The 72,089-nt window shown below is 39.7% G+C and overlaps 1 long non-coding RNA gene across 1 annotated transcript; it reads right to left on the bottom strand.

The window, feature by feature from the left end:
* Positions 1 to 56,811: 56,811 nt before the first annotated feature.
* Positions 56,812 to 59,213, bottom strand: LOC135616286 (uncharacterized). Its single transcript, XR_010488310.1, has 2 exons — positions 58,785 to 59,213; positions 56,812 to 57,065 (listed from the first exon to the last, which is right to left on the bottom strand). It is a non-coding gene; the product is annotated as an uncharacterized LOC135616286 (long non-coding RNA).
* Between the last annotated feature and the right edge of the window lie 12,876 nt (positions 59,214 to 72,089).

Here is a 72,089-nt window from a genome sequence, read left to right as displayed (position 1 = left end):
CCATAAGTTCGTGAAAAACTATGGAAAGATCAGTACATCACTTACTTCCTTACTGGAAAAAGATGTCTTCCAATGGTCGGACAGAGCCTCCACTGCCTTCGACAAACTTAAGATAGCCATAACGACGACGCCGGCGCTAACACTACCAGATTTCAACCAACACTTCGTTATTGAGGCCGACGCATCTAGAGTCAGAATTGGAGTCATTCTCATGCAAGATGGTCGACCACTCGTATACACTAGCAAGGCATTATCTCCCTCCCATCAAAATAAGTCAACATATGATAAGGAGATGCTCGCCATTGTGCGCGCAGCAACAAGGTGGAGACCCTACTTGATTGGTCGATGATTTCAAATTAAAACTGACCATAAAAGCCTCAAGTACTTTTTGGAGTGAAAGATATTATCCCCTGAGTAGCAAAAATGGGTAACAAAACTTCTTGGATTTGATTATGAAATAACTTACAAAAGGTGGAAAGAGAATGTTGTTGCAGATGCACTTTCGCAACTACTTGAGCAAGCTGAATTTTACCAAACTGCTTGGTCTATTATTGGAAATGATGTGATCAAGGCTTGCCAACATTTTTTCTCTTCAGGTCATATTCTTAGAGAGATGAATTGCACTTTTATTTCTTTAATTCCGAAGAATGCAGGGGCTGACTCACTAGAGAACTATCGACCCATACCATTATGCAACTTTATTTACAAGATCATCTCCAAAGTATTGGCAAATAGAATGCAAAAGATAATACACAAGATCATTAGCCCAAATCAAGCTGCTTTCATCAAAGGGAGAAGTATACATCATAACATTTTGCTTGCTAATGACTTGGTCAAAGATTTGCACTCAAAAGCAAGAGGGACAAAAATCTATTTTAAAGCTGATTTACGGAAAGCCTTTGATTCAGTTAATAGGAAATTTATCTATAAGATGCTCCTCGATATGAACTTTCCATAGCAATGGGTTAATTGGATTCAATCTTGCCTGGAAACTCTAAAGTTTTCGATACTCTTTAATGGCTCACCTATTGGTTTTTTTGGGAGCACGAATGGCATCCGACAAGATGATCCACTCTCTCCGTATCTCTTTACTATTGCGGTGGAAGGACTTAGCTGTATGTTGGAACACGCAGTCTTAAATGGCAGCATTAAGGTACCCATTACTGGTTCTATTCATATATCACATATAACATTTGCAGATGATTTACTTATCATTCTCCAAAATAAACCAACTTCAGTAAAGAACCTGGCTACTATTATGAATGACTTTGGTATGGTTTCTGGATTTCAGTTAAATCATGCGAAAAGTAAAGTATATATGAGCCCTTACGTTGAGGATAAGATCTTTATTGCACAAACTATGGGGGTTAGTGAGGGAAGCTTGCCAGTTCCTTATTTGGGTCTCCCGCTCATATCCACAGGCATTCACAAAACCCACTGTCAGCCTATCTTGCAAAAAATAAAGAATAGAATCTCTTCTTGGAAAAATAGGTTTCTATCAAAAGCAGGACGACTCGAACTCATCCGTTCGGTATTGCAATCCTATTCTATATATTGGTGTAATGCATTTCTTCTGCCTGTTGGACTTCTCCAAGATATTGAACAGTTATTAATGAACTTCTTCTGGAATGGCACAAATGATAAGGCAATGCATATGGTAAATTGGGATAGCATTTGCAAACCGAAAGATGAAGGGGGACTAAACTTGAGAAATACTAGAGATTGGAATCAAGCATGTCTGGTACAGCAATTGTGGGATCTTTTGCAAAACAAATGTTCCTTATGGTCACATTGGGTTTCTGCTAGGTATCTTTCAAAGGAATCAATCTGGGAAATTTCAACAAGAACATACCACTCTGCAGCTTGGAAAGGAATTTTAAAGGCAAGGAATTGGCTAATCAAACACATTTCTTATGCAATCTCTTCTGGAACTAGTACTAATATGTGGTACGATCCTTGGGTGAATGGGAAGAGTATATTTCAATTATATGGCGACAAAATATGAAAAGATCTTGGGGCTCCCAAAGATTGGAAGGTTTCCAAGTTCATTGCTAACGGTACCTGGTGTCTCCCTAATCCTATTTCTCCCGAAATGTTATCACTTTCGCCGACTATTATAGCTATTCCAATCAGGAACAACTCTTCAGATATACTTATTTGGCCTCATGACAATGGCAAATTTAGTGCCACATCCGCATGGAATCAAATTAGGCAAAGAAATAACAAGTGGGTCCCAAGCAGTTGGACATGGGATCGACCAGAATCACAAAGACATTCCTTATGTACATGGCAGGCCCTTCTCAATAAACTACCTACAATAGACAATATGAAAAGAAGAGGTATCTATCATGTTAACCGATGCTCCCTTTGTATGCAACAAGAAGAAATTGTTGACCACCTCTATTTTGCTTGTGATTATACAAAATGGATATGGAAGGAGATTCTCCAGCGATTTGAACTCAATAGACTACCGCAACCAAACTTGCACCAAGAACTAAGCAACCTTATGCAATATTTCTCAAGAAAATGGCCTCTCACATAATTGGCAAAGGTTACTTTCAGATGCGCTATTTGGTGGATGTGGAAGGAGAGATGTAACAGAATCTTTGAATGTTAACACACAAACAATGCTCAGCTCTTGAAAGAGATTATTATAGACTCAAGATCCTGTATGGAGCAAGATCTCAAAACGGAGCACTTTACCCAAAGAGAAAAAGATATTTTTATCAAATTTAATTTTGCTATTAACTAAAGATCTTGGGAATGATGCCAAATTATGTACCCACAGGTAGTTTTGATATATCTAGAGAAATATTTTCTATGTTGACTATAATTAGGAGTTATAGTTTATAGCATGTGTAGTCATAACTATCGCATTCGCACTCTATGAGTTACTTGGCTTTGTCTATGACTTGTATAGATAAAGCTATTTGTAGAAACTTTACATATAATCAATTTACTTTTACTTACAAAAAAAAAAAAACATTTCAGTACATACAAAATATGCTTATACAACAATAACACAAAAATCCAATAAGACTTGACCATAATTCTGAATAGCTCTCCACTACCTCAGCCCAATTCAAACATCTCAAAGAGTGACAAGCTGACCTGAAAGAGTTTATATAACAACGGAGTGAGCTAAAAACAGCACAGCAAGTGACAAAGCATATTCAGAACAAAAAGAATGATTTCAAACAAGTAGGGTATCATAATGCAAGACAGAATACCAGAATTCTCAAGATACCATATCATTAGATACAAAATCATAAGTGACATGTCATTCAAAACATATTTGGTTAATAACAGATGGAGCATAGAGTAATTGGAGCATATCAATAGCGTATGAAATGTTCCGGAACATATCAATGACATATGGAACATTTCGAAGCGTAACAATAACAAATGAAACATTTCAGAGCATATCAAAGGCGTATAAAATGTTTTGGAGCATATCAATGACAAATGAAACATTTCGGAACATACCAATGGCATATGGACCATTTCGAAGCATATCAAATAATGAATACAAAATAGAAGCTCAGACGTCGTACCCTAGCATAGTGCATGTGAGGTTTAACTCAGTGGTGGCTCCACGCCGTGATGAGTTCTTGACTCTATCCATAGGTAGCCCTTTCCTACTCGAGCCCTCTCACCCTACCCAAGTGCTAGGTCGGCTCTAAATTTCATATCAACAAATAGATGGTGAAGTGGGATTCCAAACATAAAATAGTCCATCCATTTCTGAATGACCACCAAACATAATCTAGAGCATCGCGGGCTCTAAGCACATACCCTTTACCATTTCTGGCAAAGGTCCAAATAATCCCACAAACACCAGAGTACAAAAGGGTATTGTGAACAATAAATTGGGACATATCGGAAGCATATGCGGGACAACGAAATATACATGTGCCTTTATGAAACATTACGATACAAACATGAAGTTTACATAACAGATTTAGGTATCCAAATACATGTAGGACAAGAGCATACAAGAATTCAAAGCAGTAATATAAAGCTCAATTGAATAAGAAAGCTACAGGATATCAATTTCCAAATGAATGAAACCAGAATATGCAAAATCGACCAAAGCTCGATTTCTGGTAGAATTCAAGAGGCACATTGAATAAATAATTCAGACTATCAATCATGCTCCAATTTTACTCAGAAAAGCTTTCAAAAGAAAGGTTTATAAGTCTATATTCTGATCAAATAATTTTTGTCCAAATCAGAGGTCAATACATGAAGTTATAATCATAACAAGGTAGAAAGGTCATAATCTCAGAAGTTGCACAGATTCGGATCATTACGTCTAAACTGGAGATATATCAAATACAAGGCTAGAACAATTTAAAGTTCCTCATATTCAAAGCAAATGTAGAGATAAAATTGCAGTAAGGAAAGATCAGGACACTTGCAATAGGAAAGATTAGAAAGCTTGCAATAGGAAGGAACGTAACACTTGCAATAGAAAAGATAACACTTTTAGGAGAAAAGATCGGGACACTTGCAATAGAAAGGATAAGAACACTTACACGAGGAAGATCATAATACTTGCAATAAGAAAAAGTAGAACAATTACAGGAGAAACGATCGGGAAACTTGCCTTTTGAAGGTTTTGATCCAAAGATCCAAAGAAGGTGTCAGCCCAAATCCTTCTACTTTTCCTCCGTATCCTCTTCCTATTCCTTGTTATACATATGTCTTCTCTTTTTCCTCCACAACTACAGCTCATGCAGAACATAGAGGCATAGTCACCTGCTCTCTCTTACTCTCATTTCTTTATTTTCTTTTTCAAACGCAGCTGTCGCAGCCATCGCCGCTGCCACTACCACAGTCGTAGCCACGACAGCAGCTGCTGCCATAATCGCAACCCTTTCCACTGCACTACTTCCTTCCTCCCTTCTCTCGTTCCTACTTTTTCTTTCCCAAAAGCAGCTACTGCAGCCACCACCGTGTTAGAACCCTTGCAGATTCTAAACTTGGGGTTGATCTCTTTAGGGGATCGGCCTCCTTGGAACTCTATAGGGGTTCCTCCCTCCAAGTTGCTACTCAATGGCTGCAGAAAAGATTCATCTATTGCTTAAGAAAAGAGAAGGAATACATGGCTATTTATAAGGCTTCTAAACCCTAACTCCTAATAGGACTCCTACTTAAGACTCTTACTTCTAACCAACTCCTAATAGGACTCCTACTCAAGACTCCTATTCCCTTACAACTCCTAATTCTTCTCTAAGAAAAAACCTCCTACATGAATGCCCCTCACAATTGGGACTCTCCTAGCTAGAGTCCTAACAGAATGTCCCTCTCAATTAGGACTCTCCTAGCTAGAGTCCTAACATTTTTACATGAATGTCCCTCTCAATTAGGACTCTCCAAGCTAGAGTCCTAACAGACCCGCCCTCTTCAAATCAGCCTTGTCCTCGAGGCTGATGATTCATGAATTATGGGAATTTGATCTTCAAGTCATCATAGTTCTCCCAAGTGGCATCTTCTTTTGGTAAGTTCGCCCACTGTATTAGCACTTCATTAGTGGGTCGTCGTCTTCGAGTCACGATCCGTCGATCAATAATGGCACTTCGCTGGGTCTGAAGTTCTCTTTGGGTAGTCATATTTGGTGGGTGGCTTTGGGCTGTCTCCAAGCACCTGTTTAAAACTTCCGGTTGGTTGTTGGTTTGTGGGTGATATGTCGTACTCCTTTTCAATTTAGTACCCTGCATATAGAATAACTTTGTCCAAAATCTGCTATTGATGATGCAAGTAGAATTTGTCACAAGCACAATGCGTCCCTTATAGTGTAATTCTTTTGAGTCCCAATTGTAATGAGCCATGGGGCTTGGTGCTTCCTCCAATTTTTTTATAATCTTACTAGTATCTGAATCTTCCTGCCATTCCATCTTAATATCCTCAAGGAAGTCGCTAGTCGGAAGTGAAATGGTCGAAACTTCAACTTGCTCGGGTAGCTGCGAAAGCGTATCTGCAAGAACATTCTCTTTCCCCTTTTTGTAAGTTATTTCAAAATCAAATCCAAGAAGTTTTGTTACCCATTTTTGCTGCTCGGGGGAAGATATCTTCTGCTCCAAGAGATATTTTAGGCTTTTATGGTCGGTCTTGCTTTGAAAGTATCGCCTGATCAAGTACAATCTCCACCTCGTTGCTGCGCGCACAATGGCGAGCATCTCCTTATCATATGTTGACATATTTTGATCGGAGGGAGATAATGCCTTGCTAGTGTATGCGAGTGGTCGACCATCTTGCATGAGAATGGCTCCAATTCTGACTCCAGATGTGTCGGCCTCAATAATGAAGGGTCGGTTGAAATCTGGTAGTGTTAGCACCGGCGTCGTCGTCATGGCTGCCTTAAGTTTGTCGAAGGCAGCGGAGGCTCTGTCCAACCATTGGAAGACATCTTTTTCTAGTAAGGAAGTAAGTGGTGCACTGATCTTTCCATAGATTTTCATGAACTTGCGGTAGTAGCCTGTTAAACCCAGAAAGCCATGTAGCAATTTTATGTTTCTCGAGGTCGGCCAGTTTTGCATTGCTCCAATTTTGAAGGGGTCCACTACCACACCTTCCTCTGATATGATATGCCCAAGATATTCCACCTTTTGTTGAAGAAAGCAAAAATTCGTGGTTGTTGTGTGTTCAAAAGGTGGTTTTCCGTATGTCTTCTTCGCATGCTCGTATTTGATGATACCCGGATCAAAGGTCCAGCTTTGTAAAGATTTGTGCTCCCTTTCATATAGCAATTCATCTACTATTGGAATAAAGTATTTGTCCTTGATGATTATGCCATTGAGAGCTCGGTAATCAACACATATTCGCCTTGTTCCGTCCTTCTTGCGTACAAGTAGCACCGGCGAAGAGTAGAGGTTGCAAATTGGCCAAATAACTCCTGTTTCGAGCATCTCTTTTATAATCCTTTCTATTTCATCCTTCTGGAGATGTGGATACTGATATGGCTGAGCATTTGCTGAAGATTTGCCTGGAAGAATCATTATACAATGATCATGCCGACAGGTAAGAGGTAGGTTGCGCGGTTCGTCAAATATATTTGAAAATTCAGCAAGCAAAGGAAGTAAATTTGGATCTTCAAATTCTGTTGGCTCTCCCTTAGTTTGCTGCTCAAGTTATACCAAAAAGCCGCTACATGCTTTATGCAAAACATTCTCCATTTGTTGTGTGCAAATCGTTGTTATGTCGCCCCCACGTTTCCCGTGCAATGTCACCTGTTTCTCCTTACTGTAAAATTTCATAATTAGTTTCATAAAATTTCAGGAAATATCACATAATGTCGTCAACCATTTAATTCTGAGCATAGCCTCATGATTGTTAAAAGGGAGAAGGAAGAAATCTGCAATTATCTCTTGGTCCTGCAGCAATAGTTTCTCCTGCAAGCGCCTATGATCACAATTCAAAATCCGTCCGTCGGTGACCTTAACATCAAACCTGCAGCGATTCTCGATAGGTAATGATATCCGAACAGCAAGCTTACTATTTAGGAAGTTAGTAGTACTGCCCGTGTCGATGAGAACAGTGATTGGTTGTTGTTTGAGAAGGCCTCCAATTTTCATCGTTTGCGGGTTTGAGTAGCTAGCTAGTGTATGTACCGTAACTTCGGTCGGTTGTGGCTCTTCTTCTGCATCTTCTTCTTCATGTTCAAGGCTCTCTTTTGGATGTTCAATGACCTCTTCTTCTATCGGTTCAATCATAAGAAGTCCCCCTTTACTATAGCGATACTCACGGCTCCACGGCTCGTCACAATGCCAACATAACCCCTTCGCATATCGCTCCTGAAGCTCTTCTCTTGTTAACCTCTTTAGTGTAGAGACTTGGTCGACAGTAGGGAGGGCTAAGGGCTTCAATATTATTGGTTGAGGAGAGACCCTAGTCCTCCGAGCTTCATGGTTCAATTGCTCCTCTTGATGTCGTGCGAAAGAGATGGCTGCCATAAGCGTATACGGTTGTCGCGCTTTAACTTCTCCTCGGATCTCCGGCTTCAAGCCCTCAATGAAGGTCCACAATAGCTGTTTTTGAGACCAATCATGAGTTTGATTAGATAACCTTTCAAACCTGGTTTGGTACTCCTGAATGGTGGAGGTTTGTTGGATCTTTGCTAGTTGTTCATCAATATTCTCGTAATCGGTTGGTCTGAAGCGAATCAGCAGTCCTTCTTTGAATTGTCACCATGAAAGGACTCCATAAGTATGTTCAAACCAGTCAAACCACTGTATAGCATCCCCTTCAAGATATATAGCTGCAATTTTCACCATAGATACATCCGCGGTTTTGTGGTACCGAAAATATCGCTCCGCGCGCGAGATCCAACCAATCGGGTCTCCTTCTTCCCATCTAGGGAAGTCCACTCTCATGTATGAATAGTTGGGGTTGGTCATAGAGCTTCCCCTCTCTTGGAAGTCATATCTTTGGGGTTGGTGTGATTGGGCAAAGCTCTCTCCTTGATGTGATTTCTTCGGGCTTAGTGGTCGGCCCAATCTGAGTTCGGTAAAGAGCATCCGAATCTTATCCTCCATTCGCGGCTCCAAGGCTTCGAATTTAGCATTGATTACCTCCTTAGATGCTATAATATATGCCTCCAAATCTATGATGTTAAGATCTCTCTTTTGTTGTTAGGTTAAAGGCATGTATAGGTTGAGAGAAGTGATGGTCAAAAGGGTTGGTGGATTGGTGGATGTAGGCTATGATTTAGGCTTATTTTGTGGCAGTTTTGGGTGCAGTTTGAGGGTGTGGCTTAGTAGAGTTTTAGGGCTGTGGTTGAAAGTTTTGGATCTGTGGTAGATGGTAGCAAAGGTTTGACAGAAATCCGTGGAAGTTGCAGCAAGTATGTGCTGTCTTGTAAAAGTAGAATTGTCATTGAAGAAACAATGGTTTCTCGACGTAATTTCCACCAAAAACTTGATAGAATTGAGGAGGGAATTGATAGCAAAATCACAGTTTATATGACAGCAAGGATATCTAATTTAATCAAGAAAATTTCGGCAGTATACCAGCAAGGAAATTGGTGCAAGTTGCAATTGCAGAATTATCGTCGAAAAATTTCAGCGGGTTACGATGAAAATTTGCAGCAAAATAAAATCGTTTTTAGAGATGAATTTCTTAATAGATCAATCTTAGATGGAAGCCAAGATGATCTATGAAGTGTATAAGAAATTTTATTCAAAAAAGGTTGCAAATAGATGGGTTAAGGCAACGATATACAGTTGAAATTTTCTGCAGCATAGACTTTCAAGTGCAGCAGTTTGGACATAAAAGATCAGTAGTTTATATTGAGAATTTTTCGATGAAACCAAAGGGAAATCTACTGTTTAGAAGTGTCAAAGATGTCATAAAAATTTCATAGAAATTTGGATAGAAAAAGCACAGTAGCAAAATCAAACAGATGGTGCTATGCGGCTTGAATTCTGCAATTCAAGTGCAGCAGATTGGACATAAAAGATCAGTAGTTTATATTGAGAATTTTTTGATGAAACCAAAGGGAAATCAACTGTTAAGAAGTGTCAAATATGTCATAAAAATTTTGTAGAAATTTGGATAGAAAAAGCATAGTAGCAAGATCAAACAGATGATGCTATGCGGCTGGAATTCTGCAATGTATCTTTCGTCGTAGAGATGAAAACTTTGTGACGAAAAGTTTATGCAGCAATATAGGAACACTTTTTTTTTTTTTTTAGATTTTCGAATAAGGATAACTAAATTGCAGCAGCAGTAAGGTAGGAAACCAGAACCTGTTGCAATTCACGGGAAGATCAAAGGATGATCCGTGGTGGTGGAGATGATGACGGAATTCGGTGACGATCTTTTAAGCAATTGTGGGAATTGCTTTGGATGGTTGTAGAGGGTTGATGGATGGCTGTGGAAGGGCAGCGAGACGCCAAGAACGCTGCTCTGATACCAGGTGTTAGAACCCTTGCAGATTCTAAACTTGGGGTTGATCTCTTTAGGGGATCGGCCTCCTTGGAACTCTATAGGGGTTCCTCCCTCCAAGTTGCTGCTCAAAGGCTACAGAAAAGATTCATCTATTGCTTAAGAAAAGAGAAGGAATACATGACTATTTATAGGGCTTCTAAATCCTAACTCCTAATAGGACTCCTACTTAAGACTCTTACTTTTAACCAACTCCTAATAGGACTCCTACTCAAGACTCCTATTCCCTTACAACTCCTAATTCTTCTCTAAGAAAAAACCTCCTACATGAATGCCCCTCACAATTAGGACTCTCCTAGCTAGAGTCCTAACAGAATGTCCCTCTCAATTAGGACTCTCCTAGCTAGAGTCCTAACATTTTTACATGAATGTCCCTCTCAATTAGGACTCTCCAAGCTAGAGTCCTAACACACCGCTGCCGCAGCTACCGCAGCCGCAGTCGCAGCCACGGCCATAGCCACCACACCCGCAGTCTCTTCTTCCTCCCCTGCTCTATTTTCTCTCCTTCTCTTCTAGCTGTAGTTGCAGCTGCCACTGCCGCAGCTGCCTCCCCTTCTCCTCTTCCTCTCTTCTTCCCTTTTCCTTCTCTTCTTTTCCAGCTGCACTGCTGCAGTCGCAGCCTCAGCCACGGCCGCAGCCTCTTCTTCCTCCCCTGCTCATCTTCCTATCCTTCTTCTCTTCTAACTGCAGCTGCCATCGCAGCAGCCGCAGCCCCTTCTTCCCCTTCTCTTCTTCCTCTCCTTCCCTTCTTCCTTCCTCTTCCTCTTTCCCTGCCACAGCTGCAGCTGCCACAGCCGCAGCTGCAGCTACTTCTTTCCCTTCTCCCCTTCCTTCTCCTTCCTTTCTTCTTCTCTTCTTCTCCTTCCTCCCCTTCTTCTCCCCGACAAACAGCACCTCCTTTCCTCTGTTTCCTCCTGCATGAAACAGAGGTGCCGCCTCTTCACCCGCTTCTACTTCTTCTCTTCTTCGTCACCATCTCTTCCTCTCCTTCTCTTCCAGCTGCAGCTTCCACCGCCGCACCTGCAGCTCCTCCTTTCCCTTCTCTTCTTCCTCTCCTTCCCTTCTTCCTTCCTCTTCCTCTTTCCCCGCCACAGCTGCAGCTGCCACAGCCGTAGCCGCAGCTGCCACAGCCGCAGCCGCAGCTACTTCTTTCCCTTCTCCTCTTCCTTCTCCTTCCTTTCTTCTTCTTCTCTTCTTCGTCACCTTCTCTTCCTCTCCTTCTCTTCCAGCTGCAGCTGCCACCGCCGTAGCCACAGCTCCTCCTTTCCCTTCTCTTTTTCTTCTCCTCTTCTTCTTCCCTCCTCCTCCCCGGCGTTACACACACCCTCTCCTCTGTTTCCTCTGCAGGAAATAGAGGTATCACAACCTCTTCTCCTGCTTCCTCTTCTTCTTCTCTTCCTCTTCTTCTTTTTCTCCTCTTCGAACGCCCCACACCTCTCCCTTGTTTCCACCTGCAGGAAACAGAGGTATCACAACCTCTTTTCCTGCTTCCTCTTCTTCTTCTCTCCCTCTTCTTCTCCTCTTCGAACGCCCCACACCTCTCCTCTGTTTCCACCTGTAGGAAACAGAGGTGCTGCAGCCCTAGCTATTGCCACCTCTATCTCCTCTCCCTCTTCCCTCCCTTTTCCCTCTTCTTCTCCTTCTCTTCTTCTCCTCTTCCCTTTTCCTCCCCAACGCCACACACCTCCTCGCTGCAGCCTTGCCACAGCTATCCTCCTCTCTTCTTCTTCTTCTTCTTCTTCTTCTTCTTCTTCCTCTTCCCTTCTCCTCCCCAACGCCCCACACATCCTCTCCTCTATTTCCACCTGCGGGAAACAGAGGTGCTGCAGCCCTAGCTGCAGTTGCTGCCTCTCTCTCTCTCCTCTCCATCTTCCCTCTCTTCTTCTTCTTCTTCTTCTTCTTTTCTTCTCTTCTCCCTCTTCTTCCTCCTCTCTTCTTTTCCCTATTTTTCTTCTTTTCTTCTCTTCTCCCTCAACTTCTCTTCTTCTTCTCCCCACGCCCCACCACTCATGGGAGGCGGTGGGATAAAACCGAAATTTTCGGTTTTCTTTATTTTTTTTTTCTTTTTATAACTTAACAGTTTAGTCCTTGAAATTTTTATATTTACATATAGGTCCTCCAATTTACATATAAATTTTTATTAATAATTTTTAAAAGTGAGGGATATTACACTACGTGCCTATAATTAAGTTATAATCATATGAGGAGGCAGAGTAGGAGCGTGGAAGCGATAGCGAGACCCACGAGACGGATGATTGCGATGCATAGAGATGCATCGAGATGTCGACGGAACCGTCGAGGATGAGATGGATAATCATAGGGTATGGAGATGCACCATTGCACACATAGATCTTGATGTGAGTGATTAGGCCTACTTGCTTTAGCCTGATCACATTAGGTTATGGTCCATGATCATCTGGTGTGATTGCTTATACACATGCTAGATATGTATATATATTTGCATGCGATGTAGATATATATTAAATATGTATATGTGTGACATGTTATATTAGGAGACCAAATCATAGAAATCTCTCTCTTGATAATAGTAAGTTGATAAACATAAGGTAATTAGATTGACCCACGTGGTCTTCCATCGTTATAGATAGGAATCGATTCCTAGTGTAGGTTGAGTTGGTCAAGTCCCTCGAGACTCACATATATCATGATTCACTATCTTGCTTACGACATAGAGATGTCATCGGTGAATTGAGGACATGGTATGCTTGGTCAAGTCCCTCGATGGTATATCATTAAATTAGGCTCATCTTGTAACGAAGGTGTTGACTTAACCAAGCATCATGGTTGGTCGAGTCCCTCGGGACTATGGTGATTCGGAAGCCGAATAGGATGGGAATCATAAGGAGTTATGATCGGCAAGAGTTGCCTACCTTTTGGGCTTAGTATGATTGGTCGAGTCCCTTGAGGTTACACTAAGATGATGATTAGATCCTGATCCCCACTAGAAGTCTACCGGAGACTTCTATTTCACATGTTGAGGGTGTCGCGTGACTCGCTAGTAAAATAGTGGGAGCATATTAAGATAGAAGTCCGTATCTTGATTGTTTATTTCTTACAAAATCTGCATGTTATTCATTTCTACTGTATCTTTATTTTAAGAAAATATCATTTTTAAATCCCTTACGTGGCATACTTAATGTCAATCACCTCACTAGTCCAAATTATATGGATTGGCTCCACAACTTGAGAATTGTTCTCACAGTGGAGAAAATCACGTACGTCCTTGTACAATGATGCCTACGCCCGAGGAAGGGGCAAGCGAGAATGAGATCGCTCGCTATATGAAGTACATTGATGACTCCACATATTTTAAGAAAATATGTTGGGCTTTATGACTCATAAGTTATAGAGACAACATGAAAAGATAGATGCTAGATCCATTCTCCTATATGTTCGTAAATTGTTTGAGGAACAAGGAAGGACTCAGCGATATGAAATATCCAAGAGCCTCTTCCGCCCTAGGATGACTAAGGGGACACCGTTTCAGAACCATGTCCTAAAGATGATTGAGTGGATAGAGAAACAAGTTTAGGAATGGTCCTAGAGGATAACTTATATGTGGACATTGTGCTTTAGTCCCTACCAGATTCCTTTTCATAGTTCATAATAAATTTTAATATGAATAAGTTTGAGGTGACTCTCCTAGAGCTCCTCGATATGTTGAGGGAGGTAGAGAGTACTATCAAAAAATAGAAGCCAATTCTCTACACTGGTGAGACCAGAAAGAAAAGGAAAGTAGAGAAGTCCCTTAAGAAGGGCAAGGGTAAGGTGTTAGGACTCTAGCTTGGAGAGTCCTAATTGAGAGGGACATTCATGTAAAAATGTTAGGACTCTAGCTAGGAGAGTCCTAATTGAGAGGGACATTCTGTTAGGACTCTAACTAGGAGAGTCCTAATTGTGAGGGGCATTCATGTAGGAGGTTTTTTCTTAGAGAAGAATTAGGAATTGTAAGGGAATAGGAGTCTTGAGTAGGAGTCATATTAGGAGTTGGTTAGAAGTAAGAGTCTTAAGTAGGAGTCCTATTAGGAGTTAGGGTTTAGAAGCCCTATAAATAGCCATGTATTCCTTCTCTTTTCTTAAGCAATAGATGAATCTTTTCTGCAGCCTTTGAGCAGCAACTTGGAGGGAGGAACCCCTATAGAGTTCCAAGGAGGCTGATCCCCTAAAGTGATCAACCCCAAGTTTAGAATCTGCAAGGGTTCTAACACCTGGTATCAGAGCAGCATTCTTGGCGTCTCGCTGCCCTTTCATAGCCATCCATCAACCCTCCACAACCATCCAAAGCAATTCCCACAATTGCTTAAAAGATCGTCACCGAATTCCGCCATCATCTCCACCACCGCGGATCATCCTTCGATCTCCCCGTGAATTGCAACAGGTTCTGGTTTCCTACCTTACTGCTGCTGCAATTTAGTTATCCTTATTCGAAAATCAAAAAAAAAAAAAAAATCGTTCTTATATTGCTGCATAAACTTTTCGTCACAAAGTTTTCATCTCTGCGACGAAAGATACATTGCAGAATTCCAGCCGCATAGCACCATCTGTTTGATCTTGCTACTGTGCTTTTTCTATCCAAATTTCTACGAAATTTTTATAACATCTTTGACACTTCCTAACAGTAGATTTCCCTTTGGTTTCATCGAAAAATTCTCAATATAAACTACTGATCTTTTATGTCCAATCTGCTGCACTTGAAAATCTATGCTACAGAAAATTTCAGCTGCATATCGTTGCCTTAACCCATCTATTTGCAATCTTTTTTGAATGAAATTTCTTATAGACTTCATATATCATCTTGGCTTCCATCTAAGATTGATCTATTAAGAAATTCATCTCTAAAAACGATTTTATGTTGCTGCAAATTTTCATCGTAACCCGTTGAAATTTTTCGACGATAATTCTGCAATTGCAACTTGCACCAATTTCTTTGCTGTTATACTGCCGAAATTTTCTTTATTAAATTAGATATCCTTGCTGTTATATAAACTGTGATTTTTCTATCAATTCCCTCCTCAATTCTCTCAAGTTTTTGGTGGAAATTACGTCGAGAAACCATTGTTTCTTCGACGACAATTCTACTCTTACAAGACAGCACATACTTGCTGTAACTTCCACGGATTTCTATCAAACCTTTGCTACCATCTACCACAGATCCAAAACTTTCATCCACAGCCCTAAAACTCTACCAAATCACACCCTTAAACTGCACCCAAAACAGCCACAAAACAAGCCTAAACCGCAGCCTACATTCACCAATCCACCAACACTTTCGACCATCACTTCTCTCAACCTATACATGCCTTTAACCCAACAGCAAAAGAGAGATCTTAACATCATTGATTTGGGGCCATATACTATGGCATCTAAGGAGGCAATCAATGTGAAATTCGAAGCCTTAGAGGCGCGAATGGAGGATAAGATTCGGACGCTCTTTACCGAACTCAGATTGGGCCGACCACTAAGCCCGAAGAAATCATATCAAGGAGAGAGCTTTGCCCAATCACACCAAGCCCGAAGAGATGACTTCCAAGGGAGGGTAGACTCTATGACCAACCCCAACTATCCATGCATGAGAGTGGACTTCCCAAGATGGGAAGAAGGAGACCCGATTGGTTGGATCTCGCGCGCGGAGCGATATTTTCGGTACCACAAAACCGCGGATGTATCTATGGTGAAAATTGCAGCTATACATCTTGAAGGGGATGCTATACAGTGGTTTGACTGGTTTGAACATACTTATGGAGTCCTTTCATGGCGACAATTCAAAGAAGGACTGCTGATTCGCTTCAAACCAACCGATTACGAGAAAATTGATGAACAACTAGCAAAGATCCAACAAACCTCCACCATTCAGGAGTACCAAACCAGGTTTGAAAGGTTATCTAATCAAACTCATGATTGGTCTCAAAAATAGCTATTGAGGACTTTCATTGAGGGCTTGAAGCCGGAGATCCGAGGAGAAGTTAAAGCGCGACAACCGTATACGCTTATGGCAGCCATCTCTTTCGCACGACATCAAGAGGAGCAATTGAACCATGAAGCTCGGAGGACTAGGGTCTCTCCTCAACCAGTAATATTGAAGCCCTTAGCCCCCCCTACTATTGACCAAGTCCCTACACCAAAGAGGTTAACAAGAGAAGAGCTTCGGGAGCGATATGCGAAGGGGTTATGTTGTCATTGTGACGAGCCATGGAGCTGTGAGCATCGCTGTAGTAAAGGGGGACTTCTTATTATTGAACCGATAGAAGAAGAGGTCATTGAACATCCAAAAGAGAGCCTTGAACATGAAGAAGAAGATGCAGAAGAAGAGCCACAACTGACCAAAGTTACGGTACATACACTAGCTGGCTACTCAAACCCGCAAACAATGAAAATTGGAGGCCTTCTCAAACAACAACCAATCACTGTTCTCATCGACACGGGCAGTACTACTAACTTCCTAAATAGTAAGCTTGCTGTTCAGATATCATTACCTATCGAGAATCGCTGCAGGTTTGATGTTAAGGTCACCGACGGACGGATTTTGAATTGTGATCATAGGCGCTTGCAGGAGAAACTATTGCTGCAGGACCAAGAGATAATTGCAGATTTCTTCCTTCTCCCTCTTAACAATTATGAGGCCATGCTCAGAATTAAATGGTTGACGACATTAGGTGATATTTCTTGGAATTTTATGAAACTAATTATGAAATTTTACAATAAGGAGAAACAGGTGACATTGCACGGGAAACGTGGGGGCGACATAACAACGATTTGCACACAACAAATGAAGAATGTTTTGCATAAAGCATGCAGCGGCTTTTTGGTACAACTTGAGCAGCAAACTAAGGGAGAGCCAACAGAATTTGAAGATCCAAATCTACTTCCTTTGCTTGCTGAATTTTCAAATATATTTGATGAACCGCGCAACCTACCCCTTACCCGTCGGCATGATCATTGTATAATGATTCTTCCAGGCAAATCTTCAGCAAATGCTCAGCCATATCAGTATCCACATCTCCAGAAGGATGAAATAGAAAGGATTATAAAACAGATGCTCGAACAGGAGTTATTCGGCCATGTTGCAACCTCTACTCTTCGCCGGTGCTACTTGTACGCAAGAAGGACGGAACAAGGCGAATATGTGTTGATTACCGAGCTCTCAATGGCATAATCATTAAGGACAAATACTTTATTCCAATAGTAGATGAATTGCTAGATGAAAGGGAGCACAAATCTTTACAAAGCTGGACCTTTGATCCGGGTATCATCAAATACGAGCATGCGAAGAAGACATACGGAAAACCACCTTTTGAACACACAACAACCACGAATTTTTACTTTCTTCAACAAAAGGTGGAATATCTTGGGCATATCATATCAGAGGAAGGTGTGGCAGTGGACCCCTTCAAAATTGGAGCAATGCAAAACTGGCCGACCTCGAGAAACATAAAATTGCTACATGGCTTTCTGGGTTTAATAGGCTACTACCGTAAGTTCGTGAAAAACTATGGAAAGATCAGTGCACCACTTACTTCCTTACTAGAAAAAGATGTCTTCCAATGGTTGGACAGAGCCTTCGCTGCCTTCGACAAACTTAAGGTAGCCATGACGACGACGCCGGTGCTAACACTACCAAATTTCAACCGACCCTTCATTATTGAGGTCGACACATCTGGAGTCAGAATTGGAGTCATTCTCATGCAAGATGGTCGACCACTCGCATACACTAGCAAGGTATTATCTCCCTCCTATCAAAATATGTCAACATATGATAAGGAGATGCTCGCCATTGTGCGCGCAGCAACGAGGTGGAGATTGTACTTGATCAGGCGATACTTTCAAATGAAGACCGACCATAAAAGCCTAAAATATCTCTTGGAGCAGAATATATCTTCCCCCGAGCAGCAAAAATGGGTAACAAAACTTCTTGGATTTGATTATGAAATAACTTACAAAATGTGGAAAGAGAATGTTGTTGCAGATGCGCTTTCGCAGCTACCTGAGCAAGCTGAATTTTTGGGCGTTTTACTTCCAACCAGCAACTTCCTTGAGGATATTAGGATGGAATGGCAGGAAGATTCGGAGACTAGTAAGAAAAAAAAAAAAAAATTGGAGGAAGCACCAAGCCCCATGGCTCATTATAATTGGGACTCAAAAGAATTACACTATAAGGGACGCATTGTGCTTGTGACAAATTCTACTTGCATCTTCAATAGCAGATTTTGGACAAAGTTATTCCATATGCAGGGTACTAAATTGAAAAGGAGTATAACATATCACCCACAAACCAACAGCCAACCGGAAGTTTTAAACAGGTGCTTGGAGACAGCCCAAAGCCACCCACCAAATATGACTACCCAAAGAGAACTCCAGACCCAGCCAAGTGCCATTATTGATCGACGGATCGTGACTCGATGACGACGACCCGCTAATGAAGTGCTAATACAGTGGGCGAACCTACCAAAAGAAGATGCCACTTGGGAGAACTATGACGACTTGAAGATCAAATTCCCAGAATTCATGAATCATCAGCCTCGAGGACAAGGCTGATTTGAAGAGGGTGGGTCTGTTAGGACTCTAGCTTGGAGAGTCCTAATTGAGAGGGACATTCATGTAAAAATGTTAGGACTCTAGCTAGGAGAGTCCTAATTGAGAGGGACATTCTGTTAGGACTCTAGCTAGGAGAGTCCTAATTGTGAGGGGCATTCATGTAGGAGGTTTTTTCTTAGAGAAGAATTAGGAATTGTAAGGGAATAGGAGTCTTGAGTAGGAGTCATATTAGGAGTTGGTTAGAAGTAAGAGTCTTAAGTAGGAGTCCTATTAGGAGTTAGGGTTTAGAAGCCCTATAAATAGCCATGTATTCCTTCTCTTTTCTTAAGCAATAGATGAATCTTTTCTGCAGCCTTTGAGCAGCAACTTGGAGGGAGGAACCCCTATAGAGTTCCAAGGAGGCCGATCCCCTAAAGTGATCAACCCCAAGTTTAGAATCTGTAAGGGTTCTAACATAAGGGCAGACCAGGTAAAGCAAAGGTTGCTAAGAAAGACCAAACAAAGGATAAAGGCAAGTGCTTCTACTGTGGCAAAGATGGGCACTAGAATAGGAAGTGCAAAGAGTACCTTACAGAGAGGGCAAAACAGAAGCTTGGAGAAGCTTCAAGTACATTTATGATCAGTCTCCTTTTGTTAGACTCTTATGAGAATACATGAGTATTAGATACTGGTAGTGCTTATCATACATATAATTCTTTGCAGGTTCTGGCAAGACCTAGGAGACTAGAGAGGCGAGATGGACCTCAAGATGGGCACTAGAGCAAAAGTTATTGTAATAGCTGTCGGTGAGGTTGCCCTACATCTGCTTGGTGGAGCTTTTATTGTATTAGATGCATGTTATTTTGTTCCTTCTATTATCAAAAATATTATCTCCATTTTATGTTTGACAGTTAGTGGATATAAATTAGTTTTTGAGAACAATGATTGTTCGATATTATTAAATGATGAGATCATCACGAAAGAAAAATTGCATAATGGTTTGTTTATGCTAGACACTACTCCACATATCATGAATGTAAGTGTGTCTAAGATGAAAAGAGATGAGATGAATAGTGCATACCTATGGCATTGTAGGCTAGGTCATATCCATAAGGGAAGGATTCAAATGTTACTAAAGGATCAATATCTAGATCCATTTGACTATGAGTCATATGCAACTTGTGAGCCTTGGCTTCATGGAAAACTAACCAACTCTCCATTTAATGGAACTGGAGAGACAGCCACTAAGCTGCTGGAACTCATATATAGTGATGTATGTGGACCCATATCAACTCATGCTATTGGTGGTTACTCCTGCTTCATCACCTTTACTGATGATTTCTTAAGGTATGGACAAGTGTACTTAATGAAGTACAAGTCCGAAACCTTTCAAAAATTCAAAGAGTATAAGAATGAAGTAGAGAACCAGATTGGAAAGAGTATCAAGACTCTTTAATCAGATCAAGGAGATGAGTACTTAAGTACAAAGTTTACTCAGTTCCTCAAGGACCATGGGATATTATCCCAATGGATACCTCTTTATACACATCAGATCAATGGCAAAAGAAGAAATCATACACTGTTAGATATGGTACAGTCCATGATGAGTTTTGCTGACCTACCCATCTCATTCTGGGGATATACCCTAGAGACCATAGCTTACCTTCTGAACAGAGTTTCAACTAAGTCGGTATTGTCTACACCATATGAGATATGGAAAGGGAAGAAGCCCAATTTTAAGGTTATTAATATTTGGGGCTGCCCTACCCACGTTAAAAGACACAACCCCGAAAAGTTAGAATCGAGGATAGAGCGGTGCAAGTTCATGGGATACCCCAAGGAAACTTGTGAGTATTATTTCTATCATCTTGAGGACTAAAAGGTATTTGTAGCCAAGAGAGCAGTATTCCTTGAAAATGAACATATTCTTGGCGGAGACAATGGGAGCATGATAGAGTTAAGCGAGGTTGGAGAACCTAACTCAAGCACCACTCTACAGTCCGAGTATATTCAAGTACCTAATACACAAGTTCCAACTTTAGGTAGGTTCGGCAGAGTAGCCCATTCTCCTGAGAGATATATGAGACATATTAGAGGTGAAGATGCTGAGGATATTGATCCTTAGACCTATGTGGAGGCTATTATGAGTATAGACTCTAAGAAGTGGCAAGAAGCCATGAATTCTGAGATAGATTCTATGTACTCCAACAAGATTTGGAATCTAGTTGATACACCCAAAGGTATTGTACCCATTGGTTGCAAGTGGATCTTTAAGAAAAAGATCGGAGTAGATGGAAAGGTAGAGACCTACAAAGCAAGGCTAGTGGCTAAGGGGTATCGTCAAAGGCAAAGTGTTGACTGTGATGAAACCTTCTCACCCATAGCAATGCTAAAATATATCCAAATTCTATTGGCTATTGCAGCACACTATTGTTGAATCTCAGATTTTGATAATAAAATCAATTGATGGGTTAATTGATCTAATCCATATTATTGAGTTGAGTGTGCAGGATTAACTACGATAGCTTGAAGACATAAAGCAAGTCTACCGGAGTCAAGTTTGATGGGTGTTCTAGAGTCCGCCAAGAGTCCAATGATTCGTCGGAAGTGCTGCCGGAACCAACTGAGAAGAAATCGGGGACTTGCCGAAGTTTTCAGAAGTCCACCAGAGAGTTTGTCAGAGGTTCGTGTGTTAGGATCGGAGCGACACTAAGAGGGGGGGGTGAATTAGTGCAGCGGTAAAGTACGATAAACTTTTGACGATTTAAACACTTTCGGAAACTTCATCGAATAAAAGCAACGTTTCGTTTGAAACCATTTCGATTGCATTTTAATTTGAAGGTAGTAAGCTATTGAAGGGGTTTGCAGTAAGGTAATAGCAGGAAGTAAATGCAAACCAGAGAAGACGGTAGTTTATAGTGGTTTGGTGTTAGGACTCTAGCTAGGAGAGTCCTAATTGAGAGGGACATTTATGTAAAATCTACCTAAGTCGACCCCTATTAAAGAGGTAAAGAGGCCGGCTAGGGTTAGGAAGTTGTTTCTTAAAAAAGAATTAGGAGTTGTAAAGGAATAGGAGTCTTAAGTAGGAGTCCTATTAGAAGTTGGTTAGAAGTAGGAGTCTTGAGTAGGAGTCCTATTAGGAGTTAGGGTTTAGAAGCCCAATAAAAAGTCATGTATTCCTCCTATTTTCATAAGCAATAGATGAATCTTTTCTGCAGCCTTTGAGCAGCAACTTAGAGGGAGGAAGCCCTATAGAGTTCCAAGGAGGCCGATCCCCTAAAGAGATCAACCCCAAGTTTAGAATCTGCAAGGGTTCTTGTCACGCCCCTCAAAATATCGATAATATTTAAAATTTTCATCATAACTAACCCAGGATCCAAACACACATTTGAAGTCACTAAGAAAACATTCAGATCAAAATTTCACCTCTATAGACTACAAATTCATAACCCTGTGCAATTCATAAACATACCACACATCACTCGATAATTCATACAATCAGAACCCAACTCATCAAAATAATAACCACAACATAAATTCACCAGTGGGGAAGTCTATGCAGTCACCAAACCAACGATTACCATAAGATCATATTATTACATGAATTTAACTTAACATTCCAAAATCCTATACATGAGGGATCCTTTATCTTACACAAAATCCATAAGTTTAGATTCATCATCACATTTCATAAGATGCAGAGTATCTTATACAACAAATACACATATGCTAACAAAGATCTGCCCAAAATCTTCTAAACTTTCCACCGCCTCAGCCCAATCTTAACATTTAAGCAAGCAATACGCTATCCTGAAAAATTTATCAACAAACGGGGTGAGCATAAAGAGCTCAACAAGTGACTAACATATCCATATCAAAATAGTACAATTTCCAAAGAGATACAGTTTCAAAATACAAGGCAGAATATATGATTTCATAGACATAATATCATTAGGAGCAAAAACACAATTGTCCTTTCAATCTTACATATTAGGTTCCTGACAGATGGGGCATAGAGTGATTGGAGCATATCAGAAACAAAAGAAACATATCGGAGCTTATCAATGGCATATAAAATGTTCCGAAGCATATCAACGACATATGGAACATTTCAAAGCAAAATCATCAGTGAATGAAGCATTTCAAAGTATATCAAAAACAAATATCGTACAGAAGCTCAAATATCGTCCTTGACGTTGCAATCATATCATTCTTATCCAGAGCATAAACAGAAACAACTCACCAAAACTCTGGATGTCATATCAAACATATAGAAGGTGTAGTGGGATCTCAGTCAGAATGTGATTCATCCATTTCTGAATGACCACCTGACAAAAGTCTCCCATGTCTGGGAGCTCCATCCACCCATGTCTAGGTGAAGTCAGAGGGGGCCGGCAGAGCATCGCAAGCTCTAAGCACATACCCTTTACCATTTCAAGCAAAGGTCCAGAATATCCCACAGAGCGGGACCCCACAGAGCGGGCAATAAGCGCATACCCTTTACCATTTCTGGCAAAGGTCCAGACAATCGCATACACCGGAGTACAAGAGGGCAGTTTTAACAATAAGTAGCATATATCGGAAGCACACACGGAACAACAAAACGTGCATGTGCCTTTTCGAGACAATACGAAACAAAGAACAAATCTCTCACAAATATATTCAGATTTAGAATGAAATGAAAACAAGAGTGTACAGGGATTCCAAGCAATCATATTTAGCTCAATTCCAATAAGAAGGTTAGACGAATTCAAATATCCAAAGGAACGGAACAGAATACGCGAAATCGACCAAAGCTCGATTTCGGACAGAATTCCAATGGCACATCAAACAAATACTTTAGAATATCAATTATGCTCCAATACCCATAAGAAAGCTTTGGTCGAACCATATATCAATCTATATTCTGATGGAACAAATTTCATATGAAACAGGGTTCCCAACACGGAGTTACCTTTGATTTGGTAACACAAGGTCAAAAACACAATCATTGTTTTGCAGAATTTATAGAGTCAGATTCATCAGATAATAGGGTAGGCAATTGAATTCCAAAATTTTCAAACTATATGTCAAAAGAAATATTTTCAAGTCTAGTTTCAAATAAAATCAGTTTTGTACAAATCAGAATTTTCAACAGGGAGTTATAGGCATTTTAGTATCGATAGGTCAGAAATCTTGAACCCTGTTTTACAGCGTCTATAGTCTCGTTTGAAACAGATGTTTGGATAAGTATTCGGTGTCCAAAATCTACAAAATCAGTGTCAAAAGGAAGATATAAGAGTCTAATTTCAAACAAAATAGTTCCTACCCAAATTCACATTTTGTACTAAAACTTATAGCTGAAACAGTGTATAGGGGTCAGTTTACCGAAAAAAAACTTCAGAATCCATGGTTCTATGTCCAAAGAGAGACATATCAGTTTCTAAATAGAAATCCTTCAATTTATTTTGAATCAACATAAAAACAGAGACTAAAAATTCTGTAGGATGGGGTTAGAATACTTTCCTTTGAGAATTTTGACCCGAAGTGAAAAGATTAAAGCAAGAACCCTAAAAACCCCAATTTTTTTTTTTTCTTCTTCTTCTTCTTCTTTCTTTCTTTCCCTGATCACCCACGAGCTGCCTTCTCTGCATCCTTAAGAACGAAGGCAGAGAGGCTTAAGCGATGGGATTTGTCATTTTATGCGTTTTATAGTTTAGTCCTTGTTTTTATTATATTCACGATTAGGTCCTTAGGGTTTACATATAGGTCCTCAGATTCTTTCTTTTTTTTTGAACAGATCTCCCAAATCTTAAAAATAAGTTACCTCTGATTCATACTCTATTTCTTTTGTCAATTTAAAATAGATGCTTACATTATCACCTGAAATTTATACGAAAATTCAGAAATTAGGGATGTTACACTCTCCCCCCCTTAAAAGAAAATTTTAGTCCTCTAAATTTATCGTACCTCAATCGATGAAAAGACTGGGATACACCTTTTTCATTTCCTCCTCTAGCTCCCAAGTTGTCTCCTCTCCATAATGATGTCTCCAAATTACTTGAACCAGTGGGATGACCCGATTCCTTAGGACTTTTTCTTTCTTATCAACAATCTGAATAGGCTCTTCCACATAAGATAAATCTTTATCGATCTCCACCAGCTCATACTTAATGATGTGAGAAGGGTCATATATATACTTCCTAATCATCGAGATATGAAATATATCATGGACATGGCACAATGCTGGTGGCAAGGCAATCCTGTAAGCGACAGAACCAACCCTCTCAAGAACCTCAAAAGGTCCAATAAATCTTGGGCTTAATTTTCCTTTCTTCCCAAACCTTATAATGCCTTTGGAAGGGGAGACTTTTAAGAATACAAAATCTCTGATTTCAAACTCAATATCTCGTCTTCTATTGTCGGCATAACTCTTTTGACAACTCTGAGCAGTTTTTAACCTTTTCCTTATTACTTGAATTTTCTCGGTAGTTTCTTGTACCTTGTCCGGTGCTAACAGCTTTCTGTCACCAACTTCCTCCCAACATATAGGTGTTATGCACTTTCGCCCATATAAAGCTTCATAAGGAGCCATCTGAATACTTGAATGATAACTATTATTATACGTGAACTCAACAAGTGAAATATCCTTATCCCATTCACCTTTCCAATCCATAACATAGGCTCTAAGCAAATCCTCAAGTGTTTGAATTGTTCTTTCTGACTGACCATCAGTCTGAGGATGATATGCAGTACTAAACTTAACTTTAGTGCCCATCGACTCTTGTAATCTTCTCCAGAATCTAAAGAGAAATCTGGAGTCTCTATCAGAGATGATCTCCTTTAGAATACCATGAAGTCTTACTATTTCATTGACATATAAATCTACAAGTTTATCAAGCGAATAAGTCATATTAATCGGTAGGAAGTGTACAGATTTTGTTAACCTATCGATGACAACCCAAATAGCATCATGCTTTCTAGAGGTTCTGGGTAGTCCTGAAACAAAATCCATAGTAATACATTCCCATTTCCATTCAGGAATATCTAAAGGTTGCAACAACCCTCCAGGTCTTTGGTGTTCTACTTTGATTTGCTGATAAGTCAAACATTTTGAAACATACATTGCAATTTCCTTCTTCATGCCTTCCCACCAATAATGACTTTGAAGATCTCTATACATCTTAGTGCTTCTAGGATGTATGGTGTACTTTGAAGTATGACTTTCCTTTAGGATTTGATTCTTGATATCCGGTTCATTTGGTACACATACTCTCTCCCCAAATCTCAATAGGCCATCCTTTGAAACTTGAAATTGTGGCTTCAATTCCTTTTCTACTTCACTCCTCGAGTAGATTAAATGTGGATCTCATAATTATCCTTCCTTAATTTGTTGAATAAGATCAGATTTCACTTGAATGGAGGCCATTAATATCATCGAGTCTTGCTCTTTCCTTATAGCTTTCATATCAAAATTTTCTTCTAATAACTTCCATTACTTCACGACCAGACTAGCCATAAAACTTGTAGATTTCCTACTAAGTGCATCAGCTACAACATTGGCTTTGCCCGGGTGATAACGAATGGCACAATCATAATCCTTCAGAAGTTCTATCCATCTTCGCTGCCTCATGTTTAACTCTTTCTGAGTGAAAATATATTTTAAACTCTTGTGATCAGTGAAGATTTCAAACTGTCGACCATACAAATAATGTCTCCAAATCTTTAGAGCAAAAATAATTGCTGCTAATTCCAAATCATGAGTTGGATAATTCAATTCATAACCTTTAAGTTGCCTAGAAGCATAAGCAATTACTCTCCCTTCCTACATCAAAACACATCCTAGGCCTTTTCTTGAAGCATCAGTATAAACTACAAATCTCTCACTACCACTTGGAATAGTGAGAATAGGGGCACTAGTCAATCTTCTTTTTAACTCTTGAAAACTTTGCTCACAATCATCACCCCATACAAATTTCATATTCTTTTTAGTGAGGTTGGTGAGAGGTTGAGCGATTCGAGAAAATCCCTCCACAAATCTCCTGTAATAACCTGCCATGCCCAAAAAGCTTCGAACTTCTGTTACATTTGTTGGTACTTCCCATTCAACTACAGCTTCTATTTTCCTTGGATCAATAGATATACCCTTCCCTGAAATCACATGGCCTAAGAAAGCAACTTCATTCAACCAAAATTCATATTTGCTGAACTTCGCATACAACTTCTTTTCTCTTAGTATGGATAACACATCTCTCAAGTGCTCCTCATGCTCCTGATTACTCTTTGAATACACCAATATGTCATCAATAAATACAATTACATAGATATCCAAGAGCGGTTGAAATATCCTATTCATTATTTCCATAAAAGCTGCAGGGGCATTTGTCAAACCAAATGGCATCACCAAGAATTCATAATGACCATATCGAGTTCTGAAAGCTGTTTTTGAAATATCCTCCTCCTTGATCTTCAACTAATAGTAACCTGACCTCAGGTCAATCTTAGAGAATACTTGTGCACCCTGTAGTTGATTAAACAAATCATCAATTCTAGGTATGGGATACTTGTTTTTGATGGTCACCTGATTCAACTGTCTATAATCAATACAAAGCCTCAATGTTCCATCCTTCTTCTTCACTAATAGTACCGGAGCACCCCATGGGGATACACTGGGTCGTATGAAACCCTTATCTAATAATTCTTGTATTTGCTTCTTTAACTTCTCTAGCTAGAGTGGTGCCATTCTGTAGGGAGGCTTAGATATTGGGGTTGTAGTGGAGACCAGATCAATAGCAAATTCACCCTCTCTATCTAGAGGTAAACCAGGCAAGTCATCTGGGAATACATCAGGGAATTCTTTGACCACTACAATTTCATCTAGGTGGGTTTCCTGATTTGAATTGCTCCTTTACACACATCATATAACAAAAACAACCTTTCTGCATAAGACGATAAACTTGAAGGGTTGATATCAAGCAAGGAGGCAAATCATGCCTAATGCCCTAAAAAAAAAATATAGGCTGATCTGGTATGCAAAAAGTAATTATTTTTTTGTAACAATTAATACTAGCGTGATGAGAAGATAACCAGTCCATGCCAAGTATAATATCAAAGCCCTGGATCTCTAGGAGAATCAAATCAGCAAGGAGTTCGTGGTCTCCAATAGATATCAAACAGGATGGGTAGACCAAGTTTGTTGCCAATGAATCTCCAACAGCAGTTGTTACATATAACATATAATCCAGGGGTTTAGGTAGAATATCCAAGTGACAAGCAAAGTATTGTGAAACAAATGATAAGTTGGAGCCGGGATCAAACAAAACTTTTGCATTTCTTTTAGAAACATGAAGAATACCTTCCACCACTGATTTAGAAGCTTTAGAATCTTGTTCAGTGATAGCGTACACTCTAGCATGGGCTGAGGGTCTAGGAGACAGTGGCTCTTTCTTCCTTTTCAGTGGGCAATCTCTTCATTGATGATCTAGCTTTCCACAACCAAAACATGCTCTAGTCACCCGAAAACACTGACTTGTTTCATGATTTAATCCACATTTTGCACATAACTGAGTCCTCTATAATGGTTTCCTTTTCTCAAATCCAGATGTCTTAAACCTCTTGTTACTAGCTTCATATTCATTTTCTCTCCTGCTTTTGCCAGTAAATTTGTCCCTTTTGTTCTTGCCAATGATTTTTTGAATTTCCTCCATGTCTCTTTCAATTTTCAAAGCTCTTTCTACCGTATCAGCATATGTTTGTAATTTTAAAGCTGACATTCGGCTTCTTATTGCTGGCCGTAATCCCCTTTCAAACCTTCTTGCTTTTCTAGATTCATCATCAGTCATATGTGTGGCAAACCTGGAGAGCTCAGTGAATTTAGATTCATACTTTATAACCGTCATACTTCCCTGGATAAGATTCAAGAACTCCAATTCTTTTTGCTCTCTCATACAATCTGGAAAATATTTATCGTTAAACTCTTCTTGGAATAACTTCCATGTCATTGGCTCATGTTTGATTTCAGACATCCTCTTAATCATTCTCCACCAGTGTTCAACTTCTCCTTCCAGCATAAAGGTGGCAAGAAAAACCTTTCGATCATCAGGGTAATTTAAGGCATCAAATATTTTCTCTATCTGCATCATCCATCGTTCTGCTACCATTGGATCAGACTCACCACTAAAACTGGGAGGACTAAGCTTCTTAAACTGTCCAATTCCCAACCCCGTCTAGTTTGATGTCTCTGTTCCATCATTACTTCCTTGTTGGAAAGGTTATTGTTGTTGTTGCATCACTTGTGCCATAGTCTCCAAAGTCCGCATGATACCACTCAATTGATCAGCAGTAGATGCAATAGGAGAACTATATGATCTCGTCATCCTCGCTTCCTAAAACATCAAAAGAACATTTTCTTTGATCAATCTCTAATTGATAGTCAATAAACCTAAAAAAAAAGATGATATTCTTAGTGATTCTAAAATCATGCTCTGATAGCACCTCTGTCACGCCCCTCAAAATATCGACAATATTTAAAATTTTCATCATAACTAACCTAGGATCCAAACACACATTTGAGGTCACTAAGAAAACATTCAGATCAAAATTTCACCTCTATAGACTACAAATTCATAACCCTGTGCAATTCATAAACATACCACACATCACTCGATAATTCATACAATCAGAACCCAACTCATCAAAATAATAACCACAACATAAATTCACCAGTGGGGAAGTCTATGCAGTCACCAAACCAATGATTACCATAAGATCATATCATTACATGAATTTAGCTTAACATTCCAAAATCCTATACATGAGGGATCCTTTATCTTACACAAAATCCACAAGTTTAGATTCATCGTCACATTTCATAAGATGCAGAGTATCTTATACAACAAATACACATATGCTAACAAAGATCTGCCCAAAATCTTCTAAACTTTCCACTGCCTCAGCCCAATCTTAACATTTAAGCAAGCAATACGCTATCCTGAAAAATTTATCAACAAACGGGGTGAGCATAAAGAGCTCAGCAAGTGACTAACATATCCATATCAAAATAGTATAATTTCCAAAGAGATACAGTTTCAAAATATAAGGCAGAATATACGATTTCGTAGACATAATATCATTAGGAGCAGAAACATAATTGTCCTTTCAATCTTACATATTAGGTTCCTAACAGATGGGGCATAGAGTGATTGGAGCATATCAGAAATAAAAGAAACATATTGGAGCTTATCAATGACATATAAAATGTTCCGAAGCATATCAACGACATATGGAACATTTCGAAGCAAACTCATCAGTGAATGAAGCATTTCAGAGCATATCAAAAACAAATATCGTACAGAAGCTCAAACGTCGTCCTTGACGTTGCAATCATATCATTCTTATCCAGAGCATGAACAGAAACAACTCACCAAAACTCTAGATGTCATATCAAACATATAGAAGGTGTAGTGGGATCTCAGTCAGAATGTGATTCATCCATTTCTGAATGACCACCTGACAAAAGTCTCCCACGTCTGGGAGCTCCATCCACCCACGTCTAAGTGAAGTCAGAGGGGGCCGGCAGAGCATCGCAGGCTCTTAGCACATACCCTTTACCATTTCTAGCAAAGGTCCAGAATATCCCACAAAGCGGGACCCCATAGAGCGGGCAATAAGCGCATACCCTTTACCATTTCTGGCAAAGGTCCAGACAATCCCACACACCAGAGTACAAGAGGGCAGTTTTAACAATAAGTAGCATATATCGGAAGCACACGCGGAACAACAAAACGTGCATGTGCCTTTTCGAGACAATACGAAACAAAGAACAAATCTCTCACAAATGTATTCAGATTTGGAATGAAATGAAAACAAGAGTGTACAGGGATTCCAAGCAATCATATTTAGCTCACTTCCAATAAGAAGGTTAGACAAATTCAAATATCCAAAGGAACGGAACAGAATACGCGAAATCGACCAAAGCTCGATTTCGGACAGAATTCCAGTGGCAAATCAAACAAATACTTCAGAATATCAATTATGCTCCAATACCCATAAGAAAGCTATGGTCAAACCATATATCAATCTATATTCTGATGGAATAAATTTCATATGAAATAGGGTTCCCAACACGGAGTTACCTTTGATTTGGTAACATAAGGTCAAAAACACAATCACTGTTTTGCAGAATTTATAGGGTCGGATTCATCAGATAATAGGGTAGGAAATTGAATTCCAAAATTTTCAAACTATATGTCAAAAGAAAGATTTTCAAGTCTAGTATCAAGTAAAATCAGTTTGGTATAAATCAGAATTTTCAACATGGAGTTATAGGCATTTTAGTATCGACAGGTCAGAAATCTTGAACCCTGTTTTACAGCGTCTATAGTCTCATTTGAAACAGATGTTTGGATAAGTATTCGGCGTCCAAAATCTACAAAATCAGTGTCAAAAGGAAGATATAAGAGTCTAATTTCAAACAAAATAGTTCCTGCCCGAATTCACATTTTGTACTAAAACTTCTAGCTGAAACAGTGTATAGGGGTCAGTTTACCGAAAAAAAACTTCAGAATCCATGGTTCTATGTCCAAAGAGAGACATATCAGTTTCTAAATAGAAATCCTTCAATTTATTTTGAATCAACATAAAAACAGAGACTAAAAATTCTGTAGGATGGGGTTAGAACACTTGCCTTTGAGAATTTTGACCCGAAGTGAAAAGATTAAAGCAAGAACCCTAAAAACCCCAATTTTTTCTTCTTCTTCTTCTTCTTCTTCTTCTTCTTCTTCTTTCTTTCTTTCCCTGATCACCCACGAGCTGCCTTCTCTGCTTCCTTAAGAATGAAGGCAGAGAGGCTTAAGCGGTGGGATTTGTCATTTTGTGCGTTTTATAGTTTAGTCCTTGTTTTTATCATATTCACGATTAGGTCCTTAGGGTTTACATATAGGTCCTCAGATTCTTTCTTTTTTTTTGAACAGATCTCCCAAATCTTAAAAATAAGTTACCTCTGATTCATACTCTATTTCTTTTGTCAATTTAAAATAGATGCTTACATTATCACCAAAAATTTATACGAAAATTCAGAAATTAGGGATGTTACAGTTCTAACACCTGGTATCAGAGCAGCGTTCTTGGCGTCTCACTGCCCTTCCACAGCCATCCATCATCCCTCCACAACCGCCCAAAGCAATTCCCACAATTGCTTAAAAGATCGTCACCGAATTCCGCCATAATCTCCACCACCGCGGATCATCCTTTGATCTCCCCGTGAATTGCAACAGGTTCTAGTTTCCTACCTTACTGCTGCTGCAATTTAGTTATCCTTATTCAAAAATCCAAAAAAAAAAAAAAAAATTTGTTCCTATATTGCTGAATAAACTTTTCGTCACAAAGTTTTCATCTCTACGACGAAAGATACATTGCAAAATTCCAACCGCATAGCACCATCTGTTTGATCTTGCTACTATGCTTTTTCTATCCAAATTTCTACAAAATTTTTATGATATCTTTGACACTTCCTAACAGTGGATTTTCCTTTGGTTTCGTAAAAAAATTCTCAATATAAACTGCTGATCTTTTATGTCCAATCTGCTACACTTGAATTGCAGAATTCAAGCCGCATAGCACCATCTGTTTGATCTTTCTACTGTGCTTTTTCTATCCAAATTTCTACGAAATTTTTATGACATCTTTGACACTTCCTAACAGTGGATTTCCCTTTGGTTTCATCGAAAAATTCTTAATATAAACCACTGATCTTTTACGTCCAATCTGCTATACTTAAAAATCTGTGCTGCAGAAAATTTCAGCAGCATATTGTTGACTTAACCCATCTATTTGCAATCTTTTTTGAATCAAATTTCTTATACACTTCATAGATCATTTTGGCTTCCATCTAAGATTGATATATTAAGGAATTCATCTCTAAAAATGATTTTATGTTGCTGCAAACTTTCATCGTATCCCGCTGAAATTTTTCGACGACAATTCTGCTATTGCAACTTGCACCAATTTTCTTGCTGTTATACTGCCGAAATTCTCTGGATTAAATTAGACATCCTTGCTGTCATATAATCTGTGATTTTGCTATCAATTCCCTCCTCAATTCTCTTAAGTTTTTGGTAGAAATTACATTGAGAAACCATTGTTTCTTCGACGACAATTCTACTCTTACAAGACAGCACATACTTGCTGCAACTTCCGCTGATTTCTATCAAACCTTTGCTGCCATCTACCACAGATCCAAAACTTTCATCCACAACCCTAAAACTCCACTAAACCACACCCTCAAACTACACCCAAAACTGCCACAAAACAAGCCTAAATCGTAGCCTACATCCACCGATCCACCAACCCTTTCGACCATCACTTCTCTCAACCTATACATGCCTTTAACCCAACAGCAAAAGAGAGATCTTAACATCATTGATTTGGGGCCATATACTATGGCATCTAAGGAGGCAATCAATGCTAAATTCGAAGCCTTGTAGGCGCGAATGGAGGATAAGATTCGGACGCTCTTTACCGAACTCAGATTGGGCCGACCACTAAGCCCGAAGAAATCATATCAAGGAGAGAGATTTGCCCAATCACACCAAGCCCGAAGAGATGACTTCCAAGGGAGGGTAGGCTATATGACCAACCCCAACTATCCATGCATGAGAGTGGACTTCCCTAGATGGGAAGAAGGAGACCCGATTGGTTGGATCTCATGCGTGGAGCGATATTTTTGGTACCATAAAACCGCGGATGCATCTATGGTGAAAATTGCAGCTATACATCCTGAAGGGGATGCTATATAGTGGTTTAACTAGTTTGAACATACTTATGGAGTCCTTTCATGGTGACAATTCAAAGAAGGACTGCTGATCCGCTTCAGACCAACCGATTATGAGAATATTGACGGACAACTAGCAAAGATCCGACAAACCTCTACCATTCAAGAGTACCGAACTAGGTTTGAAAGGTTATCTAATCAAACTCATGATTGGTCTCAAAAACAGCTATTGAGGACCTTCATTGAGGGCTTGAAGCCAGAGATCCGAGGAGAAGTTAAAGCGCGACAACCGTATACGCTTATGGCAGCCATCTCTTTCGCACGACATCAAGAGGAGCAATTGAACCATGAAGCTCGGAGGACTAGGATCACTCCTCAACTAGTAATATTGAAGCCCTTAGCCCCCCCTACTGTCGACCAAGTCCCTACACCAAAGAGGTTAACAAGAGAAGAACTTCGGGAGCGATATGCGAAGGGGTTATGTTGGCATTGTGACGAGCCGTGGAGCCGTGAGCATCGCTGTAGTAAAGGGGGACTTCTTATGATTGAACCGATAGAAGAAGAGGTCATTGAACATGCAAAAGAGAGTCTTGAACATAAAGAAGAAGATGCAGAAGAAGAGCCACAACCGACCGAAGTTACGGTACATACACTAGCTGGCTACTCAAACCCGCAAACGATGAAAGTTGGAGGCCTTCTCAAACAACAACTGATCACTATTCTCATCGACACGGGCAGCACTAATAACTTCCTAAACAGTAAGGTTGCTGTCCATATGAACTTTCCTATTGAAAATTACAGCAGGTTTGTCGTTAAGGTCGCCAACGGACGGATTTTGAAGTGTGATCATAGGTGCCCGCAAGAGAAACTATTGCTGCAGGACCAAGAAATAATTGCATATTTCATCCTTCTCCCTCTTAACAATCATGAGGCCATGCTCAGAATTAAATGGTTGATGATATTAGGTGATGTTTCCTAGAATTTTATGAAACTAATTTTGAAATTTTACAGTAAGGAGAAACAGGTGACATTACACGGGAAACATGGGGGCGACATAACAATGATTTGCACACAACAAATGGAGAAGGTTTTGCATAAAGCATGTAGCGACTTTTTGGTACAACTTGAGCAGCAAACTAAGGGAGAGCCAACAAAATTTGAATATCCAAATCTGCTTCCTTTGCTTGCTGAATTTTCAGATATATTTGACGAACCGCGCAACCTGCCTCTTACCCGACGGCATGATCATTTTATAATGATTCTTCCAGGCAAATCTCCAGCAAATGCTCAGCCATATCAGTATCCACATCTCCAGAAGGATAAAATAGAAAGGATTGTAAAAGAGTTGCTCAAAACAGGAGTTATTCGGCCATGTTGCAGCCCCTACTCTTCACCGGTGCTCCTCATACGAAAGAAGGATAGAATATGGCGATTATGTGTTGATTACCGAGCTCTCAATGGCATAACCATCAAGGATAAATACCCTATTCCAGTAGTAGATGAGTTGCTAAGGGAGCACAAATTTTCACAAAGCTAGACCTTCGATCCGGGTATCATCAAATACGAGTATGCGAAGAAGACATACCGAAAACCACCTTTTGAACACACAACAACCACTATGAATTTTTGCTTTCTTAAAAAGAAGGTGGAATATCTTGGGCATATCATATCAGAGGAAGGTGTGACAGTAGACCCCTTCAAAATTGGAGCAATGCAAAACTGGCTGACCCCGAGGAACATAAAATTGCTATATGGCTTTCTGGGTTTAACAGGTTACTACTGCAAGTTCGTGAAAAACTATGGAGAGATTAGTGCACCAGTTACTTCCTTACTGAAAAAAGATGTCTTCCAATGGTCGGACAGAGCCTCCGCTGCCTTCGACAAACTTAAGGCAGCCATGACGACGACGCTGGTGCTAACACTACCAGATTTCAACCGACCCTTCATTATTGAGGCCGACACATCTGGAGTCAGAATTGGAGTCATTCTCATGCAAGATGGTCGACCACTCGCATACACTAGCAAGGCATTATCTCCCTCCTATCAAAATAAGTCAACATATGATAAGGAGATGCTCGCCATTGTGCGCGCAGCAACGCGGTGGAGACCCTACTTGATTGGTCGACGATTTCAAATTAAAACCGACCAAAAAAGCCTTAAGTACGTTTTGGAGCGAAAGATATCATCCTCTGAGCAACAAAAATGGGTAACAAAACTTTTTAGATTTGATTATGAAACAACTTACTAAAAGGGGAAAGAGAATGTTCTTGCAGATGCGCTTTCGTAACTAACCGAGCAAGCTGAAGTTTCGACCGTTTCACTTCCGACCAGCAACTTCCTTGAGGATATTAAGATAGAATGGTAGAAAGATTTAGAGACTAGTAAGATTATAAGCACCAAGCAGATTTTACAAAAATTGGAGGAAGCACCAAGCTCCGTGGCTTATTACAATTGAGACTCAAAAGAATTACACTATAAGGGATGCATTATGCTTGTGACAAATTCCACTTGCATCTTCACAAGCAGATTTTGAACAAAGTTATTCCATATGCAGGGTATTAAATAGAAAAGGAGTATGACATATTACCCACAAACCGATGGCCATACAAAAATAGGTGCTTGGAGATAGCCCAAAGCCACCCACCAAATATGACTACGCAAGGAGAACTCCAGACCCAACCAAGTGCTATTATTGAACGACGGAATGTGACTCAATGATGATGACCCGCTACTGAAGTGCTAATACAGTGGGCGAACCTATTATCAGAAGATGCCACTTGGGAGAACTACGACGACTTGAAGATCAAATTCCCAGAATTCATGAATCGTCAGCCTCGAGGACAAGGCTGATTTGAAGAGGGCGGGTCTGTTAGGACTCTAGCTAGGAGAGTCCTAATTGAGAGGGATATTTATGTAAAACCTACCTAAGTCGACCCCTATTAAAGAGGTAAAGAGGCCGGCTAGGGTTACGAAGTTGTTTCTTAAAGAAGAATTAGGAGTTGTAAAGGAATAGGAGTCTTAAGAATTAGGAGTTGTAAAGGAATAGGAGTCTTAAGTAGGAGTCCTATTAGGAGTTGGTTAGAAGTAGGAGTCTTGAGTAGGAGTCCTATTAGGAGTTAGGGTTTAGAAGCCCTATAAAAAGTCATGTATTCCTCCTATTTTCATAAGCAATAGATGAATCTTTTCTGCAGCCTTTGGGCAGCAACTTGGAGGGAGGAACCCCTATAGAGTTCCAAGGAGGCCGATCCCCTAAAGAGATCAACCCCAAGTTTAGAATCTGCAAGGGTTCTAACATTCGGTCAATCGTGACCTACATCTACTCCTCCGATTCCTCTTCCGTCGAGGCCACCGGCATCCACTAATGATCTTCCTTTACTAGGCAAAGATCAATCTCCTTCTTACACCCCTCTTACAACCTCTTACAAGTGGTTCACCCTTTTAAAAAGATTTCAATGAATAGAAAGGAGGTGAACATCAAGCTATTGAAAACAAGACTTTTCCTAAAGCTTTTCTCAACTTCTAGCTTCTCAAAAGGTTATTCTCTCAACTGAGATTTGAGGGGTATTTATAGGCCTCAAGAGGATTCAAATTTGGGCTCCAAAATTTGAATTCTCTTTGGTTTCCGATGCTGGCGGTGCCACCGCCTGTCAGTGTTTGACACTAACAGTGGACTGGCAGTGCCACCGCCCAGCCAAGCGGTGCAATCACCTGGCTCTTGAGTTCTAGGTGGTGCCACCGCCTACACTATTTCAGCTCACTGGTTGGGCTCCAAACTTGGCCCAAACTAGTCCGAACTCAGGCCCAATTGGCCCCTACTTGGGTTATAGGATTAACACCTAATCCTAACCCTAATTAACATGCTAACTATGAATTTAAAGACATTTCCTAAGCTATTACAAAGTCCGCAAGTCAAGACTTTTTCCGGCGAGCTTCCGGCGAACTTCCGACGGTCTTCCGACGAACTCTCGGAAACCATTCTGCGGACTCCCGGCAAGCTCCTAGACTTCACGATTTGATCTTGGCGAGTTCCAACGAGCTTCTTCGGCAAGCTCCGATTTTTCTCGGTGAGCTCTGTGAACTTCCAATGAACCTTCCGGCGAGCTTCCGAAAAACCCTTTGGCAAGCTCCCTACTCATTCTCGGCTAGTTCTGGCAGCATTCCCGACGAACCTTCGGACTTCCGTCGAACTCTCGAACTCCCAACGAATCCTTCGTGCTTGGCTCCGGCACTTTGTTTAGCTTTATATCTTCATCATTATCGTAGTTATTTCTGCACACACAAACCAAAACTCTACTCCGATCTAGACAATTATTACAACGTGAATTGACATTCTGTTGCCCGACATGTTATTGGTTGGCGCTTCGTCTGATTCTTCAGCGCATCATCCTCTCTTGCAGCTTGTTGCCCAATCGGCGATTGACCTCCACAACCCCGATATCCTTGGCACAATTCCGCTCTCCAATGCCCAACGTCCAAAGCGTTCTGCCGTCCAATATCCTAACGTGATCTACTCCGGCGCAACGTCAATTCCTCCTGCGTTAACTGTCTAATCCTGATCGAGCAGACCTGCATCACTCAAAATGTAGTTAAACATCTAAACACAATCAATTAGTTTCATCATCAAAATCCGAGATTCAACAATCTTCCCCTTTTTTATGATGACTAACAGAGTTAACCTTAACTCCCCGGAGTTTAACTAAACTCCCCCTATCAATATGCCATTGATAGAACACTTGGATTATCCCAAATCCAAGTAACATTCATCACATGTTATGAAAAACATTTAAACCATCATACAAATATATATAAAATATTTAATTCAATGCATGAAGTCATCAATATACTTCTCCCCCTTTGTCATCAACAAAAAGGAGAAGTTCCTACTCTTATGTGTTTAGAGAAAAAAAGTTCTATACAGTGCATGAAAAACATAGTATCAAATTTTATCGTCATGCAATCTAGCAACTAAAGATGTGTAAGTTTAGCATGTTTGCTTTTCGTGAGATAACAACTAATTGCTTCTCTTTAGACTACAAGCTAGCAATTTTCATGATATGCAAGTTGCAAGCTAGCAAATTTTTGCTTCCTTTGCAATGTTTGAGCTAACAATTTTGCTTCCGTAGCATGTTTTGTATTTTGAGATAGGCAAGATAGCACATTTGTAAATTTTTTGTTTCTTAAGATAGGCAAGCTTGTGATGTTTAAGATAGTAAGCTCTTTCTTCTCTTTTGAGAAGTGTCATTTTTGCTTTCTTAGCAAAAATGCCAAACTACCAAGAGACAATATTTTACATGAGGCAAGCAAACAATTTGGCAAGTGTTACATTTGCATCTTCTCTTTAGATGTGCAGGAAAGTAAATAATTTTTTACATTTTCTTGACATTTCAAGCTAGCAATTTTCGGTGATGTTCAAGATATCAATTTCTTCTCTTTTGAGAAGTGTAATTTTTTGCCTTTTTCTTGAATTGTGCTAGCAATCTATCTCCCCCTTTATCATTGTCAAAAAGAAGGGAGAACTCAATGACTAAAAATTTCAACCATTCAACAAGCCAAATATGCAAAGAATTCATGAAAGATATCAATAAGGATCAATTCGTGAATACCAAAGATATGATTCATGGTTCATTAAAATTCTTCTGAACAAGTTCACAATCAAGATTCATATAATTAATAATAAAGCAAATTGATGTACAATCATCACACAAGGCATACAAGGCAAAGAAATCTTGTTATTTCTATATTATGAAATATATGATATCAAGGCTCATGATTCATTTGAAAAGATATAGCACAAGGAGCAACTTGAAACATTCTTATCAAGATCACATTTTAAAATATTCCAAGTATCAAGATATCAATATGACACTTCATTGAATTCTTAGAAATCAAAAGACAAGTTACACTTCATTTGAAGAATTCCTTTTTGATAAATGGAGGGAGCATAATGAACGATCTTGATTTATAAAGAACTTCATGTTATAATTATCAAGATCATGATTTTAATAATTATTTTCTTGAGCAAAGAATCACAAAAACACTTTATTTTTGCATAAGAAATCTCATTGTATTATGATTTATAAATTCTTTTTCTACACATAAATCATAGGAGATATAATAGCAATGATATCATGATTCATTTAGTAATAAATAGCAAGGAGAACAATTTGTTTCATGCATAAGAAATCTCAATAAGATCACATTTCACAAGAAATTTCAAGTATCAAATATCAAGTAATCATCATGTTTCTTCTTAAGTCAAGAAGTCAAGGGAAAGTTCATGATTTAGTTAAAACAAAATTTCATTCAAGTTAATAAAAAAAAATCATAGTCAAATTATCATTTTTGAGATTCATAACATGAATAACGTTATTACTATTTCATCAAAATCAATTTCGAGATTCACACAATATCATGAAATCATTAATCTCGATAAGATGGGAAAAGCATTTTCTTTTTAAGTGATTCTTTTAACACATAAAAAAAAACTTATGCATAATTCAAGTGATTTACAAGATATCATAAATGAATTTATCACTTGTATTTCATCAAAATCGAGAACTCTAGAGATAGAAAATGATTGAAGCATTTAACATGATTGAAGCATGATACATATTCAAAATGTATCTTATGTCGTAAATACGAATCAAGCATTTGTCAAATCTGAAATCATCCTCAAAATTACATTCAATAAATTCATATATGACAAGCATAGATTTATCGAAAAATCAATAAGATAGAGGATTACTTTTCATTTTTACAAATTTCTATTCATGTGATTTGCTTCTTATGAGCATGCATTCGCCCCTTTTTTTTTAAAAAAAAAATGTCAACATTCAAGATAGAAGGGTAAATTTCGTAAAATAAATTATCAAGCATGATTCCATGATAACATCCTTTTAATATCTTGATATTCATTATCAAGTATGATTTCAAAAAGTATGTTAGAAATCATTAAGACCAAATGCATGATACACTCATTTATTTTCAAAATATTCATCATGTTTATTTTCATGAGATTCACAAGATTGGTAAAATAAATTCATTAATCTAAATAGGATATAAAATTCATTTCTATTTCATACAATTAATTTCATGTGAGGGTATTCAAGTCTTTTTGTGAAAATATGTATCATCATTTAAAATCAAAACATAAGTTTCGTCATTAAGCAGTCAAGACCAAACACATCAAAAATGATATCACATCTATCATCAAAAGACTATCAAGAAATTCATACAAAGATGTACATGCACTATGTCATCTTAATATGTCATGAGAATGTCATCTTAATTCGTCAACACAATGATTAAACCAAAAACATGTTAATCCAATTGTTAATTTAAAATGAGAGTTTCAAATCAATATTTACTTCAAAAACTCATGCATGACATAAAATCATCAAGATACACATGCATAGATTAATCCTAAGCATTATTACATATCATATAGTTATCATCCCTAATGTTGCATACATCATTCAACATTTCAAAACATAACATGTATGAAACCTTAGCAATATACTTTTCATGATTAAATTTTTAATTTTTCAAAGATGCTAAAAATAAAAACAATTTTTTATTTTCTATTCCTACTATTTAAATTAAGCACTCATGAAAAACTTCAAGTAATTTTAAAATAATTCAAGAGAGTTGAGTTACTTATCTTGTAGTCGAAGCCCGTCAAAGCCCAATTCGACGTTTCACCTTTGGAAGTTCTTGATTCATCCTTGGTTGCCTTCCTCTTTTTTGGCCTCTTCCTTCGTTCAAGTTCATTGTCTATTTTAGATTTTTGTTTAATAAACTTATTAAGATTTAGTGTTCGAAGTTCAAGTTCATCATTATCCTCATCAATTGAGTCATCGCTCAAGTGGTATTCATTTGTCCGGAGTTTCAAATCCTTCATATTCTTTGGAAGGTGGTTCAAGTGTTGATTATGTTCATCATGTGCATTGCGCACCATTTCATATATCATCAATGAGCCGATAAGTTATTCAAGTGGAAAAATATGTAAATCTTTTGTTTCTTGTATTACCGTTACTTTTGATTCCCAAGCTTTAGAAAGTGATCGTAAAACTTTACTAACAAGTTTAAAATTCGAGAAACATTTGCCAAGAGCTTGTAAACCATTGATGACATTAGTAAAACGGGTGTACATGTCAACAATGATTTCGCTCGGCTTCATTCGAAAAAGCTCGAAATCATGCATTAAAATGTTAACTTTCGAGTCTTTGACTCTACTAGTTCCCTCGTGCGTGATTTCAAGTGTTCACCAAATATCAAAAGTTGTTTCGCACGTTGAAATCCGATTGAACTCATTTTTGTCCAAAGCGCAAAATAAGGCATTCATAGCCTTTGCGTTTAAAGAAAAATACTTCTTCTCCAAATCCGACCATTCGTTTATTGGTTTAGAGGGAAGTTGAAAAGCGTTTTCAATGATATTCCATAAATCTAAATTCATAGAAATCAAGAAAACTCTCATTGGAGTTTTCCAATAAATGTAGTCCAATCCGTTAAACAACGGTGGACGAACAACCGATAAGCCCTCTTGAAAGCCATGAAAAACCATTTCTCTCGGGTGTAAATCCGAAATAAGAAATACCGGGCACTGATACCAATTGTTAGGATCGGAGCAGCACTAAGAGGGGGGGGGTGAATTAGTGCAGCGGTAAAGTACGATAAACTTTTGACGATTTAAACACTTTTGGAAACTTCGTATGATAAAAGCAGTGTTTCGTTTGAAATCGTTTCGATTGTGTTTTAACTTGAAGGCAGTAAGCTATTGAAGGGGTTTGCAGTAAGGTAATAGCAGGAAGTAAATGCAAACTAGAGAAGACGGTAGTATATAGTGGTTCGGTCAATCGTGACCTACATCCACTCCTCCGATTCTTCTTCTGTCGAGGCCACCGGCATCCACTAACGATCTTCCTTTACTAGGCGAAGATCAACCTCCTTCTTACACCCCTCTTACAACCTCTTACAAGTGGTTCACCCTTTTACAAAGATTTCAATGAATAGAAAGGAGGTGAACACTCAAGCTATTGAAAATAAGACTTTTCCTAAAGCTTTTCTCAACTTCTAGCTTCTCAAAAGGTTATTCTCTCAGCTGAGATTTGAGGGGTATTTTTAGGCCTTAAGAGGATTCAAATTTGGGCTCAAAATTTGAATTCTCTTTGGTTTCTAATGCTGGCGGTGCCACCGCCTGGCTCTTGGGTGCTGGGCGGTGCCACCGCCTAGCTCTCGGGTTCTAGGCGGTTCCACCGCCTAATCTGGCGGTGCCACCGCCTACACTATTTTAGCTCACTGGTTGGGCTCCAAACTTGGCCCAAACCAGTCCGAACTCGGGCCCAATTGGCCCCTACTTGGGTTATAGGATTAACATCTAATCCTAACTCTAATTAACATGCTAACTACGAATTTAAAGATATTTCCTAAGCTATTACAAATTCCGCAAGTCAAGACTTTTTCCGGTGAGCTTCCGGCGAACTTCCGACGGTCTTCCGACGAACTCTCGAAAACCATTCTGCGGACTCCCAGCAAGCTCCTAGACTTCACGATTTGATCTTGGCAAGTTCCAACGAGCTTCTTCGGCAAGCTCCGATTTTTCTCGGTGAGCTCCGCGAACTTCCAACAAACCTTCTAGCGAGCTTCCGAAAAACCCTTCGGCAAGCTCCCTACTCATTCTCGGCTAGTTCCGACAGCATTCCCGATGAACCTTCGGACTTCCGTCGAACTCTCGAACTCCCAACAAATCCTTGGCGCTTGACTCCAGCACTTTGTTTTGCTTTATGTCTTTATCGTTATCGTAGTTAATCCTGCACACACAAACCAAAACTCTACCCCGATCTAGACAATTATTACAATGCGAATTGACATTCTGTTGCCCGACATGTCATTGGTTGGCGCTTCGTCCGATTCTTCAGCGCATCATCCTCTCTTGTAGCTTGTTGCCTAATCGACGGTTGATCTCTGCAACCCCGATATCCTTGGCACAATTCCGCTCTCCGATGCCCGACGTCCGAAGCGTTCTGCCGTCCAATATCATGACGTGATCTACTCCGGCGCTACGTCAATTCCTCCTGCGTTAACTGTCTAATCCTGATCGAGTAGACCTGCATCACTCAAAATACAGTTAAACATCTAAACACAATCAATTAGTTTCATCATCAAAATCCGAGATTCAACATCGTGGAGATCACCGAGAAGGTTCAGCTACTTGCCAAAGACTCACTGAACTCACCACAAGACCGGGAGCCTGTTGGGAGTTCGTTGGAAGAAATCCAAGGGTGTATCGAAAGTCCGTCGGAAGTTCGCCGAAAAGCTCGTCGGAAGGAAACTCGACGTTGCCAATTAAAAACTTTCTTAGGACTATGTCTTAATTTCATAGTTTGAATGTAATTAGGGTTAGGATTAAGGTTAATCCTATAACCCGGTTAGGGGCCAATTAGGCCCAAGTTCGGACTGGTTTGGGCCAAGTTTGGAGCCCAACTAGTGAGCTGAAATAGTATAGGCGGTGGCACCGCCCAGAACCCGAGAGTTCCGGCAGTGACACCTCCAGCAAACTGCTGGACTGGGCGGTGGCACCGCCCAGAACCCGAGAGGTCTGGTGGTGGCACCGCTAGTACACTATCAGTGTTAGACATTGATAGGCAGTGGCAACGCCAGCACCGGGAAACCCAAAAGTAATTCAAATTTGGAGCCCAAATTTGAATCCTCTTGGGATCTATAAATACCCCTAAATTCTCAGCAGAGAATACACCCTTTAAGAAGTTAGAGATTGAGAAAAAGCCTTAGCAAAGTCTTTAGCAAGTCTTGTTTTCAATAGCTTAAGTGTTCACCTCCCTCTTTCTCTTTGAAAAATCTATAAGAGTGTGAACCACTTATAAAAGGTTGTAAGAGGGGTATTTGTCCTTCCCCTTCAAAGTGATTTACTAGTGAAAGTTAGGAGCCTCATCGAAGAAGGCTTCACAAGTGGATGTAGGTCATTTGACCGAACCACTTTAAATTGGTGTATTCCTTGAATGTGTGAGTGTTTACCTTTCTGAAATCTTTATTTATATAGTAGCAAGCTTTTGGTTTTCATCTCCTTACTTTACTGAAGCTACTTTTACCAATTCATTCTTTGTCAAATCGAAATCTCTACGCAATTATGAAATCGTTTTCAAACTTACGAGTTTTAATCCGCTGCACTAATTCACCCCCCCCACTCTTAGTACCACTCCAATCTTAACAATTGGTATCAGAGCGAGTCTCACTCTCATATAAATGGTTTAATACCTAAGAGAGATGGCTTACTCCGGCATGCAAGAGGGTCACTCTATTACACGTCCGCCTATATTTAATGGGTCAGATTACACGTATTGGAAGACTCGTATGAGGATCTTCCTTATTTCCATGGATTTTGAGCTTTAGAATATTATCGAAAATGGATTTCAAAAATCTTTTCTTCCGATGAGCGAATGGGATGAATCAGAGAAGAAGGTTTTTGCTTTAAACGCAAAGGCTATGAATGCCTTGTTTTGTGCACTTGACAAAAATGAATTTAATCGCGTTTCGATTTGTGATTCAGCTTTTAATATTTAGAGAACTCTTTAGGTCACTCATGAAGGCACTAGCCGAGTGAAAGAGTCCAAAATCAACATTCTTGTGCATTCTTACGAACTTTTCTAGATGAAACCAAGTGAGTCAATCGGAGACATGTACACTCATTTCATGGATGTCATTAATGGACTCAAAGCTCTTGGTAAAGGTTTTTCTAACTTTGAACTAGTAACTAAAATTTTAAGATCCCTTCCAAAGAATTGGGATCCAAAAGTTACGGCTATTCAAGAGGCCAAAGACCTTAAAACATTTCATCTCGAAGAACTTATTGGGTCTCTAATGACCTACGAAATGACATGTCATGCTCATGAAGAGCTCGAGAACCCCCTTCCAAAGAATAGGAAGGATATGACACTTAAAACACAAGAAGACTACTTGAAAGGAATATTAAGTGATGAGGACAATGACGATGACATTGCACTTTTAACTCAAAAATTTTAAAAATTTATAACAAAGAATAAATTTAAAAATGACACCAAAAACAAACTTGAACATAAAAAGGATCTAGTAATATGCTATAAATGCAAGAAGCCGAGACACTTCAAAAATGAATGCCCCCAAGCCAAGAAGAAGCAACCGAAGAAGAAGAAAGCTTTAAAAGCAACTTGGGACGACTCAAGTAATTCCGAGAATGAAGAAGCTAGCAACAAAGAGGAGGCAAACTTCGCACTAATGGCTTTAGGAAGAGAGGTATGTGATTTAATTAATAAAGATTTATCTTTCGATGAACTTTCTATTGCTTTTCACGAATTATTTGATGAGTGTAGAATTATAAATAAGAAGTTCAATCTATTAAAGAAAGAGCATACCTTACTACAAAATAAGCTTGATAATCTTCAAACTCCTCCATGCACTAAGTGTGAACACTTAGAAGCAACAAAAGATGAGAATTTGCTACTTAAAGAGACCTTAAACAAGTTTAAGGTCGGTAGCAAAGGCTTGGACATGATCCTTGTAAATAAGGGTCATGTCGCAAATAGAAGTGGAATTGGTTTTATGAGAGGATCTTACCAAAATCCTACCACTTTCATTAAAGGACCCACATTACATGTTTCACCTCATTTGAAATGTAACTTTTGTTATAAATCCGGACATATTACTTACAAATGTCTATTTAGGAAAATTAGTCCACATAAGTTTATATGAGTTCTTAAAGAAACTATAAATAATTCAATGATAAATGATCAAATTAGTAGATCAATTTTTGAGGCACCCAAAATCAAATGGGTACCTAAAAACTATCCTCTTTTGTAGATAAACTCATAAGCTAGAGCAAGAGATAGTATCTTAATAGTGGATGCTCAAGGCACATGACCGAAGATCCATCTCATTTCTCTGTGCTCACTAGCAAAGAAGAAGGGTATGTCACCTTTAGAGACAACAACAAAGGTAAAATCATTGGCAAGGGAACCATAGGTAATAAATCAAGTTTTTTAATTGATGATGTGTTGCTAGTTGATGGATTGAAACATAATCTCTTAAGCATTAGTCAATTATGCGATAAAGGTTACATCGTTAGATTTGAATCTAACATGTGCATTATTGAAAAATCAAACAATAACATATCAATAATTGCCTTAAAATAAAATAATGTCTACACCATCAACCTTGATGAACTTAATAATGAAATGTGCTTTTCCATTTTAAATGATGATGCTTGGCTTTGGCATAGGAGATTAGGCCATGCAAGTATGAAACTAATATCTAAGATTTCATCTAGAGAGTTAGTACGAGGGATTCCCAATATAAAGTTTGTTAAGGACAAAGTGTGTGATGCTTCTCAACTAGGAAAACAAATAAAAACTAGTTTCAAACTAAAAAATCAAATTAGCATAACTAAACCATTGCAATTGATCCATTTAGACTTATTTGGACCAATTGATACAACGAGTCTAGGAGGAAGCAAATATGACTTCGTAATTGTAGATGACTATAGTAGATACACTTGGACCTATTTCTTGGATTACAAAAGTGATTGTTTCAAATGTTTCTCTAAATTTTGTAAACTTACTCAAAACGAAAAAAGCCTCATGATTTTATCAATTCGGAGTGATCACAGTAGCGAATTTCAAAACCGTGACTTCCAAAGTTTTTATGAATCCAATGGATATAATCACAACTTCTCCACTCCGAGAAATCCTCGACAAAATGGGGTAGTTGAAAGAAAAAATAGAAATTTATAAGAAATGGCAAGAACCATGTTAAATGAACATACTCTACCTAAGTATTTTTGGGACGAAGCTATTAATACGGCTTGCTATGTCATGAATAGGGTTCTAATAAGACCATCTCTATCAAAAACTCCCTATGAATTATGGAATAACAAAAAACCAAATATTTCTTATTTTAAAGTTTTCGGTTGCAAATGCTTTATTTTGAATGAAATGGATGTCTTAGGAAAATTTGATGCTAAATCCGATGAAGGCATCTTTCTTGGTTACTCTTTCGTTTCTATGGCTTTTCATGTTTTTAATAAAAGAAACTTAGTTATAGAAGAGTCTATTCATGTAGTTTTTAATGAAATTTCTAAGTTAAAGAAAAATGATTTTGATGATGATCTTGGTTTTGATAATTTAAATTTAAATAAACCCCCTCCTCAAAATAGCAACTTGGATGCATCTTCCGAAATTTTCTTACCCAAGGAATTAAAGTATGTAGATGCTCATCCAAAGGAGCTAATTATAGGAGATACACTAAAAGGGGTTCAAACTCGTTCTTCCTTCAAGAATTTTTGTGCTAACGCTGCTTTCCTTTCTCAAATTGAACCTAAATGCATTGACGAAGCATCGAAAGATGATTCATGGGTTATTACAATGCAAGAGGAATTGAACCAATTTGAGAGAAATGAGGTATGGAAGCTTGTTCCTAGACCTAGTGATCATTTAGTCATTGGTACTAAAAGGGTCTTTAGAAACAAGCAAGATGAATGTGGTATCATGGTTATAAACAAGGCTATACTAGTGGCCAAAGATTTCAACCAAGTAGAAGGTATCGACTACGAAGAGACCTTCACTCCTGTGGCAAGATTAGAAGCCATTAGGATGCTCCTTGCCTATGCTAGTAGTAATAATTTTAAACTATTTCAAATGGATGTCAAAAGTGCTTTCTTGAATGGTTTTATTTATGAAGAAGTGTATGTTGAACAACCTCCCGAATTTAAAAATTCTCTTCTTCCTAATCATGTATTTAGATTGACTAAGACTCTCTATGGCTTAAAACAAGCTCCTAGAGCTTGGTATGAAAGGCTTAGTTTCTTTCTTATTTTAAATAATTTTACAAAAGGCAAGGTTGATACTACATTATTTATCAAATATTTTAAAAATAATTTTCCTATTGTTCAAATTTATGTTGACAATATTATTTTTGGTTCTTCCGATGAATCATTATGTGAATCATTTGCCAAGTATATGAGTCATGAATTTGAAATGAGTCTAATGGGTGAATTAACCTTCTTTTTAGGATTGTAAATTAAACAACTTAGTAGTGGTATATTTCTTAATCAATCTAAATATACATTAGAATTGTCAAAATGATTTAACATGGATGGTTCAAAAGCTATAAACACTCCTATGAGTACTTCCACTAAGTTAGACATGGATGAAAGTGGTGAAAGCTTTGATCAAAAAATATATAGGGGAATGATTGGTAGTTTACTTTACCTGACCGTAACTAGACCGGATATCATGTTTAGTATAGGACTTTGTGCTAGGTTTCAAGCTAATCCTAAATTGTCTCATCTTAAAAGTGTTAAAAGAATCCTTAGATATCTTAAAGGAACTCCTAATTTAGGATTATGGTATCCAAAATCTGATAATTTTGATTTAATAGCTTATGCATATATCGATTTTGGCGTATGTAGGATAGATAGAAAAAGCACCACTCTTAGTGCCGCTCTTGATCCCAACAATTGGTATCAGAGCAAGGTTCACTCTCGTTTGGTTTTAAACCCAAGAGAGATGGCATTTGCTAGCAACCAAGAGGGTCATTCAATTATACGTTCGCCCATGTTCAATGGGACAGATTACACATATTGAAAGACTAGAATGAGGATCTTCCTAATTTTAATAGATTTTGAGCTTTGGAACGTTGTCGGAAATGGTTTTCAAAAGTCTTCTCTTCGAATGAACGATTAGAATGAGTTGAAGAAGAAGAAGACTTTTACTTTAAATGCCAAGGCTATGAATGTCTTGTTTTGTGCATTAGATAAAAATGAGTTTAATCGAGTGTTGATTTGTGAAACGGCTTTTGATATTTGGCACACACTCGAAGTGACTCATGAAGGCACTAGTAGATTAAAGGAGTAAAAAATTAATCTTTTAATTCATTCTTATGAGTTATTTCGAATGAAATCGAGTGAGACCATTGGAGACATATACACCCGATTTATGGATGTCGTCAATGGTTTAAAAGGACTTAGTAAAGGTTTCTCGGATTTTGAACTCGTTAATAAAGTTCTAAGATCCCTTCCAAAGAGTTGAGACCCTAAAGTCATGGCCATTCAAGAGGCTAAAGATTTAAATAATTTTTCTATTTAAGAACTAACTGGGTCACTAATGACCTATGAAATGACATGCAAAGCTCATGAAGAGCTTGAGGACACCCTTCCAAAGAACAGAAAGGATATAGCTCTTAGAACACAAGAAAACTCAAGTGATGAGGACTTTGATGATGACTTGGCACTTTTAACAAAGAAATTCAAAAAATTCATTAAAATAAATAAATTTAAAAATGACACTAAAAATAAATTTGAACCCAAGAAAGATCAAGTAATATGCTACAAATGCAAGAAGCTGGGACACTACAAGAGTGAATGTCCCCAAGCCAAGAAGAGGACACTAAAGAAGAAGACTCTCAAAACAACATGGGATGACTCAAGTGTATCTGAAAAAGAGGAGCCAACCAATACCGAGCAAGTTGCTCACTATGCGCTAATGGCTATTGGAGATGAGGTAACAAGTTCATTAGATGCAAATTTAACTTTCGATGAGTTTTCAAATGCCTTTCATGAATTATTTGATGAATGTATAATTTTGAGTAAAAAGTATAATTCTTTGAAAAAGAAACATGTTTCTCTTATTAGCAATTTTGATAGAGTAAAGATTGAGCATGAAAATAGCTTAGCTCCCTGCACAAAATGCCATGATTTCGAAATACTTTAAAAGGAAAACTTGCTACTCAAAGATACCTTGAAGAAATTTGAGGTTGGAAGTAAGTTCTTGAACATGATCCTTGCCAACAAGGGTCACGTTTATAGAAAATGTGGAATTGGATTCATGAGTAGCTCTTATCAAAATCCAACCACTTTATTAAAAGCCCTCCCTTGCATGTATCACCTCACACCAAATGCAAATTTTGTTGCAAACTTGGGCATGTTACGTACAAATGTCTATTCAAGAAATATAGTCCATATAAATTGATTTGGATTCCCAAAAGAACCTCAAATGACTCAATGCAATATGATAAGCAATTTAGATCGATTTTTGAGGCACCCAAGGTCAAATGGGTACCTAAAAATCATCATTTTTTGTAGAAACGTTTACCATCACAAGCTAAGAGCAAGAGATGTACCTTGATAGTGGATGCTCAAGGCATATGACTAGAAGATCCATCTCAATTCTCTAAGCTCTCTAGCATAGATGAAGGATATGTTACAATCGGAGACAACAACAAGGGTAAAATTATTGGCAAAGGAACATATATAACAAATCCAACTTCTTTATTGAATATGTATTATTAGTTGATGGTATAAAGCATAACCTCTTAAGCATTAGTCAATTATGTGATAAAAGATATATTATTATATTTGTTGAATCTCGTATTTTGATAATGAAACTACTTGATATATGTTTATGATTTAATATGCGTTTTGAGTGACGCAGGATGCTTTGATCAGGATGAGACAATTAAAGCAGGAAAATCATGTTGTGCCGGAGGAACATGTCAGAAGATTGGACGTCGGGCCGGTAGATCGGTCGACGTATCGACAGAAGGCTTCGGGCAGTGGACTCGGGCATCGGGCCAAGAAGAGCGGTTATTGTGCCAAGGATATCGGAGTTGCGGAGTCAACTGGCCGATTGGGCAATAGGCCGCAAGAGAGGACGATGCGCCGAAGAATCAGATGAAGCGTCGAGGGACCAATGACATGCCGGACAACTTCGTTAATTGCTTAGGATTAATTGTCTCGATCGAAGTTTTGCTTTAATTGTGCAGGATTAACTATGATAACGATGAAGACATAAAGCGAAACAAAGTGTCGGAGTCAAGCGCGAAGGATTTGTTGCAAGTTCGAGAGTTCGACGGAAGTCCGAAGGTTCATCGGGAATGCTACCGGAACTAGCCGAGAATGAGTTGGGAGCTTGCCGAAGGATTTTCGGAAGCTCGCTGGAAGGTTCGTTGGAAGTTCGCGGAGCTCGCCGAGAAAGATCAGAGCTTGCCGAAGAAGCTCGTTGGAACTCGCTAAGATCAAATCGTGAAGTCTAGGAGCTTGCCGGGAGTCCGCAGAATGGTTTCCGAGAGTTCATCGGAAGACCGTCGGAAGTTTGCCGAAAGCTCGCCAGAAGAAGTCTTGACTTGCAGACTTTGTAATAGCTTATAAAATGTCTTTAAAATCATAGTTAGCACATTAATTAGGGTTAGGATTAGGTGTTAATCCTATAACCCAAGTAGGGGTCAATTAGGCCCAAGTTCAGACTGGTTTGGACCAAGTTTGGAGCCAAACCAAGTGAGCTGAAATAGTGAAAGAGGTGGCACCGCCAGGGTTGGAGGTGGCACCGCCCAGGAGAGGATCTCCCAGCGAAGCTGGGCGGTGCAACCGCCCCAGCCAGGAGGTGGTACCGCCTGAGCTCAGTCTTCGAGCTAGACTGGGCGGTGCAACCTCCCTGACAGAGAGGTGGCACCGCCTGAGCTCGGTCTTCGAGCTCTGGCAGAGAGGTGCAACCGCCTCAGTCAAGAGGTGGCACCGCCTGGGGCTTAGTCTTCGAGCCAGACTCAGGCGGTGCAACCGCCCCTGACAGTGAGGTGCAACCACCTGAGCTCAGTCTTCGAGCTCTGCCAGGCGGTGCAACCTCTCCAGTCAGGAGGTGCAATCGCCTGATCCCGGAATTTCGGGATTTGATCGTTTTGAGCTCCAAATTTGAACTGGGTTGGGGCCTATAAATACCCCACCCATTCAGCACTGAAAGCACAGAACACACACTTGAAATCTTGCTATCTTTCTGTGTTTCTTAGAGCTCAAAACTGCTAGTTCTCCTCTTTCTATTCTTCAAGTTTGAGTTGTAAAGAGAGGAGAGAAAACTTCTGTAAGGGTTGTCTCCTAAGCCCGTCAAAAGGAGTGAATCTGTAAGAGGGTAGTTGGCCTTCGCCTATTGAAGGAAGGCTTCTAGTTGACGTCGGTGACCTCGTCGGTGGAGGAAGCCAAAAGTGGAGTAGGTCAAGACTGACCGAACCACTCTAAATCTCTGGTTTGCGTTTATTTTGAGCACTTTATCATTACTGCAAACCTCCTACATAGCTACTGCTCTCTGCGCCTTTACAAGTTTCTAAGTGCTGATCTTTCCGAATCTGCATTCAGACATAAATCGGTGTTTTCATACATTACAGTTTACGTTTACGTTTTGATTCTGCAAAACTATCTTCTGCGCTTTTACGAACGAAGTTTCTAAGTTCAGATCCCTTTAAAATTGTGTTTAGACGTAAAATTGTGTTTTAGACGTAAACTACTTTTAAACGTAAAACTACGTTTAGATGTAAAACTGCGTATAGACGCAAACTGGGTTTAGACGTAAAACTACGTTTAGACGTAAAACTGCGTTTAGACGCAAACTGCGTTTAGACATAAAACTACGTTTAGACGTAAAACTGTGTTTAGACGTAAAACTGCGTTTAGACGCAAACTGCACTGCGCTTAGATGCAATCTGATTTTAGACGTAAACTGCGCTTAGACGCAAACTGCGCTTAAACGCAATCTGCGCTTAGACGCAAACTGCGCTTAGACGCAAATTGCGCTTAGACGCAATCTGAGTTTAGACGTAAACTGCGCTTAGACGCAAACTGCGCTTAAACGCAATCTGAGCTTAGACACAAACTGCGCTTAGATGCAAACTGCGCTTAGACGTAATCTGCATTTAGACGCAAACTGCAAACTGCGTAAATTATGCTTAGACGCAAACTGTGTTTAGACATAAACTGCACTTAATCATAAGTAATCTTAGAATTGGCTTTTGCATCAAAATAGTTTTTATCGAACGAACGCAACTTTCGTTTTTAATCGCTGAAAGATTTCCGCTGCACTAATTCACCCCCCCCCCCTCTTAGTGCTCTCGATCCTAACAATTGGTATCAGAGCGGGGTATTTCTCATTTCGGATTTACACCCCAGAGAAATGGCTCTTCAAGAGGGCTTTTCGGTCTTTCGTCCACCGTTCTTTAACGGATTGGACTATACTTATTGGAAAACTCGAATGAGAGTTTTCTTGATTTCTCTAAATCTGGATTTATGGAATATCATTGAAAACAGTTTTCAACTTCCCTCTAAACCGACTTATGAATGGTCGGATTTAGAGAAGAAGTATTTTTCTTTAAACGCAAAGGCTATGAATGCCTTATTTTGCGCTTTGGACAAAAATGAGTTCAATCGGGTTTCTTTGTGCGAAACGGCTTTCGATATTTGGCGCACTCTTGAAATTACGCATGAGGGAACTAGTAGAGTCAAAGACTCGAAAGTTAATATTTGACTACATGATTTCGAGCTTTTTCATATGAAACCAAGCGAAACCATTGTTGACATGTACACCCGTTTTACGGATGTCGTCAATGGTTTAACATCACTTAGTAAAAGCTTTTCGGATTTTGAACTCGTTAACAAAGTTTTGCGCTCACTTTCTAAAACTTGGGATTCAAAAGTAACTGCTATTCAAGAGTCGAAAAACTTGAACCTATTTCCACTTGAAGAACTAATTGGTTCATTGATCACATATGAAATGACGTGCAATGCACGTGAAGAACTTGAGAACCACCTTCCAAAGAACAGGAAGGATTTTGGACATAGAACATTTGAAGACCACTCGAGCATAAGCTCAAGTGATAGTGAACTTAAACTACAAATGAAACAAAAATTAAAAAGTAAAAAGAACGGAACTACTTGCTTTGAACGCAAAAAGAAGAACAAAAATTGGGATGAATCGAGCTCCTCTGAAGACGAGGAGAAAATCAACAAAGGCGAGGTGGCAAACTACGCCTTTACGCCTTTCGACGCTGAGGTAATCAAAATGCCTTTAATTTACTTTAAAATTACATGATGTTTTTCATGATGCATTTTTCTTTTTCTTTAAATTTTCTTGAAAATTACATTTTTAATAATTTAATAATAAAAATGCAAAAATATGATCATGCTTGTAATTTTGAAAATGATAATGAAAATTGCATGTCTTATGTTAATGCAAGATAGAAATCTAATAATTGTACACCTAGTGAGATTAAATCTTATTTATATGCTTGAGAAGCAAGAATGTATATTTTGATGATTTTCATATTGTTTTTCAATGACGATACATGGCTTTTGTCTGGAAGGCTTGATATTTTTCATTGTCTTTGTTTGTTAAATATAATGTATGATTTTGACATAAGAATAAAGATTTGAGATTTTAAAGTTATACATGATGATTTTTGTGATTGATGGTTTTATGATGAAATTCATTTCACGATCCTAAACGTTGATGCATGTTTTCATTTTACATAAATGAAAAGGCATGCTAACATGAAATCGATTACTTAAGATGAAACACTTAAAAAAAAGGGGAGAAATATATGAATTAATGCTATAAACACTATGCTATGATTATCCCATGCTTGCATCACCAAGAAATATATGATTGCTATCATTGCTATATGCCCTGTATCAAGATATCAAACAAAAATTTGCATCATACGAGCTGATATCTTACCATGTGATGCAATGCTACACTTGCTAAAATATTCGAAATGTGTACATCATGCCCTGTATCAAGATATCAAACAAAATCTTGCTTCACAGTTTTACGCATTGATATCTTACCATATGATGAAATGCTACAATTGATGAACACTTGAAATGTAATCCTCTATCTTATTGATTTTTCAATAAATCTATGCTTGTCATACATGAATTTATTGAATGTAATTTTGAGGATGATTTTAGATTTGACAAATGCTTGATTCGTATTTACGACATAAGATACACTTTAAATATGAATCATGCATCAATCATGTTAAATGCTTCAATCATTTTCTATCTCTAGAGTTCTCGATTTTGATGAAATACAAGTGATAAATTCATTTATGATATCTTGTAAATCACTTGAATTATGAATGAGTTTTTTATGATGTGTTAAAAGAATAACTTAAAAAGAAAATGCTTGAATATCATGTTTGATATGCTCATGATGATGATTGATTTTTCGGTATCGTGCATAAAAAAAATGAAATGTAATGTTAATGAATTTGTGCATTGAAACTATAATGATGCACAAATAAGAATGATTACTTACCTTTGTCATGATTTATAAATTGATGTAAAGGGTTTTTCCCTTCTTTTTGACAATAACAAAGGGGGAGATAGATTGCTAGCACAATTCAAGAAAAAGGCAAAAATTACAAAAGAGAAGAAATTGCTATCTTGAACATCACCGATAATTGCTAGCTTGAAATGTCAAGAAAATGCAAAAACTTGTTTATTTTCTTGCACATCTAAAGAGAAGATGCAAATGTAACACTTGCCAAATTGTTTGCTTGCCTCATGTAAAACATTATCTCTTGCTAGTTTGGCATTTTGCTAGCTTGCACTTTGCAACGAAAGCAAAAATGACACTTCTCAAAAGAGAAGAAAGAGCTTGTTATCTTGAACATCACAAGCTTGCCAAACAAAAATTGCAAAAGTGCTATCTTGCCTATCTCAAGAAGCAAAACTTGCATATCGTAAAAATTTGCTAGCTTGCAACTTGCATATTTCAAGAAGCAAGAGTTGCCTTCTTGAACATCTCTAAATTGCTAGCTTGCAAGTTCTAAAATGTTGCAACATTGCTAGCTTGCATGTTATAAAAGTGCTATCTTGTATGCTGTAAAACTTGCATATCTAAAACTTGATAGCTTGAATGTTCTAAGCATGATGTAACATTTGCTAAATTTTCCGGCTTCAAAACTGCATGATGATAAAACTTGATATTATGTTTTTCATGCAATGAGTTGAACCAATATCACAAACACTTGATTGTGATACTTCTCCTTTTTGTTGATGACAAAGGGGGAGAAGTATGTTGATGAAAGTATGTTGATGACATGACATGTGATGCATAAGTTTATGCATATGTTCATGTTGACGTGTTGCAAGTATTCAAGATGAATATTGCAATGACTTGAATTCAGTTTGAATTCAAGGTTCTATCAATATGGCATATTGATAGGGGGAGTTTGTTTAAACTCCAGGAGTTAAGTTTAACTCCGTCATTAAGTAGTTGTCATCATCAAAAAGGGGGAGAATGTTGAATCTCGTATTTTGATAATGAAACTACTTGATATATGTTTATGATTTAATATGCGTTTTGAGTGACGCAGGATGCTTTGATCAGGATGAGACAACTAAAGCAGGAAAATCATGTTTTGCCGGAGGAACATGTCAGAAGATTGGACGTCGGGCTGGTAGATCGGTCGACGTATCGACAAAAGGGTTCGGGCAGTGGACTCGGGCATCGGGCCAAGAAGAGCGGTTATTGTGTCACGCCCCTAAAAATATCCATGATATTTAAATTTTTTTCGCCACAACTAACCCAGGATCCAAACACACATTTGAGGTCACTAAGAAAACATTCGTATCAAAAATTTCACTTCTATAATCTATCAATTCATAACCCTGTGCAATTCATAAACATAGCACACATCACTCGATAATTTATACAATCTGAACTCAACTCATCAAAATAAAAACCACAATATAAATCCACAAGTGGGGAAATCTATGCAGTCACCACAATCATCGATTTACCATAAGTTCATATCATTACACAATTTAATTTAACATTCCAAAACCCTATACATGAGGGATCCTTTAACTTACACAAAATCCACAGGTTTAGATTCATAGTCACATTTCATTAGATGCAAGGTAGCTTATACACAACTACATATATGCTAACAAAAGTTCTGCCCAACGTCTTCTAAACTTTCCGCTGCCTCAGCCCATTCTTAACATTTAAGCAAGAGTTACGCTATCCTGAAAAATTTATCAACAAATGGGGTGAGCATAAAGAGCTCAGCAAGTGACTAACATATCCATATCAAAATAGTACAATTTCCAAAGAGATGCAGTTTTCAAACACGAAGCAGAATATACGATTTCGTATACATAATATCATTAGGAGCAGAATCATAATTGTCCTTTTTAATCATACATATTTGGTTCCTGACAGATGGGGCATAGAGTAATTGGAGCATATCAGAAACAAAGGAAACATATCGGAGCTTATCAATGGCATATAAAATATTCCAAATCACATCAACGACATAGGGAACATTACGAAGCAAAATCAGCAGTGAATGAAGCATTTCAGAGCATATCAAACTCATATGTCGTACAGAAGCTCAAACGTCATCCTTGACGTTGCAATCATATCATAACTATCCAGAGCACGAACAGAAATAACTCACCAAAACTCTAGATGTCATATCAAACATATAGAGGGTGTAGTGGGATCTCAGTCAGAATGTGATTCATCCATTTCTGAATGACCACCTGACAAAAGTCTCCCACGTCTGGGAGCTCCATCCACCCACGTCTAGGTGAAGTCAAAGGGGGCCGGCAGAGCATCGCAGGCTCTAAGCAATATCCCACAAAGCGGGACCCCACAAAGCGGGCAAATAAGCGCATACCAGAATATCCCACAAAGCGGGACCCCACAAAGCGGGCAAATCAGCGCATACCCTTTACCATTTCTGGCAAAGGTCCAGACAATCCCACACACCAGAGTACAAGAAGGCAGTTTCAACAATAAGTAGCATATAACGGAAGCACACGCGGAACAACCAAACGTACATGTGCCTTTTCAAAAGCAATGTGATGCAAGGAACAAATCTCTCACAAAAGTATTCATTTTAGGAAAGAAATGAAAGCAAGAGTGTACAGGGATTCCAAACAATCATAATCAGCTCAATTCCAATAAGAAGATTAGGCGAATTCAAGTATCCAAAGGAAATGGAACAGAATACGCGAAATCGACCAAAGCTTGATTTCGGACAGAATTCCAGTGGCACATCAAACAAATATTTCAGAATAACAATTATGCTCCAATACCCATAAGAAGGCTATGGTCGAACCATATATCAATCTATATTCGGATGGAACAGATTTCATATGAAACAGGGCTCCCAACACAGAGTTACCTCTGATTTGGTAACACAAGGTCAAAATCACAATCACTGTTTTGCAGAATTTATAAGGTCGGATTCAACAGACGATAGGGTGGGCAATTGAACTCCAAAATTTTCAAACTATATGTCAAAAGAGAGAATTTCAAGTCTAGTTTCAAATAAAATCAGTTTGGTACAAACCAGAATTTTCAACAGGGAGTTATAGGCGTTTTAGTATCAAAAGGTCAGAAATCTTGAACTCTGTTTTACAGCGTCTATAGGCTCTTTTGAAACAAATTTTTGGGTAAGTATTCGGTGTCCAAAATCTACAAAATCGGTGTCAAAAGAAATATATACGAGTCTAATTTCAAACAAAAATAGTTCCTACCTGAATCCTCATTCTGTACTAAAACTTATAGCTGAAACAGTGCTTAGGGGTCAGTTTACCGAAAAAAAACTTTCAGAATCCATGGTTTTATGTCCAAGGAGAGACATATCAGTTTCTAAATAGAAATCTTCCAATTTATTTTGAATCAACATAAAAACAGAGTCTAATACTGCTGTAGGATGGGGTTAGAACACTTGCCTTTGGAAATTTTGACCCGAAATGACAAGATTAAAGCAAGAACCCTAAAAGCCCCAATTTTCTTTCTCTTCTTCTTCTTCTTCTTCTTCTTCTTTCTTTCTTTCTTTCCCTGATCACCCACGAGCTGCCTCCTCTGCTTCCTTAAGAACGAAGGCAGAGAGGCTTAAGCGGTGGAATTTGTCATTTGGTGCATTTTGCAGTTTAGTCCTTGTTTTTATCATATTCACGATTTGGTCCTTAGGGTTTACATATAGGTCCTCAGATTCTTTCTTTTCTCTTTTTTTTTTTTTTTTGAACAGATCTCCCAAATCTTACAAATAAGTTACCTCTGATTCATACTCTATTTCTTTTGTCAATTAAAATAGATGCTTACGTTATCACCAGAAATTTATACGAACATTCGGAAATGAGGGGTGTTACATATTGTGCCAAGGATATCGGAGTTGCGGAGTCAACTGGCCGATTGGGCAATAGGCCGCAAGAGAGGACGATGCGCCGAAGAATCAGACGAAGCGTCGAGGGACCAATGACATGCCGGACAACTTGGTTAATTGCTTAGGATTAATTGTCTCGATCGAAGTTTTGCTTTAATTTTGCAGGATTAACTATGATAACGATGAAGACATAAAGCGAAACAAAGTGTCGGAGTCAAGCGCGAAGGATTTGTTGCAAGTTCGAGAGTTGGACGGAAGTCCGAAGGTTCATCGGGAATGCTACCGGTGCTAGTCATAAGTGCCCAGCAAGCCAATCACGTGAGTGATGACACGTGTGACTTGATACAGAATCTTTTTGCTTATTATATTTTGGCGTATATCACTTTATAACTATTGCATAAATGCATATATATTGTGATGTCCTTGGATTTGTGCAATGGGAATCGGATCGTGATGAGATCACGATAATGAGATCGATTCACCTTTAAACACATATCCTAAATAATCCCGGTCATAGGTTACTCGAGAGGGACATCGTGATAACCGGATAGACTGGTGTGCTGTATACCCGTCCATATGATGGATGCAGCTGGTCTCATAGCTGCTCGTGTAGGGACACTAGGGATACAGTACAGGTGCTCATTGGAGAATGAGTTCACTGATTGATCCGCTTACGGAATGCTGGATGGTTGATGATGCCTTATTGTCAGACAACGATTCCGTAGTCCTAGTGGTGTATCTGGTTCTTAGACTTGAGACACCAAGGATGTCCTGTATGAGTGCTCCACTCTTTGATACCAGACTTATAGGTTTGGCTGTTCCCAGATCTAGTACAGCTGGTCATTGGGAGTGGTAGTCGACCTTACGAGGGCTATTGAGTGTCGATAGAGGATCATCCACTCTCGGTATCATGAGAGGAATATCCCATGTGTTCTTGCTCAGACAAATCCCTGGCCAGGGTCATTCGGGTTGAGAGAGAAAGAGTTCTCCGGGAGAATCCGATTAGAGCGAGACTCGAGAAGAAACCGTATGGGTCTGACAGCACCATGCTCGATATACGGTCTCTGGGATATTAGATGGATGAGGGACTATAGGTACATGGTAACTGAGGACAGACAGGTCCAATGGATTGGATTCCCCTGTATCGTCTGGGGACTACGGCGTAGTGGCCTAGTACTTCCGTAGTCGATGAGTCGAGTGAATTATTACAGAGATAATAATTCACTTAGTTAGAAGGAGTTCTGACAGGTATGACTCACGGCCAGCTCGATATTGGGCCTAGAGGGTCACACACATATGGTAGGCATTGCGATGAGTAGAGGTTCGGATATGAGATATCCGACGGAGCCCTTGTCTTATTGGATGCAGATCCAATACCCACTAGGGAAAGGACCCATTAGGGTTTTGACACGGGATCTCTATAAATAGGAGGGATTCACAGCCTCATAGGCTAGAGTCTTTGCTTGCCCTTCCTATTCTCCTCTCCCTCTCCACCTCAGAGTAGGCCTGGAGTTTTGAGGAGCGTCGTCGCAACCCTGCTGTGTGGATCACCGCTAGAGAGGAGGACGCTTGACCTCCTTCACCCTCTCCTAAGGATCTGCAAGGAAACAGGGATATACGATCTCCCTAGGTAACACAATCTCTATACGCAGTTTTGTGTTTTTGCGGATTTTGCGCACCAATCTTCGCACGACGATGAACATCTTTTTGGGAATCGGAGATTTTTGTTTTCTTGTTCTTCCGCTGCGCATATGATGTCGCCCCCCCAATGATTTCCCAACAGTGGTATCAGAGCCAGGTTGTTCGTGCGAATGATTGGTTTTTGAACTGCGTGTGTTGTGTTTAGGAAGAATATTGACGTCAAAATCGTTGACGCAAAAGCGAGGAAGGGCAGCAACAGTTGCTGCCCTCGATCTGCATGCCTGCAGCCACCTGCAGCCGCAGCCAGGCAGCACAGCGCCGGCGCATGCGCCGGCGCTATGCCTGCAGCAGCCGGCCGGCGGTCTGCTTGCAGCAGGCTTGCTGCCGACGGGGCTGGCAACCCACGGGCAGAGGCGCCGCAGGGCAGCGGCGCCTGCCGCCGAAAGGAAGCGGCGCCTGCCGCCGCAGGGCAGCGACGCGCGACGCCTGCCGCCGCTACTCCCGCGGGCGAAACCCCCCCCACAGGGGCGGCCGCCCGGCGGGACAGCACCGCCCGCGGAGGCGGCGGCGCCCGAAGAGGGCGCCCACCCGCAGCGGCATCGCCGCCAGCGGGCGTGCCGCCTGCAGGCGAGGGCAGTGCCCTCGCCCCGCCGCACAGGCCGCCGCCGGCAGGGTGGCGGCGGCGGCAGCAGCGAAAAGGGGAAAGGGTATTAGGGTTTTCTGCGCAAAAGACAGTTTTGCCCCTCGGAATTTGAGAAATTCCAGTTTCTGTCTTTTGTCCAAATTACGAAAATACCCTTAGGAATTGAGAAATTCCCTATATATCCCTGATTTCAGAAAATATTAATTAATTAAAAGGTTTAGTTGATTATTATTTTTATTATTATCTAGTAGTCCTACATGATGATGATTATTTATACATGTGATGTATGATGAGTGGACGGATGATCATGGACCGTGTGATGTGTGTACTTGTGATTATTATTATTGAGGTCTGCGAACCTCCATTATATTTCTCGTTTATTGTCGGGCCTGCGTGCCTATGATTAAGTTGTAATCACATGAGGAGGCGCAGCGGGAGCGTGGAAGCCATAGCGGGACCCACGAGACGGACGATCGTGATGCATGGAGATGCATCAAGATGTCGACGGAACCGACGAGGACGAGATGGACGATCACAAGGCATGGAGATGCACCGTTGCACACATAGATCTTGATGTGAGTGATTAGGCCTACTGGCTCGGGCCTAATCATATTAGGTTGTGGTCCATGATCATCTGGTGTGATTGCTTATACACATACTAGATATGTATATATATTTGCATGCGATGTAGATATATATTAAATATGTATATGTGTGACATGTCATATTAGGAGACCAAATCATAGAAACATCTCTCGATAATATTAAGTCGGTAAACGTGAGGCAATTAGATTGACCCACGTGGCCTTCCATCGTTATGAGTAGGAACCGAATCCCGGTGTAGGTTGAGTTGGTCGAGTCCCTCGAGACTCACTTATATCGCGATTCGCTATCTTGCTTACGACATAGAGATGTCACCGGTGACCTGAGGGCATGATATGCTTGGTCGAGTCCCTCGAGGGTATATCATCAAATCAGACTCATCTTGTAACGAAGGTGTTGACTTAACCGAGCATCATGGTTGGTCGAGTCCCTCGAGACCATGGTGATTCGGAGGCCGAACAGGACGGGAATCACAAGGAGTTGTGATCGGCAAGAGTTGTCTACCTTTTAGGCTTAGTGTGATTGGTCGAGTCCCTCGAGGTTACACTAAGACGCTGATTGGATCCTGATCCCCACTAGAAGTCTGCCGGAGACTTCCGTTTCACGTGCTGAGGGTGTCGCGTGACTCGTTAGTAAAATAGTGGGAGCATATTAAGATAGAAGTCCATATCTTGATAGTTTATTTCTTGCAAAATCTGCATGTTATTCATTTTTGCTACATCTTTATTTTCAGAAAATGTCGTTTTCAAATCCCTTACGTGGCATACTTGATGTCAACCGCCTCACTGGTCCAAATTATACGGATTGGCTCCGTAACTTGAGAATTGTTCTCACAGCGGAGAAAATCGTGTACGTCCTTGATACAGTGATGCCTACGCCCGAAGAAGGGGCAAGCGAGGATGAGATCGCTCGCTACGTGAAGTACATTGATGACTCCACTCTTGCTCAGTGCTATATGTTGGGCTCTATGACTCCAGAGTTACAGAGACAACATGAAAAGATGGATGCCAGATCCATTCTCCTACATGTCCGCAAATTGTTTGAGGAACAGGGAAGGACTCAACGATATGAGATATCCAAGAGCCTTTTCCGCGCTAGGATGACTGAGGGGACACCGGTTCAGAACCATGTCCTAAAGATGATTGAGTGGATAGAGAAACTCACAGGTCTAGGAATGGTCCTAGAGGATAACTTGTGTGTGGACATTGTGCTTCAGTCCCTACCAGATTCCTTTTCACAGTTCATAATGAACTTTAATATGAACAAGCTTGAGGTGACTCTCCCAGAGCTCCTCAATATGTTGAGGGAGGCAGAGAGTACTATTAAGAAAGAGAAGCCAGTTCTCTACACTGGTGAGACCAGAAAGAAAAGGAAAGCAGAAAGGTCCCTTAAGAAGGGAAAGGGCAAGGGCAAACAAGGTAAAGCAAAGGTTGCTAAGAAAGACCCAACAAAGGACAAAGGCCAGTGCTTCCACTGTGGTAAAGATGGGCACTGGAAGAGAAACTGCAAAGAGTACCTTGCAGAAAGGGCGAAACAAAAGCTTGATGAAGCTTCAGGTACATTCATGATCAGTCTCCATTTGTCAGACTCTTATGATAACACATGGGTATTAGATACCGGTAGTGCTTATCATATATGCAATTCGTTGCAGGTTCTGGCAAGGCCTAGGAGACTAGAGAGAGGCGAGATGGACCTCAAGATGGGTAATGGAGCAAAAGTTGCTGTATTAGCTGTTGGCGAGGTCGCCCTACATCTGCCTAGTGGAGCTTTTATTGCATTAGATGCATGTTATTTTGTTCCTTCTATTATCAAAAACATTATCTCCATTTCATGTTTAACAGTTAGTGGATATAAATTTGTTTTTGAGAACAATGGTTGTTCGATATTATTAGATGATAAGATCATCACGAAAGGAACATTGCATAATGGTTTATTTATGTTAGACACCACTCCACATATCATGAATATAAATGTGTCCAAAAGGAAACGAGATGAGTTGAACAGTGCATACTTGTGGCATTGTAGGCTAGGTCACATCCATGAAAGAAGGATTCAAAAGTTGCTAAATGATGGATATCTAGATCCATTCGACTATGTGTCATATGCAACTTGTGAGCCTTGCATTCGTGGAAAACTGACCAACTCTCCATTTAGTGGAACTGGAGAGAGAGCCACTGAGTTGTTGGAACTCATACATAGTGATGTATGTGGACCCATGTCAACTCATGCCATTGGAGGTTACTCATACTTCATTACATTTACTGATGATTTCTCAAGGTATGGATATGTGTACTTAATGAAGTACAAGTCCGAGGCCTTTGAGAAATTCAGAGAGTATAAGAATGAGGTGGAGAACCAGACTGGAAAGAGTATCAAAACTCTTCGATCAGATCGAGGAGGTGAGTACTTAAGTACAGAGTTTACTCACTTCCTCAAGGACCATGGGATATTATCCCAATGGACACCTCCTTATACACCTCAGCTCAATGGTGTCTCTGAAAGGAGAAATCGTACATTATTAGATATGGTACGGTCCATGATGAGTTTCGCTGACCTACCCATCTCATTCTGGGGATATGCCCTAGAAACCGCAGCTTACCTTCTGAACAGAGTTCCAACTAAGTCGGTGGTGTCTACACCATATGAGATATGGAAAGGGAAGAAGCCTGATCTTAAAGTAGTTAAGATTTGGGGCTGCTCTGCCCATGTTAAAAGACACAACCCCGATAAGTTAGAATCAAGGACAGGGCGATGTAAATTTGTGGGATACCCCAAGGAAACTTGTGGGTATTACTTCTATCATCTCGAGGACCAAAAGGTCTTTGTAGCTAAGAGAGCAGTGTTCCTTGAGAAGGAACACATTCTTGACGAAGACAGTGGGAGAATGATAGAATTGAGCGAGGTTGGAGAACCAAGCTCAAGCACCACTCTACAGCCCGAGTCTGTTCAGGTATCTAATACACAAGTTTCAACTTTACGCAGGTCTGATAGAGTATCCCATCCTCCTGAGAGATATGTGGGACATATTAGAGCAGAGGATGTAGAGGATATTGATCCTCAGACCTACGAGGAGGCTATTATGAGTATAGACTCCGGGAAGTGGAAAGAAGCCATGAATTCTGAGATGGATTCTATGTACTCCAATAAGGTTTGGAACCTAGTTGATGCACCCGAAGGTATTGTACCCATCGGTTGCAAGTGGATCTTTAAGAAAAAGATCGGAGTAGATGGAAAGGTAGAGACCTATAAAGCAAGGCTAGTGGCTAAGGGGTATCGTCAAAGGCAAGGTGTTGACTACGACGAAACTTTCTCACCCGTAGCAATGCTAAAATCCATCAGAATTCTATTGGCTATTGCAGCACACTATGATTATGAGATCTGGCAGATGGATGTGAAAACCGCATTCCTCAACGGGAACCTGGAGGAGGAGGTGTATATGATGCAACCTGAGGGATTCGTGTCCAAGAACTGCCCAGATAAGGTGTGTAGGTTGCTTAGATCCATTTATGGACTAAAGCAAGCTTCCCGAAGTTGGAACATAAGATTTGATGAGGCAATCAAATCTTATGACTTCGTTAAGAACGAAGATGAGCCTTGTGTATACAGAAAGGTAAGTGGGAGCGCTATTATCTTTTTGGTGTTATATGTGGATGACATCCTCATCATTGGGAATGACATAGGAATGCTATCCACAATAAAGGCTTGGTTATCTAGACACTTCTCCATGAAGGACTTAGGAGAAGCATCTTATATCTTGGGGATTAGAATCTATAGAGATAGATCCAAAAGGATGCTTGGCTTGTCTCAGTCCAGGTACATAGAAACTATTGTCAAAAGGTTTGGCATGGAAAATTCCAAAAGAGGTCTCATACCGATGAGACATGGGATATCGCTTTCTACGAGTATGTCCCCAAAGACTCCAGAAGAAAGGGCGAACATGGATATGATACCTTATGCCTCAGCAATAGGGTCTATCATGTATGTCATGCTATGTACTAGGCCTGATATAGCGCATGCTCTGAGTGTCACGAGCAAGTATCAGGCGGATCCAGGCTTGGAGCACTGGAAAGCAGTAAAGTGTATCCTTAAGTACTTGAGAAGGACTAAGGATCTTTTACTAGTATATGGAGGTAATAGCCTTAAGGTTGAAGGCTACACTGACTCAAGTTTTCAGTCTGATGTCGATGATAGCAAGTCGAATTCAGGGTATGTGTACACCTTGAATGGAGGAGCAGTGTGCTGGAAGAGTTCCAAGCAAGATACCACTGCTGACTCGACCACAGAGGCGGAGTACATTGCTGCATCAGATGCAGCAAAGGAGGGAGTCTGGTTGAAGAAGTTCATCACAGATTTGGGAGTCGTGCCGGATAGTGAGGAGCCGATTTCCCTATATTGCGACAACAATGGGGCAATTGCTCAAGCGAAGGAACCTAGGTCTCATCAGAAATCTAAGCATGTTCTGAGGAGGTTCCACCTTATTAGAGAGATCGTGACCCGAGGAGATGTAGCAATGGAAAGAGTTCCATCCGAAGATAACATTGCAGATCCACTAACAAAGCCATTGTCTCAGATTGTCTTTGAGCGTCACAGGGGTCTGATGGGGATCAGACACATAGGTGATTGGCTTTAGGTCAAGTGGGAGATTGCTAGTCATAAGTGCCTAGCAAGCCAATCACGTGAGTGATGGCACGTGTGACTTGATACAGAATCTTTTTGCTTATTATATTTTGGCGTATATCACTTTATAACTATTGCATAAATGCATATATATTGTGATGTCCTTGGATTTGTGCAATGGGAATCGGATCGTGATGAGATCACGATAATGAGATCGATTCACCTTTAAACACATATCCTAAATAATCCCGGTCATAGGTTACTCGAGAGGGACATCGTGATAACCGGATAGACTGGTGTGCTGTATACCCGTCCATATGATGGATGCAGCTGGTCTCATAGCTGCTCGTGTAGGGACACTAGGGATATAGTACAGGTGCTCATTGGAGAATGAGTTCACTGATTGATCCGCTTACGGAATGCTGGATGGTTGATGATGCCTTATTGTCAGACAACGATTCCGTAGTCCTAGTGGTGTATCTGGTTCTTAGACTTGAGACACCAAGGATGTCCTGTATGAGTGCTCCACTCTTTGATACCAGACTTATAGGTTTGGCTGTTCCCAGATCTAGTACAGCTGGTCATTGGGAGTGGTAGTCGACCTTACGAGGGCTATTGAGTGTCGATAGAGGATCATCCACTCTCGGTATCATGAGAGGAATATCCCATGTGTTCTTGCTCAGACAAATCCTTGGCCAGGGTCATTCGGGTTGAGAGAGAAAGAGTTCTCCGGGAGAATCCGATTAGAGCGAGACTCGAGAAGAAACCGTATGGGTCTGACAGCACCATGCTCGATATACGGTCTCTGGGATATTAGATGGATGAGGGACTATAGGTACATGGTAACTGAGGACAGACAGGTCCAATGGATTGGATTCCCCTGTATCGTCTGGGGACTACGGCGTAGTGGCCTAGTACTTCCGTAGTCGATGAGTCGAGTGAATTATTACAGAGATAATAATTCACTTAGTTAGAAGGAGTTCTGACAGGTATGACTCACGGCCAGCTCGATATTGGGCCTAGAGGGTCACACACATATGGTAGGCATTGCGATGAGTAGAGGTTCGGATATGAGATATCCGACGGAGCCCTTGTCTTATTGGATGCAGATCCAATACCCACTAGGGAAAGGACCCATTAGGGTTTTGACACGGGATCTCTATAAATAGGAGGGATTCACAGCCTCATAGGCTAGAGTCTTTGCTTGCCCTTCCTATTCTCCTCTCCCTCTCCACCTCAGAGTAGGCCTGGAGTTTTGAGGAGCGTCGTCGCAACCCTGCTGTGTGGATCACCGCTAGAGAGGAGGACGCTTGACCTCCTTCACCCTCTCCTAAGGATCTGCAAGGAAACAGGGATATACGATCTCCCTAGGTAACACAATCTCTATACGCAGTTTTGTGTTTTTGCGGATTTTGCGCACCAATCTTCGCACGACGATGAACATCTTTTTGGGAATCGGGGATTTTTGTTTTCTTGTTCTTCCGCTGCGCATATGATGTCGCCCCCCCAATGATTTCCCAACAACCGGAACTAGCCGAGAATGAGTTGGGAGCTTGCCGAAGGATTTTCGGAAGCTCGTTGGAAGGTTCGTTGGAAGTTCGCGGAGCTCGCCGAGAAAGATCGGAGCTTGCCGAAGAAGCTCGTTGGAACTCGCTAAGATCAAATCGTGAAGTCTAGGAGCTTGCCGGGACTCCGCAGAATGGTTTCCGAGAGTTCATCGGAAGACCGTCGGAAGTTTCCCGAAAGCTCGCCAGAAGAAGTCTTGACTTGCAGACTTTGTAATAGCTTAGAAAATGTTTTTAAAATCATAGTTAGCACATTAATTAGGGTTAGGATTAGGTGTTAATCCTATAACCCAAGTAGGGGTCAAGCAGGCCCAAGTTCGGACTGGTTTGGACCAAGTTTGGAGCCAAACCAAGTGAGCTGAAATAGTGAAAGAGGTGGCATAGCTAGGGTTGGAGGTGGCACCGCCCAGGAGAGGATCTCCCAGCGAAGCTGGGCGGTGCAACCGCCCCAGCCAGGAGGTGGCACCGCCTGAGCTCAGTCTTCGAGCTAGACTGGGCGGTGCAACCTCCCTGATAGAGAGGTGGCACCGCTTGAGCTCGGTCTTCGAGCTCTGGCAGAGAGGTGCAACCGCCTTAGTCAAGAGGTGGCACCGCCTGGGGCTCAGTCTCCGAGCCAGACTCAAGCGGTGCAACCGCCCCTGACAGAGAGGTGCAACCGCCTGAGCTCAGTCTTCGAGCTCTGCTAGGCGGTGCAACCTCTCCAGTCAGGAGGTGCAACTGCCTGATCCCGGAATTCCGGGATTTGATTGTTTTGAGCTCCAAATTTGAACTGGGTTGGGGCCTATAAATACCCCACCCATTCAGCACTGAAAGTACAGAACACACACTCGAAATCTTGCTCTCTTTCTGTGTTTCTTAGAGCTCAAAACTGCTAGCTCTCCTCTTTCTATTCTTCAAGTTTGAGTTGTAAAGAGAGGAGAGAAAACTTCTGTAAGGGTTGTCTCCTAAGCCCGTCAAAAGGAGTGAATCTGTAAGAGGGTAGCTGGCCTTCGCCTATTGAAGGAAGGCTTCTAGTTGACGTCGGTGACCTCGTCGGTGGAGGAAGCCAAAAGTGGAGTAGGTCAAGACTGACCGAACCACTCTAAATCTCTGGTTTGCGTTTATTTTGAGCACTTTATCATTACTGCAAACCTCCTAAATAGCTACTGCTCTCTGCGCCTTTACAAGTTTCTAAGTGCTGATCTTTCTGAATCTGCATTCAGACGTAAATCGGTGTTTTCATACATTACAGTTTACGTTTACGTTTTGATTCTGCAAAACTATCTTCTGCGCTTTTACGAACGAAGTTTCTAAGTTCAGATCCCTTTAAAATTGTGTTTAGACGTAAAACTGTGTTTTAGACGTAAACTACTTTTAAACGTAAAACTACGTTTAGACGTAAAACTACGTTTAGAAGCAAACTGCGTTTAGACGTAAAACTACGTTTAGACGTAAAACTGCATTTAGATGCAAACTGCGTTTAGACATAAAACTACGTTTAGACCTAAAACTGTGTTTAGACGTAAAACTACGTTTAGACGCAAACTGCACTACGCTTAGACGCAATCTGATTTTAGACGTAAATTGCGCTTAGACGCAAACTACGCTTAAACGCAATCTGCGCTTAGACGCAAACTGCGCTTAGACACAAACTGCGCTTAGACGCAATCTGAGTTTAGACGTAAACTGCGCTTAGATGCAAACTGCTCTTAAACGCAATCTGAGCTTAGACGCAAACTGCGCTTAGATGCAAACTGCGCTTAGACGCAATCAGCATTTAGACGCAAACTGCAAACTGCGTAAATTGCGTTTAGACGCAAACTGTGTTTAGACATAAACTGCACTTAATCATAAGTAATCTTAGAATTGGCTTTTGCATCAAAATAGTTTTTATCGAACGAACGCAGCTTTCGTTTTTAATCGCTAAAAGATTTCCGCTGCACTAATTCACCCCCCCCCTCTTAGTGCTCTCGATCCTAACAATATTTGAATATAATGCTTGCATTATTGAAAAACCACACAAAAACATATCTATGATTTAACTAACATAAAATAACGTATACACCATTGACCTTAATGATCTTTGCAATGAAATATGTTTTTCGGTTTTGAATGATGATAGGCTTTAGCATAGGAGATTAGGTCATGCTAGCATGAAACTAATCAACCAAATTTCATCTAAAGGACTTATAAGAGGAATTCCTCATATCAAGTTCGTCAAAGATAATGTGTGTGATACTTGTCAACTAAGAAAACAAATAAAAGGTAGCTTCAAACATAAGAACCAAATAAGCACCTCTAGACCTTTGCAATTGATCCATATGGATTTTTTTGGACCAATTGCTACATCAAGCCTAGAATTACTTCTTAGCACACAAAAATGAATGCTTTAGGTATTTCTCTAAGTTTTGTAAACTTGTTCAAAATGAAAAGGGTTTTATGATTTCGTCAATTCGAAGTGATCAAGGTGGTGAATTTCAAAATCGTGATTTCCAAGAATTTTACGAATCTAATGGATACAACTATAACTTCTCTACTCCAAGAAATCCTCAACAAAATGAAGTAGTAAAATGAAAGAATAAAAATTTATAAGAAATGGCAAGAACCATGTTGAATGAACATAGCCTACCCAAATATTTTTGGGCCGAAGCCATAAACACGACATTCTATGTCATGAATAGGGTTTTAGTAAGACCTTTACTTTCCAAAACTCCTTATGAGTTATGGAACAACAAAAACCCAATTGTTCATATTTTAAAGTTTTTGGGTGTAAGTGTTTTATCTTGAATGAAAAAGATGCTTTAGGAAAATTTGATAGTAAATCCGATGAAGGGATTTTTCTTGGCTATTCTTCTATTTCTAAAATATTTTGTATCTTTAATAAAAGAACTTTGATTATAGAAGAATCCATTCATTTTGTTTTTAATGAGGTTTTCAAAATTAAGAAAAATGATTTGGATGATGATGTTAATTTTGATGCTTTGAATTTAAATGAAACCCTTTCTCCATCTAGCAACTTGGATGCATCTACTTCCAAAACATCCTTAATCAAGGATTGGAAGTATGTAGATGCTTATCCTATGGAGCTAATCATAGGAGACACATCTAAAGGGGTTCAAACTCGTTCTTCTCTTAAGAATTTGTGTGCCAACGCTACTTTTCTCTCCCAAATTGAACCAAAATATATTGACGAGGCCTTGAAAGATGACTCATAGGTCATTGCAATGCAAGATTAGTTAAATCAATTTGAGAAAAATGAGGTGTGGAAGCTTGTTCCTAGGCCAAATGACCATTTAATTATTGGTTCTAAATGGGTCTTTAGAAACAAGCAAGATGAATCTGGTATCATGGTTAGAAACAAGGCTAGATTTGTGGCCAAAGGTTTCAACCAAGAAGAAGGTATCGATTATGTAGAAACCTTCGCTCCTATGGCTCGATTAGAAGCCATAAGGATGCTCCTTGCCTATGCTAGTAGTAATAATTTTAAGTTATTTCAAATGAATTTTAAAAGTGATTTTCTTTATGACTTTATTTCCGAAGAAGTTTAAGTTGAACAACCTCCCGGATTTAAGAATGATAGTCTCCCTAATCATGTGTTTAAATTAACTAAAGCTCTCTATGGTTTAAAACAAGCCCCAAGGGCTTGGTACGAGAGACTTAGTTCATTTCTTATTTAAAATAAATTCTTTAAAGGCAAGGTCGATATTACATTGTTTATCAAAAATTTTGAAAATAATTTTCTTATTGTTCAAATTTATGTTGATGATATTATTTTCGGTTTCACAAATGAATCTCTTTGTGAATCAATTGCTAAAAGTATAAG

This window comes from Musa acuminata, chromosome BXJ2-7 (assembly GCF_036884655.1).
Source record: "Musa acuminata AAA Group cultivar baxijiao chromosome BXJ2-7, Cavendish_Baxijiao_AAA, whole genome shotgun sequence".
Lineage (NCBI taxonomy): Eukaryota > Viridiplantae > Streptophyta > Magnoliopsida > Zingiberales > Musaceae > Musa > Musa acuminata.
The sequence above is the reverse complement of the archived record's forward strand: the minus strand, read 5'-3'. Positions and strand labels throughout refer to the sequence as shown.